General features: G+C 31.0%; 8 protein-coding genes and 2 long non-coding RNA genes across 14 annotated transcripts in view; 5 read left to right on the forward strand and 5 right to left on the reverse strand.

The window, feature by feature from the left end:
• Positions 1-3,689: 3,689 nt before the first annotated feature.
• Positions 3,690-6,105, reverse strand: LOC108467888 (uncharacterized). Its single transcript, XM_017768704.2, has 2 exons — positions 5,365-6,105; positions 3,690-4,613 (listed from the first exon to the last, which is right to left on the reverse strand). The coding sequence occupies exons 1-2, from the start codon at positions 5,961-5,963 to the stop codon at positions 3,944-3,946; spliced, it is 1,269 nt and encodes a 422-aa protein (XP_017624193.1). The 5' UTR covers positions 5,964-6,105; the 3' UTR covers positions 3,690-3,943.
• A 3,237-nt stretch (positions 6,106-9,342) lies between these two features.
• On the forward strand, positions 9,343-12,141 carry LOC108484586 (mitogen-activated protein kinase kinase 6-like). 3 transcript variants are annotated; one of them, XM_017788428.2, is made up of 7 exons: positions 9,343-9,662; positions 9,824-9,914; positions 10,313-10,447; positions 10,567-10,980; positions 11,057-11,259; positions 11,450-11,495; positions 11,597-12,141. In XM_017788428.2, the coding sequence occupies exons 1-7, from the start codon at positions 9,592-9,594 to the stop codon at positions 11,687-11,689; spliced, it is 1,053 nt and encodes a 350-aa protein (XP_017643917.1). In that variant the 5' UTR covers positions 9,343-9,591; the 3' UTR covers positions 11,690-12,141. The 3 variants fall into 3 exon arrangements, with proteins under 3 accessions (XP_017643917.1, XP_052887180.1, XP_017643926.1); XM_053031220.1 differs by having other exon boundaries at positions 11,649-12,141; XM_017788437.2 differs by having other exon boundaries at positions 9,827-9,914.
• Positions 12,142-13,963: 1,822 nt separating this feature from the next.
• On the forward strand, positions 13,964-15,156 carry LOC108455218 (protein OXIDATIVE STRESS 3-like). 2 transcript variants are annotated; one of them, XM_017753891.2, is made up of 3 exons: positions 13,964-14,205; positions 14,288-14,510; positions 15,088-15,156. In XM_017753891.2, exons 1-3 carry the CDS (start codon positions 14,021-14,023, stop codon positions 15,115-15,117), a joined length of 438 nt encoding a protein of 145 aa, XP_017609380.1. In that variant the 5' UTR covers positions 13,964-14,020; the 3' UTR covers positions 15,118-15,156. The 2 variants fall into 2 exon arrangements, with proteins under 2 accessions (XP_017609380.1, XP_017609321.1); XM_017753832.2 differs by lacking the exon at positions 15,088-15,156 and having other exon boundaries at positions 14,288-14,686.
• Positions 15,157-15,185: 29 nt separating this feature from the next.
• On the forward strand, positions 15,186-15,817 carry LOC108455371 (uncharacterized). Its single transcript, XM_017753961.2, has one exon. The coding sequence runs from the start codon at positions 15,328-15,330 to the stop codon at positions 15,556-15,558; it is 231 nt and encodes a 76-aa protein (XP_017609450.1). The 5' UTR covers positions 15,186-15,327; the 3' UTR covers positions 15,559-15,817.
• A 5,034-nt stretch (positions 15,818-20,851) lies between these two features.
• LOC108467469 (probable pectinesterase 53) lies at positions 20,852-24,532 on the forward strand. Of its 2 annotated transcripts, none has more exons than XM_017768097.2 (5): positions 20,852-21,402; positions 21,808-21,997; positions 22,063-22,269; positions 23,194-23,333; positions 24,240-24,532. In XM_017768097.2, the coding sequence occupies exons 1-5, from the start codon at positions 21,047-21,049 to the stop codon at positions 24,385-24,387; spliced, it is 1,041 nt and encodes a 346-aa protein (XP_017623586.1). In that variant the 5' UTR covers positions 20,852-21,046; the 3' UTR covers positions 24,388-24,532. The 2 variants fall into 2 exon arrangements, with proteins under 2 accessions (XP_017623586.1, XP_017623579.1); XM_017768090.2 differs by having other exon boundaries at positions 20,854-21,402; positions 23,098-23,333.
• A 6,025-nt stretch (positions 24,533-30,557) lies between these two features.
• On the reverse strand, positions 30,558-32,457 carry LOC108466429 (protein IQ-domain 26). Its single transcript, XM_017766784.2, has 3 exons — positions 31,830-32,457; positions 31,531-31,689; positions 30,558-31,437 (listed from the first exon to the last, which is right to left on the reverse strand). Exons 1-3 carry the CDS (start codon positions 32,235-32,237, stop codon positions 30,760-30,762), a joined length of 1,245 nt encoding a protein of 414 aa, XP_017622273.1. The 5' UTR covers positions 32,238-32,457; the 3' UTR covers positions 30,558-30,759.
• Positions 32,458-43,198: 10,741 nt separating this feature from the next.
• On the reverse strand, positions 43,199-43,956 carry LOC128295464 (uncharacterized). Its single transcript, XM_053031051.1, has 2 exons — positions 43,726-43,956; positions 43,199-43,422 (listed from the first exon to the last, which is right to left on the reverse strand). The coding sequence occupies exons 1-2, from the start codon at positions 43,954-43,956 to the stop codon at positions 43,258-43,260; spliced, it is 396 nt and encodes a 131-aa protein (XP_052887011.1). The 3' UTR covers positions 43,199-43,257.
• Positions 43,957-48,660: 4,704 nt separating this feature from the next.
• Positions 48,661-50,397, reverse strand: LOC108485334 (protein DETOXIFICATION 51-like). Its single transcript, XM_017789153.2, has one exon. The coding sequence runs from the start codon at positions 50,334-50,336 to the stop codon at positions 48,825-48,827; it is 1,512 nt and encodes a 503-aa protein (XP_017644642.1). The 5' UTR covers positions 50,337-50,397; the 3' UTR covers positions 48,661-48,824.
• Positions 50,398-63,238: 12,841 nt separating this feature from the next.
• Positions 63,239-63,904, forward strand: LOC128295121 (uncharacterized). Its single transcript, XR_008285436.1, has 2 exons — positions 63,239-63,382; positions 63,489-63,904. It is a non-coding gene; the product is annotated as an uncharacterized LOC128295121 (long non-coding RNA).
• A 6,935-nt stretch (positions 63,905-70,839) lies between these two features.
• The window catches only part of LOC128295232 (uncharacterized), an 823-nt gene continuing 204 nt past the window's right edge, over positions 70,840-71,458 (reverse strand). Inside the window, exon 2 of the long non-coding RNA XR_008285575.1 lies at positions 70,840-71,083. This is a non-coding gene — a long non-coding RNA (uncharacterized LOC128295232). The remainder of the gene's footprint in view (positions 71,084-71,458) is intronic.

Genomic DNA, 71,458 nt, shown 5'->3' on the forward strand with positions numbered 1-71,458 from the left:
CGTTCTGAAAAAATAAAAAATAGATTTTAAGAATTGATTTTGGAAGCGAAAATAAAATAAAAACAGATTTTAAAGTTTATCAAATTATGATTACGAAAATAATAAAAATAATAAAGAGAGTTTTAAGTGAAAAGAAATTCTTATGGGAAAGTTCCAGCCTCCGGTTATCTCATTCCGCCTTGGGCTCAATCCTTGGCTTTTGGATGATCCTTCTCGACTCGAGTAAGCCAGCTATAGTGGAAGAGGACGCCTACGACCACCAGTTCCAAAGATTAGACTTACGATTTTTAGGGAACCTGACTCTAGCCAGTAATCTATGCTAGATCAATGCTTCTCAATGGCGAATCCCACGCCATTTTGTCTCTTTGGCTCGCCAACCTCTGACGCAGTAAGTTAACGAACCGACTATGCAATCCTTCCAAAACATACAAAGCGGCCGCCTTTGCATATGCTTTGAAAAGCTTACTTCTTAAGGGCCATGGACGGAAGCGTCACCAGTAGTCTGAGAAACGATGAATACTTGGCGAGAAGGCTAAGTACAGATTCTAGGCCTCAAGAACCCTTTTTGGTGAAATATTGACAACTTTTGGCTATAAGGGTTTTTTAGTGGCTCATGATAATGAAGGGAAAGCAAATAAATAAAAATATGGAAAAAGAAATTTTATTGAAAAGAAATATGAAAGAACAAAAGACTTTTGGGGGAGAGTGTTTACAGAAAAAGATCCTCCCAAATAGAGTCACTTCACCCCCTATTTATAGTGCTAGGGAGATAGTCTAATTGAACTTAAATTCTAAAAAGATAAATACATTTAATTAAAGATAAACAAAGATAATTAAAATAAAATCCTAAATTTGAATAATCCTAATAATTATCTTAATATTAATTATCCTAATAGAATAAAAGAAAATAGAGTCTTCCAAAATAAAATCTCTTCTATTTGCTTTTAAGTCCTTGTGCCTTCCATGTTCGCACTTTTGGCACCATATTTGTCCCACGTTGCATATTGGCCCATTTAATCTCCAAATTGACGCTTTTTCCCTTGAATTTACTTTTCACCTCCAATTTAGTCCCTAAAAGATAAAAAGACATAAATAGCTCAAATTAGTAGGCTCAAGCTCAAAATAAACACATGATTAATATATAAAAACACGTCATTTTAGAGTATTATCAGGGACCTATATATCCTTCAACACCATGCAGAGCACTTCTTTCTCTTTCTTCGACATTGCAAAAATAGAAGGCAGCATACGATATTTCCCATTCGAAAGTACTTGAGGATGAAGATCATGCTGAATTCCCATGTCAACTAAATCAAGTCAACTCTGAAAATTGTCTTTCGATTTTCCATCGACATTCAAAATTGTCCCAATGATGTTCTCGCAAAAAAAAATAAGTCATATAACCAAAAAACTTTAACATTATTTTAAATAATAGTATTTTAATTTTTTCATTTTTAAAAATATTTTTCTATGTTTTTACTTTCAAAATTTTTCTCTTGTGTTATTATTTTTTGAAGAATTTAAATATTCAATTAAAAACAAATTATATTTTAATTAATATAAATAAACTAGTTAAATAATAAATAGACAGATAAAATATTATTTGTGGTGTTTTTCAGAAAGCCCCGCTAATGCTTATCTATAGCGGCGTTTTTCAGAAATCGCTGCTAATACCACTAAAGCAACATAAAATGATGTCGTTGTGTTTAATTTTTTTGTGGCGTTTTTTAAAAAGTGGCACTAATGGTCGACCTATAGCGGAGTTTTTTTGGAAAGCATCGCTAATGCTCGGCTTATAGTGGCGTTTTTCAAAAAGCGCCGCTAATGCCACTAAAGCTCAACATAAAATGATGGCGTTGTGCTTAATTTTTTTGTGGCGTTTTTCAGACAGCGTTGCTAATGGTCGACCTATAGCGGCGTTTTTTGGAAAGCGTCGCTAATGCTCGATCTATAGCGGCGATTTTTCAAAAAGCGCCGCTAATGCTCGACCTATAGCAGTGTTTTTCAAAAAGCGTCGCTAATGCCACTAAAGCTTAACATAAAACGACGGCATTGTGCTTGATTTTTTTTGGCATTTTTCAAAAAGCGCCGCTAATGGTCGATCTATAGCAGTGTTTTTTGAAATGCGCAGCTAATGCTTGATCTATAGTGGCGTTTTTCAAAAAGCGCCGCTAATGCTCAATCTGTAACGGTGTTTTTTATTCAAACGCCACTAAAAACCTGTTTTGCTATAGTATAAAAACTAGTTATTAGATAGATTAGCACGCCAGCAAGGTTAACTGAACAATTAAAATTAATTTTTAGACAGATCAACATACTGGCAAGGTTAACCAAACAATTAAAACTAATTATTAGACAGGTCAGCATGCCAACAAGGTTAAACAAATAATTAAAACTAGTTATTAGACAGATGAGCATGCTAGCAAGGTTAACCAAACAATTAAAACTAGTTATTAGACAGATCAACATGCCAGCAAGGTTAACCGAACAATTAATAAGCATAAACCAACAAGCTAGTTGTTAGATAGATCAGCATGCCAGCAAGGATAACCAACCAATAAACTAATTATTAGACAGATCAGCATACCAACAAGGTTAACTGAGCAATTAAGAGGCATGAATTGAGTAGCTCTTCTTCTCCATAGACTCTCGATTACTTGACAGTCAATACATCATTTGTTGACTTCCGTATTAAAAAAGCATCTCAAAACATAAGTTGAAATCTCCTTTTTTAACTCACCTTTACCTTCCAACACCTTATCTGTATCAAATCATCAAAAGTGCATCAACAAATTCAATTAATGAAAATTAAGTAACAATCCCCATAAGGACCAAAAAAGAAACCTAATCAAAGTTTGCTCGCAAGCTGAAATTATACATTTGGCCCACTTTATTTGCTTAATAGAAAACCCACCAATGAAATTACATAATTCATTCAACTTATTGGGAAAAGAAAGTAAAAATAAAATTAGGCAAAGAAGCAATCATAGCCATTTATTTGTCGTGCAAATGTATTTTTGGTCCCTTTGATCATTTTAGTCATTGTATTTTTTTCAGAATTTGAGATTTAATTTCTTTTACTTTTTCAACTTAACATGTTTATTTTTTTGTCAATAATATGCCACGTTTTATGAGGATAGTCTAATCAACATGTCAATTTGACAAATTTTGTTGAAAAATACTAATAACATTAATGATTGGTCTGAGATTTTTAAATAAAAAAAGTAAGTGGACTTGATTTTTAATTTTTTAAATGCAGAGACTAAATTCCAAATTTTGTCAAAGTGTAAGGACTAGCAATATATTTCAACAATTTCAGTTTCTCAATTCAAGAATTGCATATTAATTATGGTTCTACTTTTTTACTATTATAATGTTATTAATAGTTCAAAAATTGACTACACCATTAGTTAATTGTATAATTGAATAAAAGTAAAAAAATTCCAAGTGGTCACTTCAATGACAACAACTAACAATGTTATCAACTTGAACCGTCTAATAATATTAGTAAAGAGACTAAATTATATCAAATTAAAATAGAAAGATTAAATCCTACATTTCAACATAGTAAAGAGACTAAAACCAAAATTTGACCAATTTATGTAAAGACAAATGTTTAACAGTTAAATCAACAAAATGATTTATGAATATAAAGCTGTTGATCTTTCAAAGAATGGAAAAGGTAACAATGAACAAACAGTATTAAGCAATTGGATTTTGCCTATACAAATTACATGTAGTATAATGTTCCTCTATAATTTTTCAACAGAATAAAAAAAACTGTGTGAATTATTATAAATATGTCCCCTAATGGAAGAAATTTTGGAAAACATGTAGGGGGTAAAAAAGAAATATTCATTTTTTTCAGCTTTTTACTCAAACCAACTGGTTATCACTGCAAGACAAGTGAAACTTTTAGGGAGTTTTTTATAAAAAAAAAAAATTAAGAACATGAATCTTGTTCATCATGGCAAAGTTCCTTCCTTAATTTCCTCGAGAAAAGTCGACAAGCATCCATACTAAGATCAATGGCGGCCGACAGTGCAATAAACAGTGCAGCATCAGCCATGCATGTAACATGTTGGATCCCAACTTGTACCATTGGTTTGCTAACTTTGCCTTCACCTTCAACGGTTGAACCCATAACAAAACCCTTAATAGGTGACCTCGAACTCGTCGATGCTGCCGAATCGGATTTCGATACTCTCCGATCAATGCAAAATAAGCCACCCTTTTTCACGCTCATTGTAGCTTCGGCAATGGGGACGCCGTTACTAGGGCCATTGTCGGTAACGAGCTCGAATTTATAGCCCAAGCCATCAACAGGACCACGTTCCCTCCACGCCTCAAGACGACCCCATGGTTTCCAGCTGCTGACGGAAAAGCCGTGTGGGCGAAGGATTAACCACGCCCCGGGGTTGGACCTCGAGACGCGATCGGTTCCAGGGGAAGGCACAAAGGGAGTGATCATCGAGGCGGCTGCGACCGGAGAACCGGATAGATCATATATCATTACCATCCATCCTTTCCTTTCCCTCCCTTGCCTTTCCTTTTCTCTTGCTAATGTTCTCATCCATCCTCTATTCTTGTTGGAAAAATTGGGTGGGAGAGACCTGATTAATTAAATACATAATTATATGTAATCAACATTAAATGTTTGAGCACATGGAAGAGAATCAATGGTGGTTGCATTGTGACAGATAACAATAGGTTTGACCCAAATTAAGCATGAGACTTTATTCTCCAATGGGATTAAGTATCTAATAGGGGATTTTATTCTACAATGAGATTTATTTATTTTAATTAAAATTGAAATTCATAGTTGGTCAATGGCTAATATATTCAGCACTTAATCATCCAATAAATCAATAACTTTTTACTTTATTATCAAATTTTAAATTTAAATTTTAGTTTTTATATTTATAAATTAATTATTTTCTTCTTCAAAGCCTAAAATTAAATTATAATTTTTTGGGGAGAGGGCAAAGATAAGAAATTTATAATTATTTTTAACTTACAAACTTTATAAGACAAAATTTTATAGAAGGACTAAAATTAAAGAATAAAAGTTTAGAATACCAAAATACAAATTTATTTTTGTATCAACTTAAAATTTTATATTTTAGAAGAGTAGATGTTTTGAGGAAAAAATCAAGTTGGTATTTAACATAAAGAGTTAATTTATTTTACTATTTTAATTAACTAATAATATTATAAAAGTATTAGATCAAATTACGTTAAATTAAAATATGGAGTACTGAATTCTAAATTAGAAAAAAGTTTGACGCTCATTTTAGCATACTGTCCTAGAGAAGGGACTAAAATGTACCGTGCTATAGTGGAAATGGAAACAGAGTAACTTACCGCGATCTTGACCGGTCCGCGCTAAACTTGCAACTGAAAACCGGTTGACTAATGTTGCCTTGAATTTGAAACACGACGGGGCTACATTCCGGTTCTCCGCCGAACTGGAAAACGAACCGAGGATCCAGTTCGGTTCTGACCGTTAAGTGAAGCTTAGCGGAGGGTTTTTCATGATCGTTGCCGAGTTTCATCCACCCATCTTGAAACACTGCCGGTCTAGTTTGCGACACTCCCAAGTGGACCGTAACCTGAACCGAACCGACCAACTTCCCACTGTTGACACCGCAGGAGCGACCCATACGCCCGGTAAATACCTCGACACATAGCGTCACAGGCTTGCCGGAGACACGGCGGAGCGTTAGAGCGTCGAGGTGGAAACCAGCGGCGGAGGTGGAAGATTCAGGGGGAGAATCACCGGAACCATTGCTGAGTGGCAACAAAGCCGTTTGAGACTGGAAGTTTTTGAGCCTGAGCTTGCAGAAACACGGTGTCGTCGTTGGGTAAACGCCACCACTGGCGACGGCGACTGGTTTTGTGGGTTGCGGCAGTTTTAAAGCTAATGATTCGATGATCAAACGAAGGAATGGACATGGATCCATAGTGTAAAATTTGCCTTTTTTGATGGGTTTTCTCTTAAAAGAACATCTACGTTGAGAGTGACGAGCTGTTAATGGAGGGAATAGTGGATTTTCATGGTTGATTTGACCCAAATGATTCTTTTTCAAGTCTATGGGTGTTTATATAATGTGTTGCTTGGCTTTGAAATTTGCTAATAAATATGGTAACTTTTAAAAAAATTCCAAATATGGTAATAGAGAAAAAAATTTAATGACTAATTTGGCAATACAAACAAGAAAATGTGATTTCATATTTGTAACAGATTCATGTTAGATTTCGATTAAATCAGGTCCAGTCATATCGGATTTTAAAATAAGGGGTAAAATTTTATTAAAATTTGTGTAATTTAAATCTCGTTTAATTTAACTTGAAAAGTTTAAAGTACAACTCACTTGTTAAAAAAATAAAATTGAGAGGTAAAATTGGGGATATGTGGGGCGAAAAGTCCAAGGGTCAAAAACCTTATCCGTATAGGATTATGGGTCATTTAACCCTTAAATTTTACGTATAGTCGAAAACCTCTTATATTTTAATTTTTTAGCATTAGTAAATTTCTCTTCTTCTGCTCTTTGTATTTGAATAAAGGACAAAACTTGTGTATTGAATACTTAAATCTAAAATCCACAATGCCTAATTTTATGTGTCATGGGTCTTGAGTTAAAGTCTTATAATTTACTGTTGATATATATGAGTTTTAATCTAACTAGTCTAATTTATGCTGTAATAATGCAACTATTTTAATAATTGGTTTTTGGTTCGCTAATTATCAATAAATCTAATTAGAAAATTCATTTCTCACAAAAGTCTTCTAATTTTAATAATATTAAATAAAATTATTTCTTCTTTCATTTGTCTTCTATTAAGCTTTATAATTACAATTTTTAATGTCTAAAAATAAAATTTAATATTTAATTTAAATTTTAATATTGATTTTATGAAAATTCATAATTAATAAATAACATTTATTAAAATAACTTTAAAATTAAATTAAATCACATTCATTAGATTATATTTGATAAATTAATATAACATTTATTCTATTAATAAAATCATGAAAAATTTAAACTTAATGATATTAGTAATTAATTAAAAATAAATAGATTTATCTCGAGGTAAATTGCGGGGACCGTGACAGCTGGGAAAAGGCTGTCACCACGTTGTCATAAAAATGGAGGCTAAGCTGAGCTGGACTTGGAATGGGGGTGGCAGGATTTTGTCTTCAACCTTTTCCATTACATATTAGCGGCTTACACATTGTTGACGTGGCATTCTCTGGCGCTTCTTCATCTTCAAAGTCCCCGTTTTTGGTCGGCTCCATTTGGCGGCGCTAAAACAACTATTGTTTTCGGTTTAATCCCAGTTTTAGTCCCTTTGCTATGTTGAAATTTAATATTTAATCTCTTTACCATATATGACAACGGATTGGATATTTAAAATTTGAATTAATTATATTAATTAAATAATTCGTCAAAGATTTGAGTTTGTTAAGAAATAAAGTAAATGATGAATCCGAAAATAAATCAGATTCAAATATACCCATGATATGTACAAATTATTTTGATTTAAATAAATTTACTATTTTTATCAAAAGAAAAATATATCAAATTAAAGAAAAAAAGATTAGATTTATATATTCCTTACACGAATTTTTCGGTACTAAACAATTAGAGGATTAGTATTTACATAGACAGTAAGAACATACCCACACTATATACGTATACATTGCGTCCAAAGAAAGTTGTCCAATTAAATGCTTACCATTTATTCTTTCAGAAACTCGAACTCAGGTTGGTTCCATGAGTGAACTTTCTTTTACTATTACGCTAATCACTAAAATTCATTTACTTTTATCCACCTTAAACCTATATTTTCTCAAATCATCCACTAATTCGATTTAAAAAAAATCATTTTTTATTAAATTATTTTATCTTGAATTATCCATGTTGAGATGAATGGAACAAAGTGATTGAGGGGGGTATGGGATATGGGATATGGGGCCTTTGTATTTATGGGGTGACCTGACCCTAGGAGGCATGGCATGGATACCCCCATTGTTTTTAATACCCTCTCTATCATTTCTTTGTCTTTGTTTCGATGAGTCAAAGATCAAATCTTTTATTTTAATTTTTATCAACGAAAATTTTTTAATTTAAATTTAAATAATAATTATAATAATACTCAAATTTAATATAAATAATAAATAATTTTTAATTTTAAATATTATAAAATTACAAATATCTAACTCGATCTTATCCACGCAAAAAAGTGAATTGGTCAAGGTCTATAGATTATAACATCTTCCCTAGAGAAATTAGTTTGGAGAGGAGGGTCTACCTAACATACTACAAATATATATTCAGATTGTTTCAAAGAGCTACATTCAATTCATGTTCCAAAATTCATATTTTAAAATAAATTAAATTTTTATTTTTTATTAAATTAATAATGGTAATTCAAGTTGCATTCAACTTATCATACCACTATCTGTATAATGCCCGCGTGGCAAAATGATAGCATTGGTTGTTTCTTGGTGGAATAGTGCTTGGATCAAGACTAAGGGGTTAGTTTGGGGTGAATGTATGATTGTAATTTCGGGATTAGAATTTTATTCTCATAAATTGTATGGTTTTAAATAGATTTTTAGATTTAAATTTGTTCAAATCAATTTGATTGTTGAAAAGTGAGAATTTATAAAAAATATTTTAAGACATCGAGATAAAGTGAAAGTAAACTTGAAAAAAGAAGAAGCTACAAGTGAACAGAAAAGTAACACACACCAAGTGTTAGAGTTTAACATTTATTTATAGTTGAGCTCCCCAAATCCATTGGTACAATTTAAATTCTATTGACAGTCGAGATCAAAGCCTATCTACAAGTTGAGAGTTCTAAGGGATTTAAAATCTATACAATTTTATTCATTTGGATTTACAATATTCACCATGATAACTCTAGTTTTACTGGAGTGTTTTATTGGGCCACCAAAGCTTCAAGTCGATGGGCTTCTTCACATGTTCTACAAATCGGGCCAATTCAATTGGATCAAATGAACGACATTTAATCAACTGACTTCTATGAGATGTTTTGTGTGCATTCGTTATGGGTTTTAATCCACAGCTCGTGACACTAGGAGTTAAATTGTATTTTATTTTTTATTTAAAAAATAAATTAATCTATTTACATTAGATTAAATAACAAATGGGTCGTTACAATCAATATTTCATTAATTTTTATTGTTGAAAATTGAAGTGGCTGACAGAATAACAATGTTGTTGGGAAAAATATTATTGCTTGTTTCGTTTCCGCTATAACGAAATTGATTCTCTACTTGGGCCTTGAATAAGTTTTATTTGTGCTGAGTTTGGCCAACTTGAATGTGGCATATTTGACAAAACTAGAAGCATGGGTCAATGGAATACTTAGAGGTGGATGGATAAGTTTGAAAGTCTTTTGATCTCTTGATAAAGTTTTGAAGCAGTTTAGATATTGATTTATAAAGATTTTTAGGTGATAAATTATTAAAATAAATTATAAACACCATAACTGAACACACAGTTACTATATATATAATCACCGAGAAGAAAAATAAAGATTAAGTAAAGGAAAAATAAAATGAAGAACAAGAAACCGCCGAAGCCACTGAGCCTCTTTCCTCCAAATCCAATGCCAGAACCTAATTTCTTGTAAGTTCTTTTCTTTTTCTTCTTTTTTATGTAACCAAATTTTGAGATCAAAAGATTCGTTTTTTATTCATTAAAAATAGGTTCTTGAAATCAAAGTTGAATATTTTATTATTGGTTTATGGTTTCCATTACATGGTGAATGTTAATTCGTTTTTTTTTAGCAGGACGGTACGTTGGACACTTCATGAACTTGATGATGAGCTTCTAATTCGGGATCCTGCGCCTTTCATTTCCACTGAAAAAGAATCCCCAGTAAGTTTCTTGAACTCAATATAGCAACGTTATAAAATCTTGGGGGTGTCAAATTGTAATTTTACCTTGTTTATAACTTTATAGTTTCTAGAATGACTAAATGGAAATTTTTACCATTTTGGGGCCAAGTCGCTTTCTTTCTTGGAGGGTTACTATTGTTTTAACTTGTAGTAGTTAACTAGTTGTGGTGACAAATTGCAAATTTACCGTTGTATCAGTTTTTCTAGAAGTACTAAATGGAAAATTTACCGTTTTGGGGGGCTAAGTCCCTGGTGGGGGCTGTTTTCTTTCATTTGTGTTATTTAACTTTTATTATGAACTTGTAGTAGTTAACTAGTTCTGATATAACAATCCTATAGATGGAAGATAATGTTTCTTGTTGGATTTACTTTGAGCAGCCTTTTGATATAAAAAAGCTTGATCTTGAATTCTTATTGGAAGACCTCGAGACCGTCAAAGTTATCGGCAATGGCCGTGGAGGTCCGGTACAACTTGCTCGCCATATATGGGATGGAAAATTATATGCCTTGAAGGTAAGCTTTTAGAATCATTTCAATTGCTTGTGCCCCAAGCTTCACTCGAACTCACACCCTTATGAAGCCTACAACATCATTGGTACCGGTCGAGCTAATATACTGAGTCTGCATTGCAGGTTATAAAAATGAACTTACAAGAAGAGGAGATTCTTAAACAATTCGTGCAGTATCTTAAAATAAACAAGGCATCAAAATGTTCGAATGTCGTGTCTTGCAACCATTCATTCTATCACAGAGGAGACGTATTTCTTGTATTAGACTACATGGACCGGGGATCTTTGATCGAAGTGCTCAGACAAGTTAACACTATACCCGAACCGTTTATTGCTGTTGTGTGTGACCAGGTCCTACAAGGTCTTGTCTATTTGCACCATGAAAATCATGTAATACATGGTCACATAAAGCCGTCTAATCTACTGGTAAACCGAAATGGAGAAGTGAAGATTGCTGATTTTGGTCTTAGTACATTGGTAGCTAGCTCAATGGACCAGACAGATACATTTGTTGGGACTGATAACAACTACATGTCGGTAAGTGTGTTGTTTGTGATTCGATTCGGCATCATCGTATTTTTATCGTAATCATCTTGTTGTTTCCCATTTATAGCCAGAGAGAATTAGTGGGAGCACTTATGATTATAGCAGCGATATTTGGAGTTTAGGCATGGTAGCGCTCGAGTGCGCCATCGGACGTTACCCGTATAAGCAATCGGAAGATCCGCAAACTTGGCCTAGCATTGATGAGCTTTTGAAGACAAATGCTCCACCAAATGAGTTCTCTTCAGAGTTCTGTTCATTTGTCTCAGCCTGGTAAATACCTGCACTTAACAATTGTTTCCCTGTTAGGATTTGAACATTTTTTTGTCCAAGTTAGGTCCAGAAATTGACAATTATTCCCATATTGAGACTTGACTTTTTTTTTGGTTTATATGAAGAATTAAAATTTGGTTTATTGTGATCATAAACATTGATTCTATTTTTGCCTTTTCAATGTTTTTAGCCTACAGACAAGCCCTGAAAAGAGAGCATCATCTTTGGACCTCTTGGTAAGTTTCCCCCATGGTTTTCTTTTACCACCAAATTCTTTGTAGGAAATTCCATTTTTACCCTCCAAAACTATGATTCTGTCTTTTTTTTTTATTTGCAGAGTCACCCCTTCATCAAAAAGTCCCAACACTTCAACCTTGTGTATTTTGTAGGTTGGCTGGAATCTCCATTGAATTACCCAAGACGAAGATAATTTTTTGTCTTTTGTTACAAAAACATGTTTTGATCCTAAAATTGATTTGGTCCTTAATCATTCTTCACCTTGTTCAAAACCCAAGAGTTCATAGGTCTAAGTTGGTCTAATTTGAAATACATCCATATACGATAGCAATACTTTAAGAGAGTTTGATTTTTTGTTCTAGTATAAATTTTATTTAAATATCATCTCGATCTGAATAACTAGGAGTGTTCACTAAAAAAAAGAAAATCATGTATTTGGGAGCAGAGGTGGATGGATGAGATAAACCAATCAGATCTATGGGTACTAAAGCAATAGCTGAAAAGGGTTGATTAAGGGGTCCAAATTCCAATGCTGTGGGCACTAAAAACAGGATAAGGCTTACCCACATATACATGTGGTGGCCTCTCTATTGCCCCATCAATTATATATATATTTAGATTCTACTGTAACGAGATTTCGTTAAATTTTTTAAATTAATTGATGAAATAAAAAATAATCAAATCACAATTAATATTATTAATTTACAAATTTTACCCAATTCAATCGATTAAGAGAAATAATTGATTTTAAGTTATCAATATTTTATCTTTTAATTTTATTAAAAAGAATTTTATAAAATTCCATTATAATAAAATCTCACCACCCAAAATTTTAATTTATAAAATTCGAATTTAAAATTTTATTTAAGCGACATTAAATATTTCCCTTTCGATTGAACAAGTAATTATAAAAATAAGATAAAAAGATACCTTATTTCCTAATCATGATACGTTCGAAACAGTACCTTCTTATCTTTTATTCCTAACTTTTCAATTTGTTGGTCCACTCCATTTCTAAAAGCAACAATGATAATAAATATTTTTTATTAACTTTATTATAGATTTTATTATATTTTTTATTTTGATATAATATTTAAAATTTATTAATAGTTCCTCCTCAATTTATAAGTAGTATGATAATACGTTTTATCGCACTTAAATTTATATTTTTTGTATTAATAATAATGTTTATATCGATTAAATTAAAACTTAATTGATAATATAATAAATATCTTAAAAAAAAACTCATCCATTCAATACAGAAAAGAAAGTGATCTCCTTTACTTTTTCTTTTCTCTTTTCAAGATAAAATTATAAAAATTACTTAAAATACACACTAAATTTAACATGGTTTCTTAAAGAATATAGTAGCTGCTGAGCAGCCTTTGCTTTTTGACCATAATAAAATTAGCTGTTCCAAAAATAGAATGCATTTTTTAAACAATCTCTTTATTTTTATAATTTTATTATTAGGTAGGGGTAAAGTTAAAAATTTTAATTTGGAAAGTCGAGATAAAATTATAAAATTTTAAAGGGGTTAAGGTTAAATTTTTCTTTGTGTTAATATGCTTAAGTTACATTGTTTATATTTTTAGAGGGGCCACAAATGGAACTTTTCTTTTTTATTCAAAAGTTACAAAACTTAATTTAAATGATTTATATTCTGAGAGGGGTTAAAGAAAAAATTTCCCATTTAAGCAAAGAGGGTCGACGCCGACCAGTTCCGTAGCTTCGCCACTATTAGTAGGTTTGAATTAATAATAATATTAACTACTTGTCATCAAACTAATATCACTATTATTGTTTATTTTTATTTTTATTTTGTAAGAAAGTAATCAACAAAAAAAATCCAAGTTAATAGTATTTTATCAGTTTAGACTTACGACCAATATTACAAAAGTAGAGAATCTAAATTATGTTAATTTAAAGGGCTTAAACCCAAATTTTAGTATAGTGGAGGGACTAAAAATCATAATTAAACCTATTTTGAGAGCAAAGTGAGGGTTTGGGGATTGAATTGTTTAACCATTAAAAGCAAAAGATGAGGAAAACAAGGAGTAGTGGTAAAATTAAAGACACCCCAAAACCTTCAAAAAGAAAAATCTCCCTAAAATCAATTGGAATTAGGGTTCTTATGATTACCAATATATATGCAAGATACACAAAGATTCCCTTGTACAATGTGGAATGCCTTGAGATCTTAAAACATGTAACATATGTCATAGCTTTTTGAGGCAAAGTTTCTCAAGACAATGACCTAATTTTCGGCCAAAATGGTGATTCAGATATGGATATGGCCTTCAATTTTAAACCTTATCCAATCTTCTAGTATTATATGGGAAAAATTAAAATAAAAAGAAAAAGAAAAACTATAATAAATTTAGACCATAAGGAGACGATAATGACAAATCTTTGAATAAAAAAAAGTACAATAGGATAATACATATCTATATATCTATATATATATATATATATAGATATTCTCCCTCCTAGAATATCATATATAGGGTTTTTCAAAAGCAAAATGGGTGAGATATTTGGAGATATGAAAATGAAGAAAATGGAAAGTGATGAATCCTCCTTTGAAAACTCCATTAATGCTTCAATAGCTTCTTCATCAGACTTGGTTGATGATGCTACATCTTCTGCATCATCATCGAATGGGCCACTTTATGAGTTATCTGAGATGATGGCTCAACTACCTATCAAGTAAGCATCATCATACATGCATGCATGCATCTATTTTGCCCCCATGTTTAGGTTGATTAATTGTTTATATATGTATTTGTAGGAGAGGGCTATCAAAGCATTACTGTGGGAAATCACAGTCATTCACATCGCTAGCAAACGTGAAGAGCATTGAAGACCTACCAAAGAAAGTAGTTCATGTAAGAGCTAAGATGATAAAATCATGCAAGAGCTATGGATGGGGATTAGATGGTCATCATCACCATAACAAGGTGTATTATAGCCCTAAGGCTACCATATCAAAGAAGGGTTCAAGTTCAACAAGGGTTTGTTTTATGTCTTCTTCTCTAGCTACCTAGTAACCTATATAGTGATTAATATGTGAATTTTATAAACCTAGCTAGCCCTTTTTGAGTAACATACCATTTCGAGGGGTTCTTTTTCTTTGGACTATGGTTTCATGGAAATATGAATATGGGAGGTTATATTTAAAGCAATTAAATTGTTGTTGTTGACAGGACGAAGCCAAAGTTTATCTAAATTATAAATTTTAAAAGGATTAAATTAACTCTATGAGATAAAGATTAATTTTAGTCAATTATTTACCATATTGATATTTTTCATTAAAATTTATCTATTTCATAATAGTGTGAGTTTGGATAGGTAACTAAGTACTGTTCATTTAATATATTTTTATCTTATACTACAGTATTATTATAATATCTAATCTTATTATTACTACTAATTTTATATTAATTACAAATAAATATACTGTTTATCTAAACGCATCCTAAATAATACCATAATAATCTAAATTTATAAATGTTATAGAAAACACTTTGGAAAAAAAACCCATTTATATTGCTTTTATACTATTTTAATGTGGTCCCCAAAGTTAACCAGGTGTACGGGTCAGATCAATCAGGGACCTAATTCTTCCACGTGGTCTCATCTCCGACAAAAGAAAAACCATTATTAATTTACAGTGTGATCTTACCCATTCACAAATCCTCCAATTACAAGCTCTATATAAACTTCCATTACCTCCGAAAAACCACCGGTTCACGCCATAAGTAATCCAAAAGAAATCGGTTCGAATATAATTTGAAATTTGAAAAACTGGTAGCCGGAGTTGCAGAAAAGATGAAGAATACCGGAAAGAGTAGCAAAGGTGCCGGAAAATCGTCGGACGTGAGGAAAGATAGGAGATCTGGTACTGGAACGATTGGATCACCAAAGAAAGGAGGTCATGGCGGGAAGTTTACTTGGGCCGGAGATGGCTTTTCGCCGGCTGAGATTGGAGTTGAGAAACAGGTTTTTGATGTTAAGGATCCTAACTTTGAAGATCCTGATGAAATCGTGAATGATAAGTAATTGTGTTGTCTATGATGGTAGTGTGAGATCGTTATTATTATCATCATCGATCGTTGCCTTTGGTTTTTTTTTTTCTTAATCTAGTTTTTATGATGAGATCATGAAAAATGTTTATGAATAAATTTGTAGAAATTGCGGTTTTAATTGTTGATGTTTGCTTCTACTTTTTTTAATGATATTATCTTAGCTAAATCGTGAAAGAAAACTTTTGTAAGATGTTTAAAATTGATGTGGTTTTGATTTGGATGGTTTCTGGAAATAGTGTACTGTCTAAATTGAGTTTTGAAGGTCTGAATTTTCCCGGGAAACAAACAAATCCAGAGAGTTGTATAGAGAGAGGAGATAAGGTTTAGTGTACCTTGATCTCTGCATTTTCCTGTGAATCAAATAAACTTTAAGAAATGTAAATTAAATTTATGATTTTCTTATTTTAATTTGTAATTAATTTTAATTTTATATGACGTAAAGATAAATATTTTGAACTTAAAATATTGAAAATAATTTTAAAATGTTATAAATTTTTTTATTTATTTAAAAATAAATTTTAAAATTTATCAAATAATATTTAAAATTCAGAAAATTAAGTATTTTGTCAAATGAAGTCTACATTATTATAGTCAGTTCAAAAATTTTAAAAAATATGCTATTGATTAAAAAATTTTATCACTTAAAACTCAAATAAACTTAAAATATAAAAATTATCAAAATATAATTTTAGTTGAGTGGTGGTAAATTTTTATTGATTGTTTTAAAATAAAAAGTAAAATATTTTTAAATAATATAAATTATTTATTTAAAAATGGAAAAATATTAAAATAATGTTTTAATTGATTTAGGACACGAGTGTTAGGTTGTTGTTGTTTTTTTATTGCATTTTATTTATTTATTTATTGGATTAGATCATTGTCGATTGGGTTTACAAATAGGGTTAAAAATATGGTATTTGGGCCAGTATTTTATCAATAACCCAATGAGTATAAGCAACCCAATTTTGATTTCCGATTCAACAATGGATTTTTTTAACTTGTTGAGTTGCCAATTCAACTTTGGTTCAATCTGATTTCAACATCATTGGTTCATCTTTCACCGCATTGAATTTTTAATCTAAATTCACAGTTGAACCGTGTCGAATCTCTAAATGGTAAAGCTAAATGGGAAAGCCAAGCTATTCCAACATAGTATTCTGCTTCCACAAAACTCCTTCATTACATGACCATTACATAAGTTTCAAATAAACGTGACTTTTTTACCTTTTTTTTTTTTTACGTAAAATAAAGGATAACTTTCACTTATATCAAAATATGTATATCCTTAATAACTAAATATTAAGTGTTTTGAATAATAAAAAGCCCAAAACTTGCAAACATGAGTTAGATGGTTGATTTTCTTTTCAAATTATTATATGCTAACTTATATATATATATATATATATATAGCTTTGTCTTGTTACTTATTCTGTCACGTTGAGAAAATGTATGTAAGAGGGTTTAAATATAGCTTTACCTTTTATCTTCTTTGAATAATTGAAGTTAAGGTTTAACACACACGCTACTTACTTGGCTTGATCTGTGGTAACATGTACAATGCGTATTTTTTTAAAAATAATTTTCTTTTGTTCTTTTTAGAGAATCTGATCCATCAACAGAAAATTTGGTCAGTTTCTTTCAATTGCACCATGTGTGACACCTTACTGTTTTTGTCCTTGCATTTTTACCGTTTTGTTATTTCAGGAAACAATATAAATGGTTGATCCTCTTTCTCATTTTATACAACAAAAAGAGAATGCTTTCCTTTAATCATTTTTTCCGGTCGAGTATTCAACTCCTTTGAGAAGAGCTACTCTAATCGTTATTCCACCTTTTTTATTTGGGTGTACGAATATAGAAATAGTGTGTTAACTTTGAGAGGTGACATCCATTACTCAATTACACCGATCAAAATAAATTTTCTTCTAGGGCAATTGTTCTTCCACAGCATAGTGAATATTTTGTTATTTATTTACGCTCAATTTATTTTTTCAGATAGTGCTAACAAATTTATTTTACAAAGAGTATTTTTCTACCAATTGTAACTTATTCATGACTTATTTGTATAGTTACCTTTATAATTTGAAATGAGTTTTTGAAGTTTAGAGTTTCTTTTTCTTTCTTTGATTTAAAATAAACAAATTTAGAAAATTCTACCAATATAGGAAATACTTTCTACTTTTTTTCATATTGCTTTTTAAAATATTTACTAATATTAGGACTGCTTTCAACATAGAACATATTACTCAGTGAAAAAATAAAAATGGTTGAAAGTATTTTCAATTTTTTATACGTAGTAAGCTTTTGTCAATTTATATGAAATATTAGTCAAAACAACGAGCCAAATCAAAATTTAATTTGATGAAACCTTATAAGTTATATAATTCAATTTTTAAAAAAATTGATGAAATCGATAAATATATAAATTTTAATCATCAACTAAAAAAAAGAAATGTATGCTAAAAGTAGCAGGAAATGTATGCTACGAGCTTTGAATGTTTAAGTCAGAGTTCAAGTCATATTTTAAATGGATTTAATTTTTTCGTCTAATTTTATTTTTTGAATTTAATATTTTTATTTAAATCTTCTCAAATTTCGAGCGAGCCTCCGAACTTAGAGACGAATAATTCGAATCATGAACAAATATAATTTTAACCTTGATATTTTTGTTGGAATCTGTTAAAACTTAAAAGACATACCGGTAGAAAAGAATTATTTGTCAGCAAGACCAAGAATTATGAGTCAGCTGATAATAAAAGCATTCAATGTCACGGGAGTTCTTAAAGAAACATATGGTAAATTAATTCTTCTTCTTTGTTTTCCTAATTCCTAATAACTCCATGGCTTAGAATAGAAAGAAAGACACAAAACGGATTATAGAGCAGGACATAGTTAATGAATTTTTGCTGTTAAAAAGTTTGGTAGAATATTAATAAATTTACCCGTTTTGGTTGTTGAATTATTTAAAAGTTTTTGTTTATCATTGAATTCTTCGAATTTTTTTATTTAAATTATAGAGTTAAGGATTTGATGATTGGTATAGTAGGTCAATATTTATCGACGAGTAGAAGAATATATTTTAGATCTAAATCGATTTGATGATGAGTGTTGGATATCGAGGAAGAAAGTCGTTTAGATTTTAATTTGTAATTTTTTTTATATTCAAAGTTGTTTCATGAAAAAAGAAATGAACCTTAAAAGAGAAAGAGAAAATAGAGCTTTCAATTGATGTAGACAATGCGAATAGAAAATATCATATAACAATGATTAAATGAAAACTTTGGATCAGTTCAATGACTATTTTGTAATTTTTTGAAATTGAGTAATCAAAACATAAACTTATTAATACTTTAATGATCTTAGAACAAATTACTCAAAAAAATTTATCAACTTTTCTAAATTTTTAACTAACTTTTTAAATTATAAGTTCTAATAATATTTGTTCTTTTTAATATAATGTTTAAAATTATCCAGGTTGGGGTTCCTGTCAGTCCCCCTAAATTTGTCCCTGAATAGAAAGATAATGCACTTCAACGTACTCAAATTTATAATTCTTATATTGACAGTAATACAGATGCAAATAGAATTAAGAATATTTTATTAAAAAATATTTTTGTTTTCATTTATACCACGCGGATTAGATTTGATGGTCCATGCTATTTTCTTTCTTTCTCTCATTACGGAATGAATTTATCACGGAATGAATCAATGATTATATATGAATTGAGTTCTTTTAGCAGCAACTGAGCCTTACAGAAAATGCAGAGAAGTGGTACCCACCTCCAGATTCTGCAGCACAGAATGAGATTAAATATAGATATCATAGTCTGACTGTAAATAAATATATTAAGGAATTGTGAAACCCAAAACAACATCCTCTTTTTCTATCCATACCATCAACATCACCAAAATTCTAAAATCCAAACACAAACAACACCCTCTTTTTTTTAATGTATTTGTAGTTGTGAATAAGTTATTGCTCGAGTGGTAGTGGTTTTTTCTGTCAGAGTGAGAATATAAGTTAATGGTCGAGAAAAATTAAGTTTGACTTTAGATTTATAGATAATATTAGTATATATTATATTTGTTCAACTTAAGGAGGATTGATTCACATTATGAGTCTAAAATTTATCTAAATTTATCTATTTTTATAAATGATTAGTTCAAATCTGTTTTAAGCTCGTCCATATGAATTTTAATTTAATATTTAATATTTTAGATAGTTTTTATTTTGTTAGAATTTTAAATTTAAACAAATTACCATATCCTTTAATGTTTGCATAGTATTTTATTATTCTATTTTTAATTTTATGTGATATAAATTACATAAAATAAAACAATATATATCACAAATTTATAAAATGAGCCGAGTTAATTAGGCTCAAATCTTAAAAATTAAAATTAAGTCTGATGTATATTTTAAACATCTCATTTTTCAAATCTTATATTTTTCAATTTTTTTTCATATTTTAAACTAACCTTCAAACTTTAATGGGTTGCCCTCAACAAGTATGGTAACAAGCTAGGTTTACAACAAGAACAAAATTGTAATGGTAGCCGAGGTAAGCCAGGGTTGATGTGTACATATTTAATTTGTGTACTACAGCAAGTGGCCCTGCTATGGGCAAAAAAATCCCTTTTCCTCACCCATTTTCACTTGCAAAAAATTTATCCTGCCCCCACCTCATGTAAGCCACCCAAATTGCTTAGTTTAGGCCAATAATCTAATCATAGAAAGCTAGATGAAATCACCCCAACTTTAATTTCTGGTTTAGGTTTTGGGTTTAGTGTTCAAGTTTTAAGTATAGAGTTTAAAATTTTGGATTCAGGATTTATAATTTAAGGTAAAAAATTATTAAATTTATGGATGAATAACATGAAAAATTTATTAAAATATCATTAAATACTTAAAAATGAACTATGAATGATGATATAAAAAGAATATATAAAATAATTTCTTTAAAATTTATAATTTAGATACCACTTTAAATAATATAGTTTAGGGGCTAATTTTGTAGTTAAGCCCAGAATAATATTGATAAAACTAATGAAATTTTAGTAGATATAGACATTCCAAAACCCCATTATCTCTCTTACAGAATATATTCACCTCTTAATACAGAAACAGGTAGGAGAGACCACTCACGGGCATTACAAAACAAACAACATTTAACATGAAGCAAGAACTTTTGTTTTTTTTTTAATTCCAGAAAGTGCAACCTGTCTGTGTTTGTGGCCTAGATTGTTTTGTTTTGCCTTTTTCTCTCTCTCATTCTCTCATCTTTGAAAGTCTTTGTTTTGTCATCTAAACCACCCGTGAACTCTCCCTTTCTGTCATTTGATTCTCTATTTCAACAATAAAACATCACTTTTTTTTGCTGGCTAGTAGCTACCTTTGTGTATATATATAAACCATAATTTCGACCTGATCAGTTGCTAGTTGCCACAAACACACCTGTATAATGTCTAAGTTTCAATGTTTTCTTTACATTGTCATCCTTGTTCTTCTCTTGAATTCAGCTCAGACATTGTGCCATACCAAAGGTATCAAACTTAAAAGGAAGCACCATCACAAGCAATCAAATGTGACAGGAACCCATGTTTCAGAACAACCATTCATGCAATGGGTTAAATTTGTTGGTAGCCTTAATCACTCAGTTTTCAGGACAGCAAAAAACAAGCTTTTCCCTTCTCGTACCATTACCGTCGACAAGAATCCCAAATACGGTGACTTCACCAAAATTCAAGATGCCATTGATTCTCTTCCTTTCATTAACCTTGTGAGAGTTGTAATCAAGGTCCATGCTGGGGTCTACACGTGAGTACATTCACACTACATAATCTGTTTTTTCCCCCCTCTTTGTCCTTATGTTTTTCTGCATTTTTTGTTTATTTGGTTAAACTCTGGATTCTAGAGTTTGTCCACATTCAATTGTATGTTAATCCTTGTTCAATGTGATTCCCCATTTTTGTTTGTTTTATGTCTTTAACCCTGTTGAGGGGAGTTCGGTCTCCGAGCGGAAAATATTATCTTTATGTTGAGGTTTTATCTAAAGGGTTCACGAGAAAAAGTGTCTCACGAGAAAAAGTGTCACAGTTTTGTGCGTAATATGGGGTTCGAACGACCAATTAAGATATACAAGACTTACCTTTGCAACATATAGACCATTTCTTTTCTCCTGCATTTGATTTTTCATGCTTGTGAAGATGTAATTTTTTTTAGGGAAAAGGTTAACATTCCACCATTGAAGGCCTTCATAACAATTGAAGGAGCAGGGGCAGATAAAACAATTGTTCAATGGGGAGACACAGCTCAAACACCTGGAGCTAGAGGACAACCGTTAGGAACCTATGGTTCTGCAACTTTTGCTGTGAATTCACCTTATTTTATTGCCAAACACATTACATTCAAGGTAAAAAAAAACCTTAAATTAGTCTTCATTGCCTGCAATTTTTTTTAATGTTGTTGCCCTTTCAGAACACTGCACCAATTCCAGCACCAGGAGCAATCGGAAAACAAGCTGTAGCGTTTAGAATATCGGCGGATACGGCTACTTTCGTCGGTTGTCGATTCCTTGGAGCTCAAGATACACTTTATGATCACTTTGGCCGACATTATTATAAAGATTGTTACATTGAAGGCTCAGTAGATTTCATCTTTGGCAATGCTCTCTCCCTCTTTGAGGTTAGTTTCACCATCATTAAAAACAAGAAAAGAAAAAAAACATCTAAAGATTTGAAATGAAAATTAAGGGTAAAAATAAACAAATTATTCCTTATATATTAGATCAAAGAACAAAATAATCCTTCTATTCAAAATTTATCTTTTTCTACTGTTAAACACTAGTTCATGTAAGTTAACATTAAGGGGTAGGTAGGGGCCTTGGCCCTCTTGGCTAAATAGAAAATTTGCTTTATAGCCCTTTCTCAAAATTTAAAAATTCAATTCAATCTTTTTTAGCCTTTAATTAAATGAAAAATTGTAGTTTTAGCCCTTTTGAAAAATTAATAAATTTAATTTAAGCATTTTTTAATACTATATTTTTAACTTTACCCCCAAATAAAATTTTTAGCTTCATCTTAAGCATGAGGTGCACGTGGAATTGTTATGTTATTCTGTCAGCTACGCCAATTTTTAACAGTACAAATGAATGAAAATTTTAACAAGAAGGACCGATTTGCTCTTTAATCTAACGTATAAGGACTAATTTGTTCATTTTTAGAATAAAGGGATAAAATGTAAATTGACTCTTAATATAGGGACCTCCATAGTACTTTTACCCGAAAATCATGATTTTCCAAAACTGTCCCAACATAAAACCCCTTTCTTTTTTATGCAATAGAAAATTTACTAAACTTTGAAGGAGAGGGAATAAGTTACCATATCTGCTTTTGTCACGCCAACTGCCCCACAATTATTGCCTTTGAAACCGTAGCTCTACAATGATTGAACATACATTTTAAAACCCGAATTTAATTCAATCGGGTCATGTAATTTTGTTGGTTGTTTTAGGGATGTCATGTGCATGCAATAGCAAGGTTAACAGGGGCAGTAACAGCACAAAACAGAGGGAGTATCCTAGATGACACAGGGTTCTCTTTTGTGAAGTGTAAGGTGACAGGGTCAGGGGCTTTATATTTAGGGAGGGCATGGGGTCCTTTCTCGAGGGTGGTCTTTGCTTACACTTACATGGACAACATCATACTGCCTAAGGGCTGGTATAATTGGGGTGACCCTAACCGTGAGATGTAATAATCTTTTCTCCCTTTTCTCTTTTGCTCTTTTTTCTTGCATGCTTTGCATAATGCATACATTATATGCACATAAACATTAAGAGATTTAAAAGACTTTTAGATTCAACATACTGAATTAAACTATTTCAACAGACTTTTACTCACCCTTAAGTTATCAACGACTAAGATATTACCGGGTTTTGCTTGTTAATAATATAGTAAAATTGAATTTAACCCTTTAGAAAAGGGGCATGTAACTCCCTCAAAAATGGTAAATTTGTTATTTAATCTTTTTGAAATTTATGAAATTATAAGTTATTATAATGTGAAAATTACCCTTAAACATCTAAAAATTTATAATTCATTTTTAATCCCTAAAATAATTTTTTTTAGATTTCACTCGTACCTGAATACACAAGGAAAGAAAGGGGCTTTGAGCAATCTGTCATTTACCTTTTAAAATTTATGAAATTATAAATTAATATAATGATAAAATTATGCTTTGAATTTTTTAAAAATTATGATTCATCTTTTAACTTCCTAAAACAATCTTTTTGTTTCACCCTGAAACTACATGTAGTACACAAGGAAATCCAAAAAAATGGTGAGCTTTGGCCTCTAAAAATGGTAAATTTATTATTTAACCCTTTAAAGTTTATGAAATTATATACTATTATAATAAAATTACACTTTGATTCTTCAAAATTCTATGATTTATTCTTATATTTCTAAAGTAATTTTCTAGATCACCCCTATTTTGATGGATTATAAAAGAAAAGCCTTAGCCGAAGTTGAACCCTGCTAAAATTTATTATACATTTAGCAATATTTGGTTAATATAGCATGCACATGCATTTTCAAGAGACTGAGTGGCCTGGCTTTGCAAATTGCATTGATGTTGGTGGTATGGTGCATTGGCAGGACGGTGTTCTATGGACAGTACAAATGCACGGGGCCAGGAGCAAGCTTTGCAGGCAGGGTTTCATGGTCAAGGGAACTTACAGATGAGGAAGCTAAACCTTTTATTTCTCTTAGTTTCATTGATGGCTCTGAATGGATCAAATTATAATTATACAATGATCCATCAATTTTTATTTTTTTAATGTATATCAACAAAACGAGAAAGTAGTATTTGTAAAAGATGATAGCTAGGTTTTTCTGAAGACGATGATGATAATCATGATAAATTTGATTAGAAGCAATTCACTTTCTAATATTTTTCTCTCTTTTTTTATGTTTAGAGATTTATAGTTGAGGTTATTCATAAAATTTGAAAGGATTTTAAAATGGGTTTAAGCAAAAAAAAATCTAATTTAAAATGGGTCAAATTAAATTTTGAATATTCAAAGCTTGAGCTTGGTTAGACACATTTCTAAATTTTTAATATATTATATTATGTTATTTTTATATATTAGGTAATTTATGACTCTTATACAATTAAATATATAGTAATATATAATGCTATAATTTAAACATTAAAAACTGTTAATATGCCTATATATAGTTTTAATAAATAAAAATATATAAAATTATTAAACATTAAATTAAAAATCATATAAATACTTTATAAAATAAATTTAAAAATAATATGGATGAGTTTTACCATATTTTTGGCTCAATTCGGGCTTGAATAAGGATGAATCAAGGCATTCATCATGTTTGTTTTACAGTCTATGGAGATTAATTTTTTTGAGGTTCTTGGTTACCCTTTTCAATAATGTCATTTATGGAATTTGAACTTAAATTCTTTCTTTAAGAGTGTAATGTGTCTTACCATCGGACACTAACACTTGTTGGTATATTTTTAATATTTAGATTAGTTAAAAATTAACTTTTGAGATATAAATTACACGATGTATAAAGATAAAATAATATAATAGCTCACAATATTAAATATGGGTATACTTGGGTTTTGTTCGTTAAAATCTAAACACAAATCATATTTTAGGCCGACTTAATTTTTAATTTAAAATTAATTTTTGAATTTAATAATTTTTTCAAACTTTCTCAAATATTGAATCCAACTTCAAGGTTGAGGAGGTAATATATTCAATCTTGAATGTTGTAGAACTCTCTATATATTGGAATGATTACGAGAAGATTACATATGAGAGGTTTTTGAGATAGTTTATATTTGTATTATTATTTTTTCTTTCCTCCTAAATAAAACCCAATAACTTATAGGAAAGGGGAAGGAGATGAACCAGATAATTTATGCTTGAAGTCGACACTCATGGATTCTCTCTATCCATAACTACAATATTCAAGATTCCTGAGATAAAATCTAGAAAGTAGTTAGCAACGTCTCGACACTAATAAAGACTATTATTCATTATTTGAAATGATACAACATTAAATAATGTAGATACCATTCAACATATACACTAAATCTCTACATTTATAAGTGATGAGTTACCTAAAAAAAAAATTCTAAACGATCAATTTAAAGCCCAAAAAGTGGCTGTTGATTTTAAAAGATCTGAACATTGATGATAAAAGACGGGTCATCAGGCTTAGGCCGGCTACCAATGTTAGGTCCAGCTCAATGATAGCTCAATAATAATTTTTTAAGTCGAGTTATTTTAGATTGGGATAAATTATTATTGGGATTTAAATTCTGTAAGTCTTTTTATATTGGGGTTTAAATTTTTTTTTGTCTAAATTAGTCTTTAAATTTGACATTTATTCTCATATTGGTACTTGAACTTTAAGATTTTTAAATATTAATTTAGACAAAAAAAGTTCAAACTCTAATATAGGAATAATTGCCAATTTAGTGCCTAACTTGGATAAAAAAATAATTCAAAGTTAATATGAGAACAATTGTCAAGTTTAGAGATTAACTTGAACTAACACAAGTTCAGACCCCAATGGAAGAAAATTATTAAGTTCAAACCATTTCCGAGTTCAATTCATTCTAAATTTAGATAATTTTTGGATTAAATTATACGAGTTCAAATTATCTACTTTTTATAATGAAATTAAATTATATCAAATCAAATTAGTTGAATTAAACTTTTAAATTCAAAAACAAAATATGTCCAAAATTGAAGAAAACATTATACATGTTTGAAATCAGAAGTTAATGGGGAATGTGAAAAATGAAAAAGATAGTTGACTAAGAATTACAAGAAAATTGCCGAATGATTCATTATAAAAGAACCAACCAAAACAAAAAGTTCTGCTGCTTGATTTGATACAAAATTGAAGAAAAAATTGAAAACATCAGTTGCTTTTGACTTCTACTTAAGGGGGTCGTCGTGAAGCACGTTTGGAATATATATATATATATATATATATATATGGGTAAATTGTATATTTAGTCATTAAATTATTTTAATTTCTATTCTACCTTATAATATAGTCATTCATATAATCGAGTTGTAATATTTTGATCATTTATTTATTTTCTTTCGTTATCTTTTAACAGAATGATGTCGAAGGTTAATAATTAATTTGATGCATGAATTATAGTTAAGATATTGATTTGATTTTTTAATTTTTTCAACTATAACTTAAAATTTTAAAATATATAAAAATAAAAATTTTAATTTAATTTCTAAAATTATAAAAGGTAATTTTAAAATTATTATTAAGCAAATAAATTTTAACAAATAAAAGTTCATAAAATTTGATCGGATTTGATCCTAACTCATTTCATACTAAGTAGTGCTCTCTCGTTCGTTTAACAATTGGTCTTATTTAATTCTTTTTAATAGTACAAAGATTAAATTTATCCATTTAATAGTAGAGGGATTAGTTTGATCTAGTCCCTATAATAGAGAAACTTCATAAATACTTTTACCGATATTTTAACTATAGTTTAAGGGCCAAATTAATAATTAACCCTTCAATTAATGTGTCACGTCATCATTTTCTTAAGGGGATAATGAAAGTTATTAGAGGTGTGATCAAAACGATACAACTCGATCAATTTCAAAATTAATTTTATTTGGAAAATAAGTCAAACATTCAAATTATGAAAACTTTTACATTAAAACTATTTAAGGATTTAACATAGGAGATACAGTTTTAATATAATTTGATAAAATCAAAATATAGTGAATTAAATTAAAGTTGATACTAAGTTTTTTTAAGTATTAAATACAATTATATTGGTTCGGATTAGAATAACATTGGACAAGGTTTACATGTCATAAGATTTAAGTTAAAAAAAAAATTAACTACACATGATTTACATTTTACATAAGATATGATTCGAACCTTAAAAGTCTAAGACTTCAGCTTCACTAACACAACCAAAGTCACATTAGTAGGTTGATACTAAGTTTAATGACCTAATATGTAAAGAAATAATGCCAACTAGACCTTGGCTGAAATGCCAAAGTTGAGGTTCTAAGATCTCGAGCGTCTAAGCTTGAGTCGATTAGTTCTAAATATAATTATTCATTGATCTAGATTTAAGTTTTAAATTCAAAAAGAAAAATTACTTCAACAATATAATTACGAAACTATAAAGACAAAAAAAGAGATGAAGGGAAAAGGGAAATTTTTTTCTTTTTATCAATTCTCATAACTACCTTAGGTTTTAATTAAATTTAAAATTGAGTCAGATAAAAATTGTACGTGAGGATAAAGTGCTTTTAGTCTCTATTTTGTTCACTTGTAAGATTTAAACTCAATATCTTACTTAAAAGACATCTAGGGATGTAGAGGCTGGCAGGTGTCATGAATCTCTATATTAAATGGAGTACTAGCAATTTTAATCCCTCTCAATTACAAAGTATTCAATTTAACCTTTTTTCAAAACAAATTTTTATCCTTTGACTCCAATCTTTGAAAATTTTATTTCAGCCTCCCATTACAAAACTCCAGGCTCCACCCTTGAAGACATTAAGCTTCTTATCATTCGATCCAATAAACATCAATGGATAAATTAAGTAATCAAAGACACTAAAATAACAAGAAATTGGTGCATGTAATTATTAATTCTGATGATAATTGTTCATTGATCTAGTTGTAAGTTGTAACTTAAAAAGAAAAAAAAAAAAAGTAAATAAACAAGGTGATTATTAAACTCTGACGACAAAAAGAAAGACAAAAGGGAAAGGGAAGTCTATTCTTTTTGGTGCAAGACCAGAGGCAGATCTAGGGATAGGCAGGGGCATTGGCCCTCCAAAAAAGAAAAAAAAATTCAATTCAGTTCTTTCATAAATAAAGAAACTATAGATTAATATATAGTAAAATTAAATTTTGGTCCTTCAAAAAATGAAAAATTTTGAATTCAATCCTCTTATAAATAAAGAAATTATAAAATAATATATACTAACATTGCACTTTAACCTCTCTAAAAAGGAAACAAATTTTGTTTAGTTCCTTCAAAAATTCCGACCCCCTCTAAAAAAATATTTTGAATTCGCCCTTATACAAGACACACCGATATCTCATAATTACCTTAGGTCCTAATTAAATTTAAATTAGAATTAGATAAAACGATAGACAAAGCTCTTTGAATGTGTATTTTATGCACTCATAAGACTAGAACTCGAGATTTTAATTAAAAACATTAAACTGTTTATGAAGTAGAGTAAGATAATGAGAAATTGGTGCATGTTATTTCCTCATTTAGCTTTAGTTACTTATTAAATTACATTAGTTGATAGTTGGAATGGGATGGTAAGAAGCAATAATTGAAAAAAAGAGCTTGAAAATAAAGAGGAAAGAAAGAAACAAAAGATGTAAGAGATGGTGGGTCATAATTGAAGGTACTAAAAAGGAGGCATTGGCGCCATGAAAGCTATCATACATCATATATAAACAAAGAGCTAAGATCAATGAGTTGCAGACTTTTACACACAATTCCAAATTCAAATAATAAAGAAGGGAATATTGTACTGGAATTGCTATCATTTTAGATTTTTATTTATCACACCCAATATTATATTATTCATATACATGAAATTAAAATATAGATGGGTAAATTATTTAATGAAATAGATGATATTTTACGGCACCTTAGTGAAGTCGGTACCCGATAGGGATGACACCAAAGGGCAGGTAGGGCTCCTCCTCCAAAATGGTAAATTATCATTTTAGTCCCTTAATTTCTTTAAAAATTAAGTTTAATGATAAAAATACATTTTGACGTCTAAATATGATTTTTTAAATTTTATTTCTTTAAAATCTTAAAATAACAAGATCCTATTGTACTTTTAGTCTTTTTAAAATTTAATTTTATTCCTTAAAAATAAAATTTTGACTTCGTCCCTTCAACAAAATACAGTATATTTCATTAAATTATTTGTTATCTCTATTTTCATAAAAATAAAAATCCTACTTCATATATGAGAAAGAAAAGGAGAAAAAATCCACCATCAAAATGGCATGATTTTTCAACATCCATATGAATCTTTAATTCCATTTCCCTCAAATCAATCGGACAATGATGGTGGAGAACAAAAGTAGGTCAAATTATGGTTTTAGTCCTTATATTATATTCAATTTTGTGAACTTATGCATTATATTTAATCTGTCATGCATAAAAATCCGTAACACCATTAAAAAAATTTCATTACTCCGACATGTATAAAAATCCGAAATTCCTTATTTAAAAGGTGAAATTATGGTTATCAAAAAAATATATTTTCAATGATTTTTTTCATTTTAAAAAGGGTTATGCTTCGCCTCATGATTTGGAATTTTTTCTAAAAAATTTACATCAGTCTACCATCGGAAATTTTAGTAATTTGGACTAAGACATAATATTATTAATAACTATAAGACGATGAAATTATGATATAAAATTTAAATCTTCAATGCAGTGTAAGGACTAAAACTGTAATTTAACCAATAAAATAAACATATGTGGGAATAATTCAAAATTCTTCCCCAAGTTATTCTTATTTTGTTTTATAAAATATTTTTAGGGCAAAATTATTATAGAATCCCTTGTATTAAGAGTTAGATTGTATTTTGTCTTTTCTACTTAAAATAGGTTAATTAGTCCTTGTATATTAAATTAAAGAGTAAACTGGTTATTCTGTTAAAAATTTTATTCATTTTAACTGTAGAAATGGATGAAATTTTAATAAAAGAACTATTTTGCTCTTTAATCTAATATATAAAGACTAATTTTTCTATTTTTTAGTAAAGAGGACTCTTAGTACAATTACTCCATAATACTTTTTTTTTTCATATTTTCAGTGAAAACAATTACAAAGAAAAGGATTTTTTTGCAACCAAATGGAACCCAATAATTTGAAAGAGATTGCGGTAATATAATTCTACAAATGGAATTTAATTTCATTGACAATAAGGCGAATTCCTTGAGATAACACTGAGATTTGAATTCATATGGGAAATTTTTCAATTTACAACACTGAGATTTGAATTCATATGGGAAATTTTTCAATTTACCTTGTTTCATCACCGATCTTTGTTCACTACCATGGCAGAGGCAGTCCTTTTTTCTTACTCAACATCACCGTTTTCTTTGCAAACAGGTCATTTCACTATCTCTACCAAATTCTAAGGATCTATCAAGTTTCCCCATCACTACATTCTTGAAACTAATAGCTTCTTGAGCTTGTGAACATGATCTTTGCATCCTAGCACCACTCAAACTACTTCTAGACTCCGTCGTTTCAACCAACGAAAGCCGCTTTTTTGGTCCCGGTTCCGGCCTTTGTTTCGGGGCACTATGTGACCTCAATTTAGCCTTGAATGATTGTGTGTTAGCCATGTAATTAGGGAAATTCAAGTTCCCAATCCCATAGTGCCTAAAAAAGTTATCAGCACATACACTCTTGGCTGGTGTGACCGGTGCATTAGACACACAACAATTGATGAACCGAGGTGTACTTTGTGCTGTTGAGAACCTACATTCATCTCCGGTTAGTCCCCAATCAGTGTGACTATCCGGAACAGATAAACGAGCCGGAACTCGAGATGGAACCGAAGAAGACAGGATTTGAAATGATGGGTCGTCACCGAAATCTGATACTGATGTGTTGGTTCTTCGGGATCTCGATTTAGGTCTACCCGTATCAATCTCCACAATTTTGGGACTTTCTTCAATGTTAAGTGTATCAAGAGAAGCCGATAATCTTCTACTATGAAAAGAAACAGTGCGTTCACTCCTTGTATCATCAAATTGCTCCTACAATATAGATTCTAATTAAAAAACAAGAAAAAAAAAAGGTCTAAATTAAAAAAAGCACAAAATAAAAGTTGAATTATTGCAATTTTTTACCATAGATTTTCGTGCTTTTTGGGACCTGATTGTAGCTTGTGCTCTTATCAATGCTTGCATGCCATGAAGTGTAGCTGAAGCTTGTTTTCTCAGTAAATATCCTCTAACAAGTGCTTGAATTTTCACTAATCCTTTCAAAGCTCGTAATGCTTTTTTAGCCTGTTTTGAAATTCGAAAATAAAAACTCCATGTTTCAAAAACAAAACAAAAAAATCGACACCCACCCTTTTTAGGTCGAGTAGTCAAGAAAACAACGTTTGCTCCGCCATATGTAACTATCCAAAATCGATTTAAATTACCAGATAGCCTCTGAAAACGGATTGAATCTTAATGGCAGCCCACTTTTCGTGTCCACCACCGCCGACCATGGTACCTCTTCCATGACTCGTAAGCCTCACCACCGCCACAGCTGCCTGAGCGGCGGCGACAGCGGCATCTGCAGCAGCAGCCGTGGCAGCTGCCACCGCAATTGCGTGCTTATTCTGCTCTTTCTCCGTTTCATTGTAGAATGATCTCAGCCACACCACCTCTGCCGGTGATATATTTGGTGGTATCGTTGTAGGGTTGTGACATAATCCGCCACTTGATTCCCGCCCTGAATGGCCAATGCTACACCGTTTCTTATCTTTACGGTCACCGGAACTTGGGCATTCTTTGTTGTTCTTTATCCCAAATAAGCTCTTTAGCCACCTTGTAGCTTTTCCCATTACTTAAATGAAAAACAAGTGAAAGAAAGGGGGTTCTTTTAAAAGTGAAATCTAAAAGTGGCCCATTTTTATACGATAGCTTTGGGAAGTAGAAATGGTGAACTGAAAACAGCCTCAGCTCACAATTTTAGGTGCTTTTCCATGTTGTTAAAAAGGGTGATGGCAAGTTGTTGAAGAATAACATTACCATACTTTATAAGTAATGATTTAGAAGAAAGGTCAATTATTTGTGAAGAAGAAAATTTGGGAAGTTTGTGAAGAAGAAAATTTGGGAATTAAGAAAAATAAAATAATTTTAAACCATTCCTTGAAAATCGAGAAGTTAATTAAATATTTTTTATATAAATTGCTCAAATTAATTTTTATGTTAATAATAATTATCGACGTCCAAATTAACAAATAAATTAACTTCTCAATTTTCCGTAAATTAAGATGACTGGTTTTTATAAACTAAAATAAAGGGAACTAAGTTATAATCTTATGATCCTCTTCTATCCTCAAGTAGTTTTCTCACTTAATTTAAAAATTAGATAAATTAATCTTTATACGTTAAATCAAAGGGTAAATTAGTTATTTTGTTAAAATTACTTCTAATTCTACTGTTAATTGATCTTTGTACATCAACATGAGATACACGTAGCACACCAAATATCACTTTTTGATTATTTCGTTAGCCACGTCTGTTTTTAACAGTACAAATTGATAAAATTTTAACAAAAAATATCAATTTGCTCTTTAATCTAATTTACAGAGACTAATTTGCTTATTTTTGTAGTAGAGGGAGTAAAATACAATCTGATTTCTAGTACAAGGGCCTCAATAATACTTTTACCAAAAAAAATAATTTCCTAGTTTTTTTAAAAGAGAGAAAAGAAATATTTTGGTTTAATTTTGAAGTTCATCACTCTACAATACAAAAATTAAGAAGTTAACTTCTCTACTTTAATATGTCACAATTTAGGAAAACTGAGAAATTAGTGTAGTTATTAATAAAATATAAGAAATTGAACTTCTAATTGTACTAATCTGTTGCATATAAATTGTTGATTTTATTATATATTACAAGATCTAATCAAGACAAATTAAACTAGAGGGGTTAACATTCATAATAAGACCCTTCTTTTTTTAATTTTTGATGATACAAAAGTCATTGTGTTCATATTAGTAGTATTTGAAATTCAAAACCAGAGAAAAGGGAATAAAAATTATAAAATACTGCCATCACATTGGGAGAAACTGCATTACATGACAAAAACATGCCTCTGAAAGATTCAGAGGGTCTTAAAAGGAAAACATAAATTATTAATAATTATAATGTAATTATAATGTGATTAATACTCCAAAAAGAGTTCATTTTTAATATATTGATTGTAAAAAAGAAGAATTAAGAGCTCCAATGGGAAACCAATGTTTGAGGTTAGTTTGGGTTTGGCAAGAAAATAAAACAAAATAAAACGGTGTCTTAGCAGTGTGAAAAACAGACATATAAACACAAAGATGCCTTTAGGGACCTCAGCTTCTGACAATCTCGTGAAACCTATGTGCTTACGCTTTCTTCTTTACCTATTTGCAATTTTTTTTTTCAATATCATGGCATCCATAGTTGATGGTAGGAATTTCTCGTAAAAATAAAACGGCTGATTATTAGATATATCTTATTCTTATAAACAAGGATTGAGTCTTGATCTCATGATTAAAGGGTAAGGTAAACAAATTTTTGCATTTGTTTTTATTTTTGTAACAACATAAAATGTAAAGGTGGTTTCTTATGGAAGTTTACATCGTTAAGAGTATGAAAAATTGCTATAACATAAAATGTAAAGGTGGCTTCTTATGGAAGTTCACATCGTTAAGAGTATGAAAAATTGCTATAACGAGAGTAATTTATATGGTTAGGGGTATAGAAAACCACTATTTATAGTGATAAAAGTATGTTGTGTATCTATAAAAGTAGATTTTTTCCATTATTTATTTATCTTTATTTCTTTACAGGGTAGAAGTCAGAAAATTATTTTAGCGAGATAAAAAGTCAAAATGTAAATTTATCATCATATTAACTTGTAATTTTTTAAGCTTTGAAATGGCTACAAGACAATTTTACCATTTTTGAATGAGCTAACAAAGTTTTTATAGATGAAGAAGGGTTGAAAGTGGGTCCTTCTTTCATGATGGTCACTTTATAAAGTCTGATTTTAGGTCTGATTTACTGTGTGAACTGGATTTGATTATGAATCAAATGAACTGGTAAGTCTAATGAGGTGGGATTATTAAATGAGATTGAACTTTATATCACAGTTGTCCTTAATTGGGCCATAACAACATTGCCTCCATTTGTAAAATATAAAAATGTTTCGACTTAAAAATATAATAGCTCTTTTTAATTTTTTTTAACCCTAGCAAATAAATTATATATTTAGTTAAAAGAATTTCATTACCATTAATGAGAATAAAGTCATACATTTTGGTAATAAATAGCCTCATTTCAAACACTAATAATGATCTTCCATCCATTGATGGTATCTCATGGACAACCTCATTCTTACCTTTTATGGCCCTAGGTTTTTAGAATTACATGAAAGCATAAATTTAATTTTAAATTCTAATTTTTTTTCACTCAAGTCCAATTAAATTTGAACAATAACAATTTTAAAATTTCGGTTCATTTCAATTTGAGTTAATTACAAATTTGAATTAATTTAAGATTTTGTCAATTTTTGTTTAACTTATCTCAATTTTGCTCACTTCAAGTTTAGATTATTTCTTATTACTTATTCATGTTATTTTTAATTAATATCCTTTTCAAGATGATGATTTTTTGTAAAGATATATCAACTTCATATTTAAATTTATCAAATTGAGTTTTCAAATTCAAGTATGTCGGGTTTGTGAAATTGAACTTTTATGATCAAATTGAGTTTGAATCAGAATTGACAAATCTACTCAAATCAATAAAGATTTTAACTAGAATGTAAATTCTTTGATGGAAGTGAAAACAAAAAAAAGCCAAACGATATGTCAGTGTAAAACTTCACAGCATGAAAACAGTAAAAAACAAACACAGCCAATGAAATTGGGTAGCATTCTGGTGAATAGTTTTTGTTCTTCTTAATTCCCTCTGTAACGTTGACCCTATTATATATTTATATATAAACCCCCCAATGTATACACTATAATATATAGCTATACTGCCCCTTGGCTGCAAAATTCAGCCCTTTCTTGCTTTTGGGGGGGTTTTTGGGAAACATTTCTCTCAATTGCTGCAATTCCCAGCATCTATAACTGTGAATTTTGCAGGAAAAAAAGAATTCTTTTTCACTGTTTTATTTCATTTATGGATAAAACAACATGTAGTCCCTAAATTAGTTATTTTTCTTCAATTTGTTCCCTTAATTTTCTTTGATCCACGAAAGTCCCGAAATTTGACGATGTTTTCTAATTTGATCATTGAACTTGAATTCCGTTCAGATGTAATGACTTGGAACTCTAAGATTGTGCTTAGGGATGGCAAAGGAGCAAGGCGGGGGAATATTACTAAATTCACTATTGCTTTAAATTTGGCACACTCTTCTCTACCACCCACCTTGCTCCACTATGGATGTATAATCTTGAATATCACTATCACTTCCATGGATGTTGAATGCATCTATCGCTCGCCCTGCTCTGCTCCACCCCACCCTACTCTACTTCAATTTAATTTTTACTACTTATCTTTAATATTTTTAATTTTTTTATAGTCAAGTAAATATTTAAACTAGAATATATAATTTTTTTTTTATATCATGTTATTACAAATTTATCATTTTAATAATAAGATAAAATAATAATTTTATATAGTAGAACGAGTCAAGAAAAGAAAAATAATTTAAATTTTATTTGTGGGCGACACACTACTTCACCCCTTTCATTTATTTGTGCTCTAAATTTAAATTTCTTTTGAATGTTTATATTTCTTTTGGACACCCAAATTGTGACCCATGCTTAAAGGATATGTACAACAAAGATCATTATACTGTTCATGTACCTTTTTAAAAAAATTTAAACCCTATGTTCTCAGTCTTTTCACAATCATGAAAGAATCCAAATAAAAATTTTAAAAATTCAATATAAAAAGAATTTGATAGCTAATGCTGAATCTTTATGAATTTTCCTGACTCTTTTACTGCTACCACTTTACTGATTGTAACCAGACAAAATGAAAAACAAATGACGTCCCTTAGATATCAATTATATCTCTTAGGAAATTCAACTCCATTAATTTAAATTTAAATTCCTTTCAATTTAAAGGGTTAAATTAGGTTTTGAACAAACTACTCATAATTAATTAAATTAGGTTAAAATCATTTTTTAAAATTTTTAAAATTGATTGAGCCGATTAAACTAAAATTAATAATTTAACTGATTCGATTATTTTTTAAAATATTAATTTTATTATAAATGATCTAGTTTAAAAGTTTGAGTGAAATACGTGAATAATTTCAACTTTAAATGATATAACTTAAAATAATCTTAAAATTTCTAATACAAATTAATCTGTAACGCAAGTTGTACATGTTCAATTGATGTATCTAATTTCTTTCTATACTAAACTGGTGCAAAAGATTGGGATGCTATGGATGAAAAAAATTAAGAGCGTAAATGAGAAATTAGTATTTGTAGGGTATTTAATTACGGATAAATTTAATTGAGATTGAGTACGAAACTTAATAAACAAGTTTAATCGAGTTCAAGTAATTAGATTATGTCTTAAGCCGAGTTGAAACTTAAAAATTGATGTTCGATGGAGTTCGAGTTAACTATCGAACTCCAAATTTTAAATCGAATTTAACTTTACCACTTATTTAAATTTGGCTTGATTTAATTACACCCCTAAAAACAATCCGGAGCTAAGAGAAAGGGTAGGATTGTAACTTGGTGGATGATACGAGATCTAGTTTCTGAGCTGGCCTTAGTTTGATGGCAATGGCGGATCTCAGACAATTCAGAGACAATATCCAAAATGAGGTCTGGCATATTTGTTTCTAATCTTTTTTACACAAAACTCATTTTCGTACGGATTTACGGAAAAAAAAAAAGAAGAAAATAAAGACTTCATATTGGGCTGTCTAAGATGACAGCGGAGAAATTGAAGTTGTCTCTTGAATACATATTTGATTAAAGGGCAACATTGAAATAATTGTGTTTCAAATTTACTCCCACTTCAAAATCGAGGATCAGCTATTTTGTCGAAAGAATATTTGAGAAGGAACAACCATGATTGCAAGACCGATGAACTGGTATCCATATTCACTGCAAAAAATAAAATAAAATTTACCCACCCGCCTTGCCCTGCCTCATCCCTCACCATTCATTAAAAAAAAAAAAATACTCACTCCATTCAATGGGAATTAATTCAAAATCCGTCAAGTGATTCAAAAATTGTTATCTCTATACATAATTAAAGCTATCCATTTCATTATCTTATAGTAGGTAAAAGTATTTAGATTATATTTTATCTCTTCCGTTAAAAAAAAAAGTAAATTAATTATTATACGTTATATTAAAAAGTAAATTAATCTTTTATTAAATTTTCGCCCATCTTTACTGTTAAAAATTAGTTTCTATACATCAGTAAGAGGTGCACGTGGCATACCACGTGTAATTGCTCGATTATTTTATTTGCTATACCCGCTTGTAACAGTAGAAATAAATAAAAATTTTAATTGAAATGACTAATTTACTTATTAATTTAACGATATGAATTAATTTATTTATTTTTAAATAAAAATTAAAATATAATCATACTCTCTATAGTTTTACCTCCAATAATATTTTTATTAAAGAGAATATCCTTAAAGCACAAATTTCGATGCCCAAAAATACCTTCAAGTTATTTTCAATAATCATACAATAATTCATCTCCTCGGAGAGGAAAAAGTACCCAAATTGATATGAAAGGTGAACTACTACAACAACAACAATAATACTCCCAAGGTGGAGGAGTTAATAATTGCTGTAAATGACACATTTCATGACACCATAAAGTCTTACAAACTTAAGGAGGTTTTCATACAAAAGTAGAGGGGAAGGAGATGGCTAGTCAATTACAACTTCTCAAACTAGTTTTAAAGCAGAACCTACACAGCTACTTCATCCACAATTTTCAGACCATTATTTAGAATGTTTTTAACACAATATTCTTTTCACTTTCTGCCAGAACAAATCATCCTTCTCCTTATCTGCCAAAAATAATGCTTTAATTTTTCTTTTTAACTATTTGAGACTTATAAATGAAGTAAAAGTATCAAGGAGGTCTTTGTATTAAGAGTTGGATTATATTTTACCTTTTTTACTAAAAAAATGGGGCAAATTAACCTTATATATTAGATCAAATAGCAAATTAATCATTTTATTAAAAATTACACCTATTGTTACTGTTAAAAAATGATTTGTACATCAACATGAAGTACACGTAACATGCCATGTGTCACCATTTAGTTATTCTGTCAGCTACGTCAGTTTTTAATAATAAAATAGTGAAATTTTAATATAAATAATCAATTTACTCTTTGATTTAATATACATAGACTAATTTATTCATTTTTTAAATAGAGACTCTACTTTTATCATGATTTATGCAGAGATAACCCAATTTGTAGTGATTTATGAATGTAGAGTGCGAAATATGGTTCCTAGGAACCTAGGAATAATGGTAGTTTTTGTAGATGAAGTATAGTTGGACATTGTTACAAAATTTGTCTCTTGTCTTCATCTGGCAACCTGTGCTGTTAAGAAGCCATTGTCTTGTAAGAAAAACATTTAGAACTGCCAAAACCATTTATGTGTACAACATTTCATTTATTTTAGGGTAAGGTATGAAAGAATCTGAAACTTATCACGAACTTCAAGTAACAATCCATATTTGTTTAATGATAGTGATATTGGACCATTTTGTTCAAAGCTTATCTTATGAAATTCCATCTCAATAAAATGATGGGGTCATCCCCCCTACCAACCAAGCCAGGCACTATTATCCTTCTAAGAAAGTTAAATCGGAATATGGGTTACATTGGTTGGGTTAAAAAATTTCGAAAATTAATTTAAATGGTCTTGCAAAAATAAAAGTTGACAATTGAATCCATTTTTTAAAAATTAAAATAACCAAACCGACTTAAGTTCATCAATTCCATTAATAGATTGACTTAATTGAAAAAGAAAACTTGAAATTTTGGTTAAAATATTGGTGATAAGTAATTGAATTTGAGTTTGGGATGTTATAATTTAGAACAAAGATTTTGGTTAGAGTTATAAGAGGGTAACAAATATATGTTCGAGTAAGTATAAAGTAGAATCAAGTTAACAAAATATTAATAGATGAATTGAGATGTAAAAAATTTACCTATATGAAAAATCGCACATGTTAAGATTAAAATCCCACATATGGAAATAATGGGAATTAAGCCTAATTACTCCAAGACCTAAGGTTTTAGCCTTTGTCAACAATGTCAATGTGTTGTTAGCTAATTGGATTTGAGATTTAAGTAATGAGTGTATTTATTTAGGTTTGGAGAATATTATAATGGATTTGAGTTTAGGAATTATATTTTAAAAATATATAAATTGTCGAAATCATTTTTAACTTAAAAGTAGTTTTGATGACATTTGAAAAAATATGTAAAAATTCGTTACAATAATGGATGTTATTAAGAGAATAAGAGTCGCCACTAATCTTTTTGATGAGATATGATCGGTCACATAATAATTACCTTTTAAAAAAGAATAAGATAATTTTGGATCCACGTTAAAAAACTAGAGTAAAATGAGTTTGGGTTCGAGAGTAGATTACATGTAAATAGTGTATTAGCACCCTCACAACACCAAAAAATTAGTATCTTGACTAATACATGTTGTTTTCAAATTGGGAAAAAGTTCAATATTTAAACATAATCTCGTAAAAATTTGATATGGACATAAAATTATATAATTGAGTGAATTTGATTTTAGAACTTGATAATTTGTGAAGCGTGACATTTTTATTATAAAACAAATTTTTTATTTATTTGTGTTTGAAAAGAGTATTTTAATAATTAAAAAAAACAATGAAATCATGGTTAAATACATACATGCTTCACTAATGTAGGCATGAATTATACAAACATAAAGTAGCCACAAAATCTATAAAAAAAAGATGATGAAATGAAAAGGTGTAGGAACCAAGTATTTTCTCACATATTACATAAATAATTAATTATAACATGACAGCATTATGAGCAAATTATGAGACATGGAGCAACCCAGCATCGAAATTTCTCAAAGATATCGAACAACTAAGCTATGACCATGCTAAAAGTATATGAAAGGTAAATGATTAACTCGAGGTATTTGTTTGCCAACAAACTCATCACTTTGAGTTGCTCCCGCTTCTCTACACAGTCATCAACGCTCGAAAGTCTAAGGCCATCTTGCTTTGCCATTCAAAGTCCACATAGCCAGCGAATGATTATATCTTCTTGTTCTTCTGTATCTTAATGGTTCGGTTAAAGGGCATGACTTGAATCGAGTGCGGCAGCAAGTCTTCGATTGGGAGAATGAGTCTCAAAAATTGGGCTGCTGAATATCCCTATTGGACAAAGGTTTATTATCAGGCCTAGGGCTCATAGTTCAATCCAGTCCAAAATATGACCCAAGTCTTTGTCTGAAATTAATTTTCTAAATAAATATAGAGTTAATTGCACCATATCTACAAACAACAAACTATGACCCTCATTTTAAATTGATCTCTGACCTTCAAAACATTTTAATTATATCATAAACTATCTGTGTTATATCAATCATATTCTTTCATTAAAATTATTATTTAATTATTAAATGGCATGTCAAATCTTGTATGACATTCTTTAAACTGAAAATTTTAAAGAAAATTAAAATGTTGCATAACTTTAAAAATTCAAATGTAAAAATAAGGTAAAATAGAAAAAAGAAAGATTCAGTATTCGATAAAGCTGTAAATGTTTCAAAAACCTCAAAACTAAAACTTTTACATCTATTTTTATTATATTCAATTTTTTAGATTTTCATTTTAAATTATAGCATATAGGATTTGACGTCTCATTTAACAGTTAAATTAATGATTTTAGTAATGTAAAAGTCTTATTGATATAACCTCGATAGTTTGAGGATGAAATTAGAATGTTTTAAAGTTTGAAGACCAATTTAAAATGAGTGTAATTGTTTAGGGATGTCCGGTGCAATTAACTAATAAATATATACAAATGTTGTGAATCTCAAAAGACTAGACATGTACAAACATAAAAAAAAATCTAGTATATTACACTCCACACCCGACACGATTGTTGAATCCAAATGTGTGACATTACATTACACTATTAGAGCAACTCATATCAAATCAATCTCACACAACAATTATTTTAACATTCAAATACTCACAAATTAATTAGAGGTTGTACCGGGTCATTATGAGATTAGGATTTACATCCACTCTTTTTATCAAACTTCAACATTGTGTCTCCAAACAGGATTTTCATGTCTTGAGACAGACCTCATTTTATTGTTTGTATTTTTATTTCGATAATATCATGTCTCGAGACATTAAAGTTCATGTCTCGAAACTGGAGATAAATTTTTCTCTATTTTCTCATTTTAATTTCGATGTTTATATATGTTGAAATTTGAGGTTGTTATTTCAAAACCTCTAACAGAGCAAAATTATTTTAGCCATTTGATTATGAAATTTCATAACTGATATGTCAAATGCTGATCGTCAACAAGAAAAGACAACACTCACGTTTGGGTTTTCCTTAGAGCCTGTTATGCCCATATTCATTGTTCCTACTTTTATCCATTTCATATAAAGAATCCCCTAACTAAATCAATAGTATGCTTTTCGATCCCTTAACGAAAATTCAATAAAGTGGGGTTCCAAAGTTGACGTTTGCAAGCTATTCATGATATTGTCCTCACCAATATCTACACCTATCAATTGGGTAATTCGAATTAATTTAGAGGGATCATTAAATAATCATATCAGTTTGAATTAATTTTAAATTTGAATTATTTAAATTTAAAGTTTTAATTCTTCAAGTTTATTTATTATAAACTAGGATAATTTCAGATTTTGATAGCCAGTTTGAATTGTATCCGGTTTATTTATTTTTGTGGTCAAATTAAGTTGGATTGGATTTAAAATTAGATTGATTAAATAAAAAATTTTGAGATTTTTACAAGTATATATACAATAAACAATCACAAATACATACTTGAATAATTATAATTTAAAATCAAACTAAACAAAAAAAAAAAGTAAACGAAGAATGAAAATATAATCGAACAAAGCTTACGACAATCATACGCGATAAATTTTGAATTTGAATAGTAAAAAACTTATATTCTCTACCTTATTAACAATTACAAACAGTAAGTTTCTCATTATAATTATCATAAAAGAAATTGCTTGTGACGTGAAAGGAGAAGCTACTTTTAGCCATTTTGAATTTGGTTTCTATGGCTGCATACGCCAAGTAGGCTTCTGTTTGAATATTCAAACAAATCAAACCCCTGTAATTTTCACATTGAACAAGTTTTAATGTAGTAGCTTATAACGTTGATAGTTTAGGCATGAAATTAACCGTAATTGTATTGTCGGTGAATAACCTAAATATCTTTAAATAGTTGAAAACATGAATATACGTCAAAGATTGTATCTTTCAAATGTCAAAACACCTTGTCTTGACGATTCCCTAATCAAGTCTTGATTGGTAACTTTCTAAATAATTGGTCTCTTTCCTTTCCCATCCCACCGCCATTCTCATATATGCAATATTTATGGACTAATATAAATATAAAAACTATACCAACGAGTGTCCCTTGAAATGGGGGATTACTTACTTACCAAATTGAAATTATGGTTAAAATGGTGTGTACTAGGCCAATTTCAGCCCAATCCTATTTACAATTTAAAACCCCATTTACAAAACACTAAACCCCTTAAAACCCCTAACCCAATAAGCCCATTAAGCCTAAACAACTAAACCCGAAGCCCAACTACCCCAGCCCAATAATTCCACTCAGCACTCAGAAACCCTAATCCCACTTGCGTCGCACGCCCCTCTGACACTAGCCCATGCCCTGGCGCCCCAGCTCCCCATGCCACCATGTCGGCCACCACGCACTCCACAGCACCGGCCATACCCTGCAAAAACAACAGACAAGCAATAGGTAGCAAAAAATAATAATAAAAGTGTAACAAAATAGGCTATAAAAAAGCCGAATGAAACACTGTAAAAGGTTCCTTTTTTATCGATACAGACATATATTTCAAAAGCCAGTAGATAGAGCGAGAAAATCAGAAAATCGAAAGTGGTAAAGATCCTAAGTGATTTCATTTCGTTTTAGTTACTGTTTTTGATCCTTTTTTAGCACAAGCATCTTAAATAAACACTAACTAAACGAAAATATAGTACAAAAAGAATAAAAAAAAGGGATTTTTTTTTACCTTTTCCGGCCACCGCTCGCGGTGGCCGGCGCCGGCGGACCTCCGGCGACCATCCGGCGGTCGGACCCGTGGCCGGAGCTCTCCCCCTCCTTCCTCCCTTCTCTCTTTTCTCCCTTCTCTCTTTTCTCCCTTCTCTTTCTTCTTTTTTTTTCTCTGCTGATGCCAAATGAAATTTAAAAAAAAAAATTGACTTATATAGGGGTCCAAAACGGTGCGTTTTGGACCCCCCATTTTATACATAAAACGACGTCGTTTCAGGGGTGGGTCGGGTCGACCCGACCCGCCCCAGCAGGATCCGCGTGTTTTTAAATGCGGAAGGGTTATTTGCGCAATCAGCCCTTCCGCATTTTCAATATTTTAAATCAAGTTTATATTTATTTATAATTTGGCCCTGAAATTCGATCTGTCTTACAATTTAGACCCGTTTAATATGTTGCGTTTTAAAGGCTTGGAGATATTGGGCCTTTGGTCCCTCCAATTCATGCGCGCGTTGTAATTTAGTCCGATTCCCAGTTTTGTTTCTAATTTTATCCCACGAATTCTGTTTTAGTCTCAATTTCGTCCTTTTTGTTTTAAATATTATTTGTAATATTAATTTTGTTATCATTATTACTACATTATTGCTACTTATTATTATTGCTGGGTACATATTATTTATACTATTCTTGATATTATTACTATTATTATATGTACTTTTATTATTGAATATTTGTGTATATTTTTATTACATATATGTATATATATATATACTTCTCATATGGTATTATTTTTAACATTATTATTTTTACTATTATATTTATTATTTTAATATATTATTATTTACTACTTTATTTTCCTTACCTTATTATTATGTCATATTTTCTTTTGTATTTTCTATTATTGTTATTATTATTATCCTTATTATTATTATTATTATCATTATTATTATCATAGTACATGTGGTGTTATATATATAATTTATATATTATGTATACTGTCATTTTATTATATATCATGTATATATTGAATGTTGTATTGTCCATGTATTTTACTATATATGGACATAATTTTAATACACATATATAAATATATCTTGATGTAATATTATTTTTTTTCTTTTCTTTTTTTCTTTTTAATATGTATTTAACCTTGAAATCATATGTGTATATATTATGTAGATGTTTTAATATTATATTATACATGTTTTTATATGCTATGTATGTAAGTTTTAATATCACGTTCCATGTATACTATTATCTATATTCTAATGTTATTGGTTATATTTTTATTTTATTATATGTATATCTTTAATATTATATTGCATATTTCTAATATTATTATTACTTATATATATGCATGTGCAAAATATATTATGTACATATTCTTAATGTCATGTTTATACATGTTCATTATTTTCTTGTAGTCGATACTGTTATTATATTTAATCTTATATGCATAGTTAGTTTTTTTCAACATTATTGTCATATATATTTTTGCTCAAATGCATTTTTACCCTTTATTTTTATTCTATATCAATTTTGTTTTACATTGCTTTGAAAATTACGTTCCTGTATTCTAAATTCATTTCAATATACAAGGAAACATATCGATTTAACACCATGTCGTCGATTTCATCGCTATGTTGGATGAACATCAATTGACTCGTGTTAAGACGGTATGTCCTTCTCAAAAATCAAGAATTTTAAACTTCTCGTTTTCTTTTAATCGGACCACAACTAAATTTTATATTGAACTCGTATTTTTGAAAATCAAGACAACACGTGTTTATGAGATACCAATCTTTGGGCGTCGCGAGGGTGCTAATACCTTCCTCGCGCGTAACCGACTCCCGAATCCTAATTTTTCTCTGGATTTTAAAGTAGACCTAAACTCACCCTTTTATTTGTTTTAATAGGAGATCTAATAGGTGTCCGATCACACTTAGGAAAAAGGATCGGTGGCGACTCCCTGTTTATTTCAAAAATCAAAATTTAAGTTTTCAAGTTTTCAATAGATCGCCACAATTAGCGACCAAGCCAAGCTAAAATTTTTACGCCGCTACGTGGTGCTTCATATTGTAATCGCAATTTCAATTATGAAATAGAAAGTGCAGAAAAAGTAAAAATGTAAAAATAAAAATCGAAATTGTTTATGCAGTTCGTTTGCAGTCTACATTTGTGGGCATTGCCTAGAACAATGATTCACTATTTTTCTCATAGTACAACTAATGATTTAAGTCCTAAGACTGGCCTAATACTCACCAATTTAGTAACCTAATCGTTGGACAAAGACTAGATCACTCTCCGTCTAAGCTCCCCCTCAAAAGCTTAGTTATTTTGAAACTCAAGAGACTTGTTGATTGCTTACAAAAACAATACACAAATACCCGTTCCTAACTTGAACAAATTTGTACTATCTCAAAGTCTTTTTTCACTCTTGGTTAACTTAAGTTTATATACTACTTAAGTTTTATTTACATAAAGAGTTATAATCTAATAACTTTTTTATAAAGTAAGGTTAAAAATCAGCATAAGATAATACTTCCAAAGGTTAAAAATCAGCATAAGATAATACTTCCACAAGAGTCTCAGTGCAATCCAAAGTTTTCAACTATAAAAAGTGGCTTTACTTAATCTACAAGTAATCTGACCTAATCTGCAAGTAATTTGACTTAATATGCAAGAAACCAATAAGTTAGTCTTCATGTGTTGGGTTTTATTCGTTCAAATATGTCCAAAATAATTAGCTCAATACTTTTATTCTAAAATTTATTATCTCTGAAAATAGATAAATAAAAAAATAAAATAGTGCCTAAACTCATAGTCACCATTTCATCACAGATATTTTTTATCATAAAATATGTCAACGTTATCAAAAAGGATTAATTCAGCAATCAATGAATATGCTTCAAGCAGTCCGAACACTTAATATAAACACTCGTCTATGACCCTTTCTCTCATTGTCTTATGTGCCTAAACTATTTTCTTTACTTCAACAACACTTTCTACTGACTTAATTAAGTATGAGAGATTGTCACGTTTTGTATTTGCCGATACATTGAATTTCCATCACCGTCGACCACCACCACCATGAAATTTGGTTAGGTCTATAAAAACTTTTGCTTTCTTGCTAGACCCACTTGGACAATAATAATGTAGCAATATTTTTTAGGTAGGGATGGGACCAAATTTCATAGAAACCCTCCAAATTTAACTGTAACATGAAATTAATATACCATTGGCTTACCTATTGTGCCTGATAGAAGTCAACACAAATGATGTTTTAGCATCTATGGTTTTCAAATCAAAATTTCAACCCTAAAACTTTTGGTTGCCTTTTTGGGGTAATAAGCTATTCACCTCTTCTTTAATTTTAAATGAAAAAACATACTACTTTTTTGGCTAAACCTTGCCTTGTGATGCCTATTGAATGACTCTAAAGTGCCTTTGTCTGTAGTTTGCTCTACAAATATCAAAATTACTCGTCTTGTCTCAATCTTTGAAACATTTACCTTCATTTCTTCTTTTTTTTTCTTAACCTCTTTTTAATTTAATTTATTATATGAATATTATTAATTTAATCCATTATTATCTCAATTAAGTCAATTAATTATTGAATCAACCAACTTAATTTGACTAAATATATATATGTATGTTATATATAATTGAAGTAAATTTTATAATATATAAAAAGTAAGTGAATTAATCGATTTAACTGATCGAACTAACTACACTAAATTTTTAAAAAAATTGATTAAACAAATCGGAAAAAAAATGCTAACCTTTATTCATATAGGAAATGTTGTATTTTCTTTTAAATAATTAAAATTTCTATAGTAATGTTTTCTCTTGAGGATGATTAAGAAAAATAACCTCAAGATGTAAGAACGAACTTATTATTTTCTTTAAAATAACTTATGAGGTAAATGAGATACTTGTGCGTTAATGTTATTTGAGTTTGATTTAATTATTTTTTAAGCGAGTTTAATTTGAACAATTTGAGCTATTGAATGATTTAAATTAAGTTTTTATTTATAAATATATTTTTACTATTTTAATATTAATTTATTAATTTATCGAAATATATATATGAAATGAGCTCAAGTTCGAGTTTAGATATATAAATTTTGTAAACAAATTTATAATCGAGTTCAGTTTGAATAATTCGATTTTTTTTTAATCAAACTCAACCTTAGATAATAATATCATATTGAGTTCAGCCCCGAATTTCAAATAGCAAATTTTGAAACTTGCTTAATTTGGATCATGAACTTCTTTTTTTTTTTTCTTCATTCAAGCTACTCTGTAGTCAAAAAAAGAACAGAGCTGTATCCAAACAAGAAAATTACAGTAGATAAACAAAAAACATAGTTCCAGCAACAAGAAAACACTACTCTAAGCCAAAATCATCACCATGCTTTAAACACATGTGGCCTATTCACACCAACCAATGCCAATTGGAACGCCATGTCATTTCCATTCCTATCCGCCAAAGAGAAGACAATGAATCCGATCTTACACTTAGCAGTTTCAATATCTGAAAAAGTTGCATGAAGCGTCCAAGGTCTCAATTCCTATTTGATACACCAAGAAAACAGCACCGAAGAACCTACTTTAATAACCAAAGAATTAGAAGACTTCCAGTTCATAGATGCAAACATTTCGAGAGCAAACTTCACCGCTCCAATCTCAGCTTCCTCAGCAACATTTGTACCAACAGCACCAGAGAAAATCCCTCTTGCAATCCCCTCCATATCTCTCAATATTCCTCCACCGCCTTGTCCTCTTTCGCTATACCACATGCATTTGAATTTTAGTGTTTTTGACAAGAATGGACCCGAAGGCCACTACCTCAGTTAAAGAGAATAAAAAATTATACAACTATGGATATCGCTTGGATACTTCATATCAAAAGATGATTCGACTCGATTATTATTGTAATCACAAAAGGAAGGAATTTAAAAGAGAACAAAAAATCTATTTTATTTTTGACAAATAAGACATCGCAAAAATAACAAAATAATTCACAAAAATAGAAAAAAAAAGTAGAAAACACTAAAATAAATAAATAAAGGGAGTATCATATAATCCTCTAATAATTTGTTTTACTACTAAACTTGGTTAATTAAGCAGCCCGAAGTCACCATGATACGAATCCAACGGCTCTTGTTCATCACCCTTACTCTCATCACAATCATCCAGCAGCTTTGTATCTACACACGTCAGCATCTGGGCCCTCTTCGCTTGTAGGTCCCAATCAGTAGATCCCACAACATACAACATAAGCCCGGCACAACAAACTTGGGCCGAAAGTAAGCCCAACCAAAGCCCCGAGAACCCGAATCCGAGATAAAATCCGAGTCCAACCGCAACGGGCATGCCCACTAGATAAAATGCACCAAGGTTCACGTTTGCTGCGGTGGAAGGACGTGCGCTTCCTCTAAGGACCCCACATCCAACGGTCTGCGGGCAGTTCCCGAGCTCGCAGAGCCCTAGGATGGGAAGGGCAATGGATGTCAAACGTAGGATCTCAGAATCTGATGTGAACATCATGGCCCACTTATCTTTCATGGATGATGCGAAGGTGGATGCTGATAGGCCCATCATGGTAGATACAAACACCGCCACCACAGCGGATAACCGCGCTTTGTAAGGACGGTTAGCCCCTAGCTCGTTACCAACGCGCGTTGAGACCGCGAAACTGAGTGAAGAAGGGAGAACGTAAATAAGCGACGTGGCTTGAATCAAAATCCCCATTGAAGCAACCGTCGCTTTTGGATTTACCAAAAGCCCACACAGAACAATCATAATCTCATACCACCACCATTCTAAACAAACCGAAACACAGCTCGGCGCAGCTAGCTTAAGCAGCGGCCTCCAGCCGGTCAAACATTCGAAACTCGGTTTTTCCCACGTGGGTTCATGTAAACCGGCGGTCCAAACGTAGACAACAAGTGAAACAAGGACGAAGAAGTTTGATATAGAAGCGGAAGCCGCTACGCCGGCGACGCCGAACCCGAACTGGGAAACGAGTAATAAATTGATGGGCAAATGAAGGACGGTGGAGATGAGTGTTGATAAAGTTACCGGATGGGTAATACCTTGTGCACGAAGGTAAATGCGGATGGGATGAAACAATGATTGTGTAAATAAATCCGGTAAGGCAAAAAACAAATATTTTTGACCAATACGAGTAATATTAGGATCTTGATGAAGATAAACAAAGATATTAAACATGTTCACCCAAAGAAATGATATTAAAATCGATATAAATAATAAAAAAACAATGTAACGATGAAGGGTTAATGATAAAAGTTTGGGTTTTTGAGCACCGAAAGCTTGTGAACAAAGTGGTTCCATCCCTAACGCGAGACCTGATAGAACTGAATAACCAGTAATGTTGGCAAATGCTATGGCTAATGAACCGGCGGCGAGTTCTATGTCGCCGAGATGTCCGAGGAAAAGCATGGAAATGATTGAACGTGAATAGAGAATGAGACCTGTTAAGATTATAGGAAAAGCTAACCGCAAGAGTGATTTAGTTTCATTAATGATCTCTGATACTGAAAGATAGTGTTTTTTTGGGTCTAGAAGATGGAAATAAAGATGGGTTTGTTGAGTTTGGTTACACATGGTGATGATCAAAGGGTTATTTTGAGGGTTTGTTTTTTGAGCTGAGATTATACATACATATATATAAACGTATGGAGTTGAATTTTAATGGGGGGTAATCAAATAGGTAAAGGACTGATTTTGTGTAAAAATATAAAATTGTTTACTTTTTTATTAGTGGTTTTGTCAGATTGGTTCAATTTCCGATATGTGAAATGCTGTAATTTTACGAGATATTGCTCTGTTTTTTTTTTTTTTGGGGGAGGGGTGATTTTATGATTATTTCTCTGTTTTTACTACATAACATTATTACTACAACTAGTATTTTACTCTCTTTTTAACTACTGGATGGTAATTTTGATTAACTGAAGCTCTATTGTAGTGAAAATGGCATGTTAAAAGCTTAAGAGGGGCGTGGACTAGGGTTACGAGGGAGGATGAAGAACCGAAAACAGAGTAGGGATGGAAATGGCTAATGTAGTTTTCGATATTTATATATATGTTTTTATAAATTTGGATGATATTTTAATTTGATTAAAGATTTCTATACCTTTCACAAATTTTAAATTTTGTTTCTGTATTTTTATTTTGAAGAATTTAGTCATTTTATTTTTCAAATTTCAAAATTAAAATTCAATTATTAAATTTGGTTAATTGATTTCTCGATGCATGTAGGGTTAACCTCAATGTTTCGTATTGAAGCATGAGCTTTGTATGAGGAGTTCAAGATTGCTTGGGACAAGGGATTTTGAGAGGTAGAGATTGAGATTGATAATTGTTTGCTTGTTGAATCAGTTCATATTAAAGGTGTGATAAGTAGCTAGTTACTTCAGTTGCGGTTAATTTATCTGATTCTTCGATGTAATTAGTGCACTTAGTTGAGATTGGTTCCAGAAGATGTTAATAAAGCGGTTGACCACATGGCGAGGGTCCAAGAGTTTACTCTGGATTGATTAGTTCCTTTTGAAACGCCACCGGTTGATCAACGATATCTTAGAAGAGAATCGAGCTTTAGTGCAAGTTAAGGAGCATATTGTGTCAGGATGTGTTAACTGATGGTTGTTCAATAAAATATAATGATAGTAAATTAACATAAAAAGTCACTTAATTTTAACAGTGTTTGTAGCTGAACTTAAATTTTAAAATATAAAAAGTAAAGAAACTAAATTCTAAATTTATAAAGAATATAACAACCTATAACATATTTTAACCTTTTTATTATTATCTACCAAATTTATTATCCATTTATTCTTTACGCTTATCAAACTCGATAGTAGATTCAAATACTCGACGGCAAAGGCGAATCTAGGACGCAATAGCAGCCTTGCCCCCCTCAAGTGGAAAAATTATTGTTTAGTCCCCTTGGAAATGATGTAATTATAAATTAATAACATTTTGACTCTCAAAAATGAAAAAAATTTGTTAAATCCCTTAAAACACGATAAAATCATAAATAAATATATGATAAAATAATACTTTAATCTCCTACAAAAATTATTATTCAATTGGGTCCAAAAGTTTTAACTTTCATTTTTTGGGGGGTTATTAACGCTGTCTAGTATTAATTACCCACAAATTAAGGACAAAGGTATCCCAAAAATTACGAACTTTATATTAACTGTTGAAATGGAATGTTGGTATTTAGGTTATTAATTGATTCATTTAATTCTTTTTGAACTAAATGACCATTAAATTAAGGTTTGAATTTAGAAAAAAATTGAACTTTTAACCTACGTTTTAAATTAGGAATCGCCATGAATGATGGTTAACGACAAGCTTTGGGCTAATTCTCTGTTCAGTCCCTATACTTTTTTATATACATTTGAAATTTAATCTATCTATTTTCAATTTCACTAATATAATCTCCCAATTATTTTAATTTGATAATTGAATTTCAATTGACAATATCATCAAAAACTTACATTGAATGTGATTACGTGTCATTTTTAAAATAAAAAAAATACCAACTTTCACTTAGCTTCTCTGAAATAGCATTGAAGAACCTTGCAACTTTGTATTCAAAATAGAGAACCTTACAACTCGATTCAATATTTTTATTTACTTATTTGACCTTTCACACTTAAATTATTGACCACTTAAGCAAATTATTTTATTTTAAAAATACCACATAATTGAATTCAATTGAAATCCTTTGACAGTGTTCTTAGTTGGACTTCAAATTACTAAATCAAAAGAGTAGAAGTTGTAAATCCCTGTGAACTAGAAGTAGAGGGACTAAATTTTAAAAGTATGAAGAGTATAGTATTGAAAGCAGAATTAGACCACTAGATTTTTACATGCACTCAAAGAGAGAGCTGGATTTATGTAATAACTACGTGATCAACGGAGGACAAAGAGGCAGCGTAAAGATTAAAAAAAAGTTGACATTCATCCCCTTTTACAAATTTTACTTCACCCCATAATATGCACAAATTCTTTTATATATATATATATATATATATATATATATATATGATAGAGTTACGGATTGTTTCAAAAAGTTATATGCATGACAAAAATAAATATTTTGATAAAGTTAACAGTTAAATTATTAAAATATTAATCATACAAAAGTATATGGAATGGTGTGAAACTACTTTAGTTTAGTTTCAGACTGATATAAATGGGTCAATATATATATATATATATATATATATATATATATATATTGTACTTGTCATGCATGTAATATTCTAAACCTATCCAATATCCCTATCATATCAATTTAAAATATTATTTATATTAATATATATTTACTGGTTAAAAGCTTTTTACATAAAATAAATAGTTAAAAATTTTAATTTATGACAACCTTGATATGCATTATCTACATGAATAGAGCATAAAATATAACGGTTTAATTATTCAAATATTAAACGTATAAAAATTACAAAAGATTACATCGTGTGGCGAATCTCTTCTATCTATATATATGGTGGAATAATAAACCTTATATATGCGGCAAATCATTGATGTTTGAAGGAGAGGCTAATGATAAACTTGGAAGATGGTGTATAGAAGGCTAATATTCTCATATTATTTTCCTTTTGGAGTTTACAATTATAGTACAAATTTAATATATGTACAACCAATTAAAATTAAATTTAATTCAAGACAAATAATAACGAAGTAAAAATTAAAATATATACAAATCATAACAGAATAAATTTAAATAAGATTCATACATGATGAGACTTAGATTATAAATAATCATAATGTTGTTATACTATTGATATGGTCATTTGGTGCACGATGACAAGTGATCGATGATCATTTCATGAGTTTTACAAAGTCAACAACCTAAATTCATTCAACCTAAATTTGAAAATGACTTGAACCCAATTTTGAAATGACACGACCATAAAATAATTTGAACAAGTAGCATGAAATGATATGAACCAACTGTCAAACTTGAATAATAAAACCTGAAATGACTTAAGTTAAAAATGATCGAACCTTACCAACAAGTGATTGGAAGAAGTGGAAGTAGACTTCTTTCCAAGGTATTTGAATCAACCCAGACTCAATATTGTTGGGAGGACATTACCTGAATACCATCTCCGGTCTAAGCATGACTAGGCTCAAACCGTAAAACATATGATGACAATTGTGGTTATACCAAAAAAAAATGATCCAACCCTAAAAACCCGATAGATAAACTCGACCGAACCCAAAACGACCTAAATCCAAATTATCTCAATCTCGAAACAATCCGAATTTAAAAATGATTCAAACCTAAAATAATTTTAAATTTTTAAAATCAAAATTAACATGATATAAATGAATTTGAATCCGAATCAATTCAACCCCTTCAACTCATATCTCCAATTTTGACCAATGTGCAAGAAAATTGGATTCAGAAAATAGGTTTTAATCCCTATCAAGCATGAATTCTTCTTGTAGTGGTATGTATTTGGTCCCACTATATATATGGTTGTTTTTTGTCCAAAATTTTGTGTCATTGAGCATGTATTGTTATGAGAGTTTCTCTCATTACCAAACTTAGAGAAAATCAAGAGTTTATTTCTCTTTTTTTGCTGTCTTAAAAGCGCAAAACACTGTTTTCAATTGCTTCTTGAATGGTTGGAACATTGAAATTTAAGTGGGGGGCTGCCCCATTTGATAATAATAGCTTTCTAACTGATCCAACTTACTAAAACTACTACATTTTCCTAACCTTGTGCTTGAAAACGGTTTTCCAAATAATGCTCCAATTTTATAGTTAATTTAGATATGTTTTTTTTATATTTTAAGTGAAGGAACAAATTTGCTTAAGGTTTAAATATGAAATTATAAGGTTTTCAGAATTAGATTTGTAGTTGAATTGGTCTTATCGATTCAATCGATTTGTTCGATTCAATTAAATAAATCATTATAAATTTGTCAAAAAAAAAGTATTAATTCGGTTCAATCGCCCGATTTAATTGATCCATATCAGTTCTTGAGTTAACCAATTTAAAATCTCTTTCCAGATTGGTATTCCAGCCAATTTCTAGTCTAGTCAATCAGTTCAATCCAGTCCAAACAACCTTGACAAAAAATGATGATATAATTGTTATCTAAAGGAAAAAAAACATTTTATATATCCTAAATTATATCATATCATGTGGGTAAAAATATGTAAAATTCATAATTTAAATTAAGCTTTAATTCAAATTATATTTTAATTTATAGTGTTTTAGGTTCTAGATTTTTATTTTATTTAGATAAAAGATAAAAAGATAAAAACACTCTCATAATAATATAATTTAATAAAAATATTAAATTTTGATAATTTTTCAATTGAATTAATACTTGATTTAACTCGTAGCACCAAAATAAGGAATTGAATAATAATATCGACGTTAAAAAGAAAGCTTAAAGTATACTAAAATATTTTTATATTTGTCTTGACCTGTATGGAATAATGATTAAAATTCCTATTAGACATCCGTTCGATATGTGTTTGAACTCTATTACCTTTTACGTACCATCCGTATTGTATAAAAAAATGCTTTTCTATAATGTATACCCATATAATTTTTTATGTAATTGAATTAAAACGTTAAAAAAAATAAAAATTGAAGACCACTAAAGTGTTTCCCTTTCCCCATCTGCTATGTGCATGGGTCCCTTGTGCATTATTTCCAACATAATTTAGCAGATAACTTAAAAAAACATCTTCAAAATTAAATATCTTAAATTGACTTTCTTTTTTATCACTATGTGATGCCAATAATCACTTCAAACTTCACTTTAAATATGAAAGAAAATTAAAATATATACTTTGTCTCCAACATTCCCTCTCTCCCCATCAACAATCACCATTATTTGCTTGGAAATAAATTTCTAATACAACCTTATTATTTTAGTACTTTAATTATGAAAAATTATAAATTAATCATTAATTTTATCAAAATCGATACTACTCATCTTTTAATTTTTAACGGAATGTAGACATGGGTAATTTATTTTAAGTTAAATTGTACAACAGATTCCTATGCTAAGCATTTGATTTCTAATCAATCATTTTTTTTCAAATATTTTGTTTTCTTTCATTTTATTTTTGACTCTACTAAGCAATTTTTTTCTTCAAAATTTTCATATTTCTTACCAAGCATATTTATGGAAAGAAAAATTTTATTTTTCTACCCCTTTAGTTTTTCATCTTTTCAATTTTCTTCCACTCTATTAAGCAAAGCCTAAGTCCCAAAGATGCAAGTATTGGGACCTTTTGTATGATTTGACCTTAAAGGTATTCTTGGTTGAGTGGAAAAGTGGAATGATTGATAGAATGAGAGAACAAAAAAGTGGAAAAAAAATAAATTTTGAGTATTTTTAGTAGGACAGAAAAGCCAAAGGAAAAAAGAGAGGAGAGAGAACAATTTTCTATCATAATGCATAAATTGAAATGATAAGATGAGAGAGAGAAACGTATATTAGTTCGAAATTATACATTTTTCAAATGTTTTATTTTATTTACTTTCGTTTTTATACTTTACCAAACAATAGATAAAAATGAAATTACTTTTTCTTTCAACTTTTTCATCTTTCCTTCCATACGAAAAAATATATACTTTTCACATTTCTATCTTTCTATCCCTTTAATTTTTCATATTTTTAAATTTTTTCACTCTATAAAAAAAAAAAGCCTAAATCCCAAAAGTGCATAGTACAAGACCTTGTGTACAATTTGACTTTAAATGAACAATCCACGTCAGTCATTGTGAGTGACTAAAGAATCAATATCCATAACATTAATGATCAATTTATAACTTTTTATAATTAATTAACTGAAATAACAATTTATCAATAATTAAGTAGGTGACCTGATATAGTTTACCTGATATAGTTTACATACCCTTCTATTAATGTTTTATAATTACAATGGTAAAAAGATAGATATCACTACAACTTACGAAGATTTGCTTCTAGATTTCCATTTCTTCATACAAACATACATGCTTGCATGCATGCTATTGAGAGAAAAATATATATAAGGTAAACTACATATAAGGTCGTTAAATTATTAGTAAGTTACAAAATGATTATTAAATTAATTGAAAATTTTCATTTAAGTAATTAGGTTGTTAAACTCGTTACTGTATGGTCTTCTCTATTCGCACCACCTGTACCAATCAAGAGCTCTCTTTCCCCTTCTCTTCTACTGTTTAGTTTTTTTTATGAAACAACTATGAACATTACGGATCTACAAATTGAAATCCAAACAACTTTTTTCTCCGATCTCTTACATTAATTATTAGATCAATTTGGACTTAAGGTATGTTGATACGAGTAACTCAGCCCAATTCAAAGGCCATAATAGAATGAGTTTAGTTTTCCTCAAGGCCCAATTACGAGATCCAAATCCAAACAAATAAAGTCAAAACTCAACTTAGTGGTTCAAGACTTTATCACGAAAAAAATTCAAGAAGAAGAGTTGAAGTTTCAAGACAATAAATTCGGAGTAATGATGAATTAGAAGAGACTAATTATGTTTGTGGGCCTAAACTCTCAATCTATGACGACAAGCCCATGTGGAAAATGCTAACAAGCTTAAGCATTTCACTTCAAGAACCCCAATTGATCTTACAAGCTTAGACATTTCATATTGGGTTTAAGTTTTAGGCTTAATTTTTATTATATATAAGCACAATATTTTGTTTATTAGCTCTTATTATTTTATTATTATTTTATTCTGAATTTTTGATAATTATTAAGTATTTTAAGTTATTTAGAATTTTATGTTAACAAGAAAGTTTAGTTTAAAACTACTTCTTGTTTAGATTAAATTAGAGTTCTAGTATACTTAGGAGTTTTATTTAGATTTATTTATCTAGCCTATATATAGGCCTTTGCATTGTACACAGGGAGACAATTGATTATTATTCTATTTCTCTTTTGAGTTAATAAATTCTCTTTGAGTTTTTTCTTTTCAAGAATTTCTCTTGAGTTTCTTTTAGAAGAGTTTTAACAATCTTTTTAGATTGTGGGGATCATCTTCAAACTTTTTCTTGCCAAGGTTTTTATCTTGGAGGGGAAATTAGAGCCGCTTGAAGGGGGTTGTGGATTCTTCGTGTTTCCAAGGCTTCTTAGGACTTCTACACGCCACGTTCTATCTTTCCATTTATCTTCTTTATTCACTTCCTGAATCCTTGATTTATTATTTGTTTTAATTATTTTATCTAACTTGGATTTAATTTCGTTTCAGTTGTGTCAAGAAAATCCAAGTTTCTTTCCGAACGTCTAGAGCCCTAAGTCAAATCCATGACTTTGACAAACTTTACGATCCGCTTTGCTTCATCCTTCTCAACCTTTATCATTTGGTATCGATTTGGGCGTTTTAGGTGTTCTTTTTTAAACCGATTTCTAAAACACCTCAAGACAAATTTTACCCTACAATTTTCAAAAAATATTTTTCAATGGGTAAACGATTTTCAAATGATCTGAAATTTTCATATTATTTCTTGGAACTATTTTAAAGTATAAAAAATATTTCCCACAAAAAAGTGATCAAAAAGTACAAAAAATAAAATACGAAAAAAAAATAAAAAATTCGTGGGTTGAATTTTGTGCCGAAACTTTCCAGATCAAATCTACATTATTTAAGGAGGCTCCAGTTTAAATTTTGTGATTTTTGGAAATCGAGAACACCTTGAATGAAGTTTGTCAAGTTGCTTCGTAGTTTTTCGGGTTTTCGGGTTTCAACAATTTTCATTGACTCTTAGCTTTAAGTATTCATTTGTTTTCCTTTTTATTTGTTCCTTACGTATTCTAACACTTTCTTGTTTCTTGTGTTAGTAGGTTAAAGCACGTTGCATATTCCTTCATCCGTGCAACAAAATTCTTTGATGTCTAAGCAAATTTTGGACTCATAGTGCTATTAGGTTTGCTTTGGTAGTTTGATTCTAAAACATCTTGATTGATTGATATAGACACTTTTAAAAGACTCACAAGATTAATTCTTACCTCATTGAAATTTTATTTTTTTTTGAGTGCATATAGGTGAGGTTTGCTTAATTTTTTCTTTTGAAGTGTTGTGCTTTTCCAGGCTTTCACTATGACTCGTGACACTCGTGCCCGTAAAAACCATGATGAGATACCATCTGATGACAAAGAACAAGATGTTACATTGGAGAATATTGTGGGGATGGTAAAATTGCAACATCAACAATTGAACGAGGTACGTGATACATTTGAGGCCAATTTGACTACGTGTCGAATGTAACTACAAGAGAACATTAATCGACTTTCCAATCATATTCAATTGCTCACTCAAGCTGTTGTTCGTTTGGAGACTTCTTCGAATCAACGATCTCGTGCTCGTGATAGTGATCATGATAGGGATAATGAACAACTTCGTATTCGTTCTAATCCTGGTAGACACGAATATCGTCACATTGATGAAACTTTGGGTATTTCTAATCAAGGCCATCCTTTTGTCGCTAAACCAAAGTTCAACATTCCATCATTCCAAGGAAAGTATGATCCAGATGCATATTGCGATTGGGAGGATAAAATGGAGATCATGTTCTGTTGTTATAAGTGTCCGGAGGAGGAGAAAGTTCCATTAGCTATATTGGCATTTTCTGATTATGCATTGAGTTGGTGGACTCAACTTGTGTTGAACCGCCAAAGGAATCGTGAACGAGATGTTGATTCATGGGAATAGTTGACACAAATCATGCGAAAACGTTTTATCCCACCTCATTATTATAGGGATATTAAACGAAAACTTCAACGCCTTATTCAAGGTAATCGATCTGTTGATGAGTACTTTAAAGAGATGGAGATGCTTATGCATAGAGCAAATATCCAAGAAGATGAGGCGACTACCATGGTGCGATTTGTAGATGGTTTGAATGTTTCGATAGCCAATGTTCTTGATCTTCAAACCTACATTGATCTTGAAGATACGGTACGTAAGGCAATTGAGATTGAGCGACAGTTTCAACAACGTCAATCTCGTTCATTTAGTACTTCACAATATTATAGAGGTACGAGTTCTAATTCTACTTTCAAGAATTCGAAATTTCCTTTTGCTACTAATAAGTTGCTGCCAAAACATGATGAGACTAAATCTTTTGAGGGGAAAAGTGGGGCTCTTACAAAACCTTCTTCTTCATCTTCTAAGCAGTTCACTTCTACTACTTCACCAAAAAAACAACGAGCTCATGAAATTGAATGTTTTAAGTGCAAAGGGCGTGGGCACTATAGCCGTGATTGTGCCAACACAAGACTTTTGTTGATCAAAGAAGATGGTGATTATACTTCTGATTCCGATAAAATAGACCCAGATATGCCCGAATTAATTGATGATGTCAACGATTGCGGTAAATTTTATGGTGAAGAAGAGTTGGTGGAACCACTAACTCATCCCGATGTTTAGTTGTGAGGCGACACTCAACATCCAATTGAAGGATGATCATGATCTTCAACGAGTAATATATTCCATTCGAGGTGTTTGATTAAAGGTACACTTTGCTCATTTATCATTGATAGTGGAAGTTGTGCTAACGTTGTGAGCAGCTACCTTGTGGATTCTCTTGCTTTGCCATGTAGCAAACACCCTACACCATACCATCTTCAATGGCTTAACGAAGGTTCGGAGGTCCGTGTGGTAAAACAATGCTTGATCACTTTTAAACTTGGGACTTACATTGATGATGTTTGGTGTGATGTCGTTCCCACGCATGCCGCCCACTTGTTACTTGGTAGACCATGGCAGTACGATCATGATGTTATTCATCATGGTAAATTAAATCGATATTCTTTTATTTTCAGTGGGAAAAAGTACACTTTCACCCCTTTGAATCCGAAAGATATTCACAATGATCAAATCGACATGATGAAGTTTTGTAAGGAGGTCATGGGAAGTAAGACACAAAATTCAAAAAAGGCTGAGAGAAAAGAGGTCTCTAGTGAAAAAAGCCAAATTAATAATGACCCAATGGTGAGTGCATCCTCTTGTGAGAAAAAAAGAGTCGTTCATAATTTTTATGCGAGTGGAAAAGATGTGCGACGAGCCTTACTCACTAAACAACCTTGCATCATTATTCGATTTAGGCAAAACTGTTTATCTTTGACTAACCTTCATAACTCTTTGCCTAGTGTTTTTATGTCTCTTTTGCAGGAATATGAAGATATTTTTGAAGAAGCACCTAAAGGATTGCCACATTTGAGGGGTATTGAGCATCAAATTGACTTAATACCTGGGTCAACAATTCCAAATCGACCAGCTTATAGAAGCAATCCCGATGAGACGAAGGAGTTACAAAAGCAAGTAGATGAACTTTTGGCGAAGGGTCACATTCGTGAAAGTTTAAGTCCTTGTGCAGTGCCGGTAATTTTGGTGCCAAAGAAAGATGGTACGTATAGAATGTGCGTCGATTGTCGACCAATTAACCAAATTACTATTAAGTATAGACATCCTATTCCAAAGCTTGATGATATGTTTGATGAACTTTATGGTGCTTGTATCTTTACAAAAATTGATTTAAAAAGTGGCTACCATCAAATTCTAATGAAAGAGGGGGATGAATGGAAAACAGCATTTAAAACTAAGTTTGGTTTATATGAATGGTTAGTCATGCCTTTTGGTTTGACTAATGCACCTAGTACTTTCATGCGCTTGATGAACCATGTTTTGAGACCTTATTTGGGTAAATTTGTGGTAGTATATTTTGATGATATTCGATTTACTCAACTTCTTTAGATGACCATGTTTTTCATGTTAAATCGGTTTTGGATATTCTACTGATGAAAAATTATTTGCCAACCTTGATAAATGCACTTTTTGTTGTGATAAACTAATCTTTTTAGGTTTTATAGTAAGTGCTCAAGGTATTCATGTCGATGAGGACAAAGTAAAGGCAATTAGAGAATGGCCCACTCCTAAATCAATTACCGAGGTGAGATCTTTCCATGGTTTAGCAAGTTTTTATAGACGTTTTGTAAAGGATTTCTCCACTATTGCTGCTCCATTAACTGAGATTATTAAAAAATCTGTGGGTTTTAAATGGGAAGAAGTTCAGGAAAAGGCTTTTCAAACTTTAAAGGATAAGTTATGTTCTGCTCCGGTTCTTAAATTACCCGATTTTTCTAATACTTTTGAACTTGAATGTGATGCTTGGTATTGGAATTGGTGCCGTGTTGATGCAAGAAAAAGGCCAATTGCATATTTTAGTGAAAAAAGCGACAGGGCACAATTAAACTACTCAACTTATGATAAGGAGTTGTTGGCATTAGTCCGAGTCTACAAGTTTGGCAACATTACTTGTTGCCAAATGAGTTCGTTATCCATACAGATCATGAATCCTAAAATGGTTAAAGGGACAATGTAAGTTAAGTAAGAGACACGCTCGATGGGTGGAATTCATAGAGACATTTCCATATACAATTAAGTATAAAACAGGTAGAGAAAATGTAGTTGCTGATGCCTTATCTCGTAGATATTCTTTGATAACTACATTAAATGCTAAAGTCTTAGGGTTTGAACATATAAAAGATTTATACTTAAATGATATTGATTTTGCAAATGTTTTTTCTAATTGTGGGAATGGTGCCTTTAACAAGTTTTATCTTGTAGATGGGTTTCTTTTTCGCCTAAACAGGTTATGTGTTCCACAATGTTCAATGAGAGAGTTATTAATTCGTGAAGCACATAGTGGAGGCCTCATGGGACACTTCGGTGTCGCCAAAACACTAGATATTCTACATGAACATTTTTATTGGCCGCACATAAAAAAGGACGTTGAAAAGGTCTGTTCTAATTGTATTACTTGTAAACAAGCAAAATCTAAGGTAATGCCTCATGGACTTTATACTCCTTTACCGATCCCTTCTTCGCCATGGGTAGACTTATCTATGGATTTCATTCTTGGTTTACCACGAACAAAAAGGGTCGAGATAGTATATTTGTTGTTGTTGATAGGTTTTCAAAGATGGCTCACTTTATTCCTTGTCACAAAACGGACGATGCTACACATGTGGCTGACTTGTTCTTTCGAGAGGTGGTGCGCCTACATGGGATACCTTGCACCATTGTATCGGACAGAGACGTAAAGTTCCTAAGCCACTTTTGGAAAGTATTGTGGGATAAGCTTGGTACTAAATTATTATATTCTACTACATGTCACCCCCAAACAGATGGACAAACTGAGGTAGTCAATCGAGTCTTAGGTGCTTTACTACGAACTGTTGTAGGTAAGAACCTTAAAACTTGGGAAGAATACTTGCCATTTGTTGAGTTTGCATATAACCGATCTATTCACTCTACAACTGCATATTCCCCATTTGAACTTGTTTATGGTTTTAATCCATTAACTGTACTTGATCTTGCACCATTGCCTATAGAAAACATTTCTAGTTTTGACGGTGAGAAGAAAGCTGAATTGGTGAAATCCATGCATGCGAAAGCAAGACAACGAATCGCCCAAACAAATGAAACAACTGCCAACAAAGCTAACAAGGGGCGCAAGCAAATTATCTTTGAGCCCGGTGACTGGGTTTGGGTCCACATGAGAAAAGAGCGATTTCCAACTAAACGCAAAACAAAATTGGACCCACGTGGCGATGGACCTTTTCAAGTACTCAAGCGCATTAATGACAATGCATATCAAATCGACCTTCCCAATAAATATAATGTTAGTACCACTTTTAATGTCACTGACCTTTCTCTTTTTGATATTGCAGATTCGAGGGCGAATCCTTTTGTGGAAGAGGGGAATGATACGAGTAACTCAGCCCAATTCAAAGGCCATAATAGAGATGAGTTTAGTTTTCCTCAAGGCCCAATTACGAGATCCAAATCCAAACAAATAAAGTCAAAACTCAACTTAGTGGTTCAAGACTTTATCACGAAAAAAATTCAATAAGAAGAGTTGAAGTTTCAAGACAATAAATTCTGGAGTAATGATGAATTAGAAGAGACTAATTATGTTTGTGGGCCTAAACTCTCAATCTATGACGACAAGCCCATGTGGAAAATGCTAACAAGCTTAAGCATTTCACTTCAAGAACCCCAATTGATCTTACAAGCTTAGACATTTCATATTGGGTTTAAGTTTTAGGCTTAATTTTTATTATATATAAGCACAATATTTTGTTTATTAGCTCTTATTATTTTATTATTATTTTATTCTGAATTTTGATAATTATTAAGTACTTTAAGTTGTTTAGGAATTTTATGTTAACAAGAAAGTTTAGTTTAAAACTACTTCTTGTTTAGATTAAATTAAAGTTCTAGTATACTTAGGAGTTTTATTTAGATTTATTTATCTAGCCTATATATAGGCCTTTGCATTGTACAGGGAGACAATTGATTATTATTCTATTTCTCTTTTGAGTTAATAAATTCTCTTTGAGTTTTTTCTTTTCAAGAATTTCTCTTGAGTTTCTTTTAGAAGAGTTTTAACAATCTTTTTAGATTGTGGGAATCATCTTCAAACTTTTTCTTGCCAAGGTTTTTATCTTGGAGGGGAAATTAGAGCCGCTTGAAGGGGGTTGTGGATTCTTCGTGTTTCCAAGGCTTCTTAGGACTTCTACATGCCACGTTCTATCTTTCCATTTATCTTCTTTATTCACTTCCTGAATCCTTGATTTATTATTTGTTTTAATTATTTTATCTAACTTGGATTTAATTTCATTTCAGGTTGTGTCAAGAAAAATCCAAGTTTCTTTCCGAACGTCTAGAGCCCTAAGTCAAATCCGCGACTTTGACAAACTTTACGATCCGCTTTCGCGTTCATCCTTCTCAACCTTTATTATATGTTCTTCCATTCGTTGATAAGGTATTAATCGCTTAGAGCTCACTAGCTAGACTTTTTTTTTAAAGAAAAACCCTTAACAACCTAATGACTTAATTAAAAAACTTTCAAATGGCTAAAGACTTTTGAATAGTTTAGTAGTCATTTTATAACTTTTTAAAGTTGAGTGACCAAAACACAAATTTACTAATAGTTTAATGACCTTAAATGTATAATTTACCCAAAAATTTATATTCATATAGGATAGAAGAGCAGGCACGAGCATAAAGCCAACTGCAGCATATCAGTTGAACATAAATAAACCCAACCTTAATCTCTGATCAGATTTTTCCTTTTACTTTTCTTTAAGTAATGATAACAACTCAACAACTTGATCAACACAATGCAGCCTTTGGTTAGTCTTCTGCAGTACCATTACTTACACCCTATACATACATTGCATGTTGTAACTGTTTAAAAGTCAATTAAGGGGGTGTTGAAAAGTCAAAAGTTGGAGGTGCAATTGGCACCGAAAGAAAAAGTGATAGGCAAGTTGTTTAAAGTTGAATGGGATAATTTCAATTTTGGTCCCTAATTTTTTAGGCCATTTGCAAGTTGGTCCCTGAACCTCAACTATAAATAGGCCTAATCATTTTTCATTTCAACCATCCCAACCAATCTTTCTCTCTTAGTTTTCTCTCTTCTCCCATTTGATAATTCTTAAAGAATTCTATTTGTTTGTAATATTTTGGAGATAATAAAGTTATCATCTGATGTTAGTGCCTGAGGACGTAGGTATAATTTACCGAACCTCGTTAAAACTCTTGTGTTTTTTTCTTGTCATATTTTTCTTTCAATATTTGAGGGTATAATAGTAGTATTTAATTGTACTATTAAATTACGATAGAAGGGATGTTCTGACTAAGGAAAGACTTAGTACTTAAGAGATCCTTGTGATCCACCTCTCTTTCCTGGGAATTGAACTTTGTGTGATTTTTTAGTACAATAATTTACACGCTTTCGACCCTATTGTAATAACAAGTGGTATCAAGAGTCGAAGGTTAATCGTAGTATGCTCTGTGGTTGTAGTTTAAACTGATCTTCCACATCAGAAAAGATTTCCTTAGGTATATTGAAAGATTATGGAGAAAACGGTCGGTTTAGGAGCTTCAACATCGTCCATGTGGACAAGACCGACAATTGCAAATGCAAGATTAGCCGTGAAGATCTTTGATGGCACGGGCCATTTTGGTATGTGGCAAAGTGAGGTTCTAGATACTCTTTTTCAGCAGGGTCTAGACATTGCCATTGATGAAGAGAAACCAGATGATGTATAAGAGAAAGATTGGAAGGCGATCAATCGGTTGGCATGTGGCACAATTCGATCATACCTTTCTCGAGAGCAGAGGTATGCTTTTTCAAAGGAGACTTCTGTAAATAAGTTGTGGGTGGCACTTGAAGAAAATTTTTTGAAGAAAAACAGTTAAAATAAGCTCCACTTGAAGAAAAGACTGTTTCGCTTCACTTACGTCCCAGGTACCACAATGAATGATCACATCACCAAATTTAATCGGTTAGTCAGCGATTTGCTAAATATGGATGAGACATTCAAAGATGAAGATTTGGCTTTGATCTTTGTTGGGGTCACTTCGAGGAGTTTGAGTTCTAGAAACTACTCTACTTCATGGCGGGAGTGATATATCTCGAGCGAAGTCTGCATGCGACCTTATACGATTATGAGCAGAGAAAGAAGGATAAATGAAAAACTCAATCGAGATCTGAAGCTTTAGTAGTCCGAGGTCGTTCGTACACTCGGATGAAAACTCAGAAGGAGAGATCAAAGTCAAAGTCCAGACTTGGGAAAGATGAATGTGCCTTTTGTCATGAGAAAGGCCACTAGAAGAAAAATTGTCCAAAACTGAAGAATAAGGGAAAAGCTGCTGTAAATGCTTGTGTTGCAAAGCATGATACTAGTGACTCTGAACTATCACTGGTTGCATCATCATCGTCGTTCCATTCAGATAAGTGGATTTTGGATTCGGGTTGTACCTATCATATGTCCCCTAACTGGGAGTGGTTCTCTGATTTAGTAGAACTAAATGGAGGAGTTGTTTATATGGGCAATGACAATGCCTGTAAAACTGTTGGGATAGGTTCAATCTAATTAAAGAATCAAGATGGATCAACCAGAGTTCTGACTGATGTTCGGTACGTGCCCAGTTTGAAGAAAAATCTTATCTCATTGGGAGCCTTAGAATCCAATGGTTCAGTTGTTACTATGAGAGATGGGGTTTTGAAAGTGACATCTGGCGCACTTGTGATATTGAAGGGCATCAGGAAAAATAACTTGTATTACTACCAAGGTAGTATAGTTATTGGAGCAGTCGCTGCAGCTTCCGATAACAAAGAATTGGACTTAATGTAGTTGTGGCATATGAAGTTGGGACATGCCAGCGAAAAATCCTTGTAAATTCTGGCAATGCAAGGATTGTTGAAAGGTGCAAAGGCTTGCAAATTAAAATTTTGCGAGCATTGTGTTCTGGGAAAGCAAAAGAGAGTGAAATTCGGCACTGCTATCCATAATACAAAAGGTATTTTGGAATATGTTCACTCAGATGTGTGGGGGGCTTCCAAAACACCTTCGTTGGGAGGAAAACACTATTTTGTTACTTTTGTTGATGACTTTTCCAGAAGAGTTTGGGTGCATGAGAACTAAGGATGAAGTGCTTGGAGTTTTTCTTAAATGGAAAACTATGATCGAAAACCAGACTGGCAAGAAAATCAAGTGGCTTAGGACGGACAATGGAGGGGAATATAAAAGTGATCCGTTCTTCGATGTGTGCCTAGAGTATGGTATTGTTCGACACTTCACAGTTAGGGATACACCACAATGAGAATGGAGTGGCAGAGCGTATGAATCGAACATTCTTGGAGAAAGTTCGATGTATGTTGTCCAATTCAGGTTGGGCAAGCAATTTTGGTGAGGTTTGTGACATACGCCGCCATCTTGTTAATCGTTTGCCATCATCTGCATTAGAAAAAAAACTCCTATGGAGGTATAGTCCGGAAAACCGCTCTGATTATGATTCCTTACATGTGTTTGGATCCACTGCATATTACCATATGAAGGAGTCAAAGTTAGATTCGAAGGCAAAGAAAGCTCTCTTTATGGGAATCACTTCTGGAGTGAAAAGATTTTGTCTTTGGTGCTTAGACACAAAGAAAATGATCATGTGAGAGATGTTACCTTTGATGAATCGCCACATTGAAAAAGGTAGCGAGATAAAGATATTCAGACGAGCGATACTCCACAGCAGGTGGAGTGTACTCCAAAAAAGGTAGAGTTTGAGCAGATGGGGATTTGCCCAGTTAATAAGTCTAATTCTCCAGCCACAATGGAGGAATTAGAGGTTGAAGAGGTTCTGACCCAAAAACTGTTAAGTACACCAGAACTAGTTGCAGTTGCAAGGCCACGGAGAGAAATTCGTAAACCTGCTCGATTTGCTGATACGGTAGCCTATGCCCTTCCCTTTGTTGATGATGATATTCCTGTCACTTATCAAGAAGCAATGCAAAGCTTAGAAAGTGACAAATGGAAAGGCGCCATGGATGAAGAAATGCAGTCTCTCTGGAAGAACAATACTTGGGAGTTGGTGCAATTACCGAAAGGTAAAAGAGCAATCGAATGTAAGTGGGTATTCGCAAAGAAAGATGGATCTCCTAGCAAGAAAGATGTTCACTACAAGGAAAGATTGGTAGCTAAAGGCTATGCTCAGAAGGAGGGAATTGACTACAATGATGTATTTTCCCCTGTTGTGAAGCATTCCTCCATTAGAATTTTGTTGGCCTTGGTAGCACAGTTGAATTTGGAGCTAGCTCAACTTGATGTTAAGACGGCTTTCTTGCATGGTGAGTTAGAAGAGGAGATCTATATGACTCAGCCCGAAGGATACACAGATGCTGGTGGTAGAAATTGGGTTTGTAAGCTGAATAAATCGCTATATGGATTGAAGCAATCCCCGAGGCAGTGGTACAAGTGATTTGATAGCTTTATGAAAGGGCAGAAGTACACAAGAAGCAAATATGACAATTGTGTGTATTTCAGAAGCTACATGACGGATCTTTCATTTATCTACTCTTGTATGTTGATGACATGTTAATCGCTTCGAAGAGCCAAAAAGAGATAGATAAGCTGAAGGCTGAGTTGAATCAAGAGTTCGAAACGAAAGATCTAGGTGAGGCCAAGAAGATTCTCGGCATGGAGATAAGTAGAGATAGACAGAGAGGCAAGTTTTGTTTGAATCAGAAGCAATATCTGAAAAAGGTATTACAATGTTTTGGTGTAAATGAAAACACAAAACAAGTAAATACCCCACTTGCTTCTCATTTGAAACTTAGTGCTCAATTATCTCCGAAAATTGAAGAAGAAAGAGAATATATGGCAAAAGTCCCATATGCAAATGCAGTTGGGAGTTTGATGTATGCGATGGTATGTACGCGGCCTGACATTTCACAAGCTGTTGGAGTTGTGAGCAGGTATATGCATGATCCTGGAAAAGGACATTGGCAAGCTGTGAAATGGATTCTACGGTATCTTCGAAAATGTAACACCTCCTAACCCTAAACCATCACCGGAAGAGAGTTATGGAGCATTACCGGAGTTTACAAAATAATTACACACAATTCCATTATTTTCTTATGTTCATGTCAAAGCTATCTTCTTGAGCAACAGTCACTAAAATATTTATATTTGGAGTTAAGAAGCTCCAAATTAAGTTCCGTTAATTTTCCTTGAAACTAGACTCATATACCTTTCTACCATAAAAATTTCAGAATTTTTGGTTTAGCCAATTAGTACAGTTTATTCCTCAAAGTTACCCCTGGTCTGCTATTTGACAGCTTCGACCTTTCTTTACTAAAATTTAATTATCTCATAGCACAGGACTCGGGTGATGTTCCTGTTTATTTATCTTGAAAATAGACTCATTAAGGATTCTAAGAATATAAATTATAGCCTACAATTATTTTTATACAATTTTTAATGATTTTCCCAATTCAGAATAGGGAATTCCAAAATCAATCTGACATTGTCTCATAAAAATTCAAATTCATACCAAATTATTCAAATCCTATTTTATACCATAACCAAACCTTAAATTTATTTATTTCATCCTTACATTTACAATTTCAAAATGACACACATAAGGCATCCTAGGTACATGCCATTACCCATAATTAACACACTTTACCTCATTGAATTTGGGATCGGCCGGGATCTTGATTCAACGTTCTATCTTTACTTAACTGCATGCGAAACAAACCGTCTGTACATGAGTATGGTATACTCATGGTATTTCCATAATCCGAACACTTAATAATATAACAATTAAACTTAAAATCACAATAGCAATTATAAGTATTCATTTATTTATTTTATAGATGAATTTCATTTACTTACCGTATAAATTCTATACAATATATTCACAATTCACTTGTATTCACACTTTACTTCTTAACAATATACCATTTTAATTCATTCTAATATCAATCATCATCCATTTGAACTTCACTCATTTCATGAACCTTTTGGTTCATGTTTTCGATCTCATATCTCAATTTCAATTCTCAATTCAATTTCTCATTTCATTCCAATAGCTCAATCAATCAAATTCACTCGATTTATCTTTTCACTTATTTACCCCTATTAACAAGACTCAGACTCTGATAGATACGCGGATTCCTTTCAAACACACCAGAATATCCAACCCAAACACACCCGGAATATTATAAATCCTCCATAACACACCAGTATATCATATCCTCCCAAACACACCAATAAGGCATTAAATGCCTTTTCGGATAAACCGAAGTATATAATAACAGAAACATCTTCTCGGCCGAACTACAAATCTCCTCATCACATCACAAACCCAATGGCATGCCATTTGTATCCAATTTGGTCCAATACTGTTAATAGGGTATTTGATTCACTTTCTCAATTTAATGAATCTTTCATCAATATACCATTCTAATAATCACATATATTCACACATTTTCACAATTTCATACATTTTCATTCAATTCAACAAATATATTTCAATTATCCACATTAATTCATAATCCAATACAACTCAATTCACTTTTCAATATCAAATATTCAATTATCACAAATCTCATATATTCATATCAATTTCCTTATATTTCCAATCAATATAATTTTCAATATAACATTCATTCAATATTCAAATTTTACATAGATCATATATATATATATATATTATAATTTCAATCAATATAAATTCAATCAAAATGATTTCAATCAATATAAATTTGATAAATTCATCACATACCAAAATCAATCCATTTCAATTGTAAAACATCATAATTCTAACACTAACAATTGTCATATGTATATAAATATAACAAATAATGACTGAGTTCGGATTATAGAAATACAAACCGTATTTTTCGAGCTTTTCCAAGCTTTTCCTCGTCAACTTTGCTATTTCCTTACTTAGCTGAAACTTCTCGAGACAACGTTAGCTACGGAAATTAAAACAATTCATATTCATTAATTCACTACTAATTTATATCTAATTAATTGAATTTTCTATTCAATTTTCTACTTTAATTTCAATTTAATCTTAACTAATTTTCACTTACGTTTCTAATTCAATTCACATTCTATTTCTATTCAAATTTCATCCATACTCTCATTTAAATATTAAATTTCCAGCATATTTTCCTAATTTCAAAATTTCATCAATTTAGTTCCTACAACATAAAACTTATAACTTACTTTACAATTTGATCCTATTATCAATTCTAACTTGAAATTCACTCAATTAAACCCTTAATTCACTATTTTATTCAACATGAACTATACTTGAAAATCTATAAACTCTCAAAATATCAACT

The sequence above is a fragment of the Gossypium arboreum genome, chromosome 7 (assembly GCF_025698485.1).
Source record: "Gossypium arboreum isolate Shixiya-1 chromosome 7, ASM2569848v2, whole genome shotgun sequence".
NCBI lineage: Eukaryota > Viridiplantae > Streptophyta > Magnoliopsida > Malvales > Malvaceae > Gossypium > Gossypium arboreum.

Bases quoted from the DNA above. Each gene is read 5' to 3' on its own strand.
- LOC108467888 (XM_017768704.2), bottom strand. From the start codon at position 5,963: ATGGATCCATGTCCATTCCTTCGTTTGATCATCGAATCATTAGCTTTA. The intron at 4,614-5,364 runs GTAAGTTACTCT...TTAATTAATCAG, and splicing joins GCGGACCGGTCAAGATCGCG to GTCTCTCCCACCCAATTTTT.
- LOC108484586 (XM_017788428.2), top strand. From the start codon at position 9,592: ATGAAGAACAAGAAACCGCCGAAGCCACTGAGCCTCTTTCCTCCAAAT. The intron at 9,663-9,823 runs GTAAGTTCTTTT...GTTTTTTTTTAG, and splicing joins ATGCCAGAACCTAATTTCTT to CAGGACGGTACGTTGGACAC. The intron at 11,496-11,596 runs GTAAGTTTCCCC...TTTTATTTGCAG, and splicing joins CATCATCTTTGGACCTCTTG to AGTCACCCCTTCATCAAAAA.
- LOC108455218 (XM_017753832.2), top strand. From the start codon at position 14,021: ATGGGTGAGATATTTGGAGATATGAAAATGAAGAAAATGGAAAGTGAT. The intron at 14,206-14,287 runs GTAAGCATCATC...ATGTATTTGTAG, and splicing joins ATGGCTCAACTACCTATCAA to GAGAGGGCTATCAAAGCATT.
- LOC108455371 (XM_017753961.2), top strand. From the start codon at position 15,328: ATGAAGAATACCGGAAAGAGTAGCAAAGGTGCCGGAAAATCGTCGGAC.
- LOC108467469 (XM_017768090.2), top strand. From the start codon at position 21,047: ATGTCTAAGTTTCAATGTTTTCTTTACATTGTCATCCTTGTTCTTCTC. The intron at 21,403-21,807 runs GTGAGTACATTC...AATTTTTTTTAG, and splicing joins GTCCATGCTGGGGTCTACAC to GGAAAAGGTTAACATTCCAC. The intron at 21,998-22,062 runs GTAAAAAAAAAC...TTGCCCTTTCAG, and splicing joins CCAAACACATTACATTCAAG to AACACTGCACCAATTCCAGC.
- LOC108466429 (XM_017766784.2), bottom strand. From the start codon at position 32,237: ATGGGAAAAGCTACAAGGTGGCTAAAGAGCTTATTTGGGATAAAGAAC. The intron at 31,690-31,829 runs GTAATTTAAATC...ATTTCAAAACAG, and splicing joins CCGTTTTCAGAGGCTATCTG to GCTAAAAAAGCATTACGAGC. The intron at 31,438-31,530 runs GTAAAAAATTGC...TCTATATTGTAG, and splicing joins AAAAAGCACGAAAATCTATG to GAGCAATTTGATGATACAAG.
- LOC128295464 (XM_053031051.1), bottom strand. From the start codon at position 43,956: ATGGGGGGTCCAAAACGCACCGTTTTGGACCCCTATATAAGTCAATTT. The intron at 43,423-43,725 runs GTAAAAAAAAAT...TTGTTTTTGCAG, and splicing joins GCGAGCGGTGGCCGGAAAAG to GGTATGGCCGGTGCTGTGGA.
- LOC108485334 (XM_017789153.2), bottom strand. From the start codon at position 50,336: ATGTGTAACCAAACTCAACAAACCCATCTTTATTTCCATCTTCTAGAC.